Genomic DNA, 69,968 nt, shown 5'->3' with positions numbered 1-69,968 from the left:
AAATATCGGTGTATGGTACACCGACCGCGCAGTTCCAGGGGGGGAGCCCATCCTCTGCTTGGGAGGCTTTCTTTTCTCAAGAAAGAGGGCTTTATACAAATAGAGTTCCAATGAAAAAGAACTGTGTATACCAAAATTAAATTTCTGTAAAGCCATTCAAGTGGGGCAATTAGATAATATTTTAAGTCTTGATAAAAGAAAACATACTTCTTTACTATGTTTGTGGTTAAATTAGTCGAATCTACCTTTACACTGCACAATAAGGTTTTTTTAGTGCTCGGTCCACTAACTTTCTCTTTCAAAAATATTGAATTAACATGCATGTTCATGTTTCTTGATTGAATAATTGTCCTCATCTCCTGTTGTTGATAAGTACCCATCTTTAATCAAAATTCTCGCTTGGTGCTTTGCTTTGTCTGGGTGTTGAGGAGGCAATAGAAAGCTAGCAAGCACTAAAAAGCAATATAAAATTATGTCAAATTACATTTTTGTTCTTTAAACTTAGATTATAACACGTGGGAGTCGCATGAAAGGATAAATGTGAAAGTTTAGGCCTATGACACAAACTGTATAGGAAGCATATGCCTATTGAACTTATCAATCGTGCCTTACGTACCTGACTTGAAATGAGAATGAATTATAGTAAAAAGGAGTTGAAGTAGGAATGATTCAGTGAGACAACGAGAATGAATTATGGTAAAAAGGAGTTGAAGTAGGAATGATTCAGTGAGACGGCAAAATTGGATATTGTTATTGAAGTGGTTATTAACCATCTATATTTGACAGGAAAAAACTATATGTAATCATAATGAAAATGAAACTGAGTTCAACGAAACTATTTACTAATTGTTAGGAATCAAAATCAAAATTGTTGTAATAATTGAAAGAATAATTGAATGCCCACATGGGAATAGCAGTGAATGGTAGGGAGTTTATTGTGTGGTACTTTTTCAAAAGAGAAAAATCACGGATATTGTTGGATTTGTCATGGGTGTGACTTTCCATTCACTATAAACCAACGAATGTGGCTCTATAAATAGATCACTCAATGGATGATCAACACAGCAACTGAAAGAGAAAATTACCGAAAGCAATAATATTAGTATCCCTCCTCTCCTTATTTTATCTGCAATTCTTTTGTGTTATAGCTACGGAAAAAAACAGTGTGATATTTCGCACTCGCTTCGTTCCTATCTTTAGCAAAGGTTATCTCTCTAACTTTTGCCTATTTATTACACGTTATCAGCACGACTCTTTAACCCTAAACAGTTCACATCGGCAAAAAATGTTTCCTCCAAAGATTTTACTGTTCTTTTTCCTCCTTTGCCTCATCTGCTAGATGTACCCTTGTGAAGAACTGCTAGCATGATGTTTGCTTCTACTTGTCAATATAACAATTACTTATATCTTTGATTTCTTGTTTGGTGTAACTCCTGATTACTAACCTAATGTTTATTTATTTTTGCTGCGATCGAAGATGGTGCGGTATCATTGCCCATCTTTGACTGCAGATTTAATTTTACTGCAATTTTAGGTGATGCGGTATAATCGCCCACCTTACTCTGCATATTTAAATTTTCCTGCTATATTGTTTCAATAAGAGTGGTGCGGTACAATCGCCCTCCTCATTAATCATGTAAATCTCGAGTCTGAAGTTTCGAGTGCTTATCATTTTGGCCTGAAGATCAAAATGAAAATTTTGTACGAACCAGAAGTTCTAACACTATACTCCTCCAGAATGCATATTATTGCAAGCTCGTACACATCTCATTTTTCTTTCAAAAAAGAAAATGCGAACTTGGCAAAGCTTGGTTTTGTTGCCCTGGATATTACTGGGAAGAATTACCTTACTTGGGTAGTGGATGCCAAGATCCATCTGGAGGTAGGGAATCTTAGAGAAACCATCAAGGATGAGAATAATGCATCCTCTTGAGATTGGGCGAAGGCCATGATCTTTATCCATCGCCAACTTGATGAAGGACTGAAAAGTGAGTACCTAATGGTTGAAGATCCATTAGCCCTCTGGAAGGCCCTGAGAAACAGATATAATCACCAGAAAATGGTGATTCTTCCAAGGGCTTGTTATGAGTAAACTCACCTAAGGATCCAGGATTTCAAGACGGTAGCCAAGTACAATAATGCAATGTTCAGAATCAACTCTCAGATGAAGCTCTGTGGGGAAACCATCACTGAGGAAGATATGCAACAGCAGTATAGAAAGCAAGGCATTACTGAGTACAACCAGCTGATATCTATGCTCCTTGTAGCTGAACAAAACAATGAGCTTCTGATGAAGAATCATCAGTCCCAACCTACTGGATCAGCACCATTCCCAGAAGTGAATGCTACTTCCCTCAAAGTGAACACCACATCCTCTCGTGGCAATAATTACAAACGAGGACGTGGCCACAAACGAGGTTAGTGGAACAGGAAAGGCAAAAACTATGGTGTCCAGTTTCATAACCAGGTTCCAAGGCATAATTTAGGCCCGAGCTTCAAGAAAGCAAATCTCCAGAAAGGCAAAGCTCATATGAATAACACTCCTAGAAATCCTGAAGGAGTTTGCCATAGGTGTGGTGGTAATGGACACTGGGCGCGTACCTGTCATACCCCAAAACATCTGGTGGATCTGTATCAAGCCTCCCTCAAGGAGAAAGGTGTCGAAACCAATTTTATCGACCAAGCTAAATCGATGGATATACATGATCCAGTGTTCGATTTACCAGGGCAATTGAACACAACTCACCTAGATGTCTCAGACTTCATTGTGGAAAAAGGGAATGAAGTGTATCTATCCGATTGAATCACTTCTGTTTGATGTACTCTTATTATTCTGAACTTGTAGTTTAAAGCTCGCATTTCAATTCAATAAAAGTGGCATTTCAATTTCCTTTTATTAGGAATAAACTGTTTTTAACTGTGATTTCTTTACTCAGAAAGTATGGATAAAAACTATGGTTATTATCAAAACAAGAGCAATGACGGAGATATTTGTCTTGCAGACAGGGTAACCATGCATACAATACTTCGAGATCGAAAATATTTCTTAAGCTTGATGTTTACAAAAGTAAAGGTAACAACAACATCAGGCCAATCATATATAATTAAAGGCTCAGGAAAAGCCCAGATCACGTTACCAAATGGAACAATATTGTCCATACAAAATGCTTTGTACATTACTCGATCTACTCGAAATTTGTTGAGTTTTAAAGACATACATTTAAATGGATACCACATTGAAAAGTGCAAAAAAATGTGGAATATCTATGCATTACCTCCAACGATACCTAGAAGCGTATATTGGAGAAGTTGTGTGGTTTATCGAGTGGATTGTATTATGCATACATAAAGACAATTGAAGCACATACTGTCATGAACCAGAAGTTCATTGATTTAAAAATTTATATGTTTTAGCATGACCGTCTGGATCATCCAGGATCCACCATGATGTGTAAGATCATTACCAACTATAATGGACATCCATTATTAAGCAGACACGTTGATATCCCAAATGATAACCCTTGCAAAGCTTATTCTCAAGGGAAGTTGGTAACTAGACAATCACAACTAAAGATTGATGTTGAATCCTCTTCATTTTTTCAAAGAATTCAAAGGGATATTTGTGGGCCTATTCAACCACCTTATGAACCATTTCTATATTTTATGGTTTTGGTTGATGCATCAACCTGGTGATCACATGTTTGCCTATTATCTACTCGAAATATAGCTTTTGCGAGACTTCTTACTTAGATAATTAAGTTGCAGGCACAGTTCCCAGATCACCCCATTAAGTCAAGCCAACTTGATAACGCTGGTGAATTTATGTCTCAAACCTTTGATGATTATTACATGACACTAGGCATTGATGTTGAACACCCTGTTCCTCATGTCCATACTCAAAATGGTTTAGCAAAAGCCTTTATCAAGCAACTTCAATTAATAGCTCACATTTTGCTTATGAAAACAAAATTGTCAGTCTCTATATGGAGACATGTCATCTTACATGTTGCATCATTGGTTCAATTGAGACCCATAGCCAACCACCAATACTCACCAATACAACTCGTGTTTGGGCATCAGCCAAACATTTCAAATTTACGAGTTTTTGGTTATGCTGTTTATGTGCCTATTACACCGCCACAACGCACTAAAATGGGACCTTAACGCAAATTGGGAATTTATGTGGGTTTTGATTCACCATCTATCATTAGATATTTGGAACCCTTGACAGGTGATATGTTTACAGATCATTTTCCTGATTGTCACTTTGATGAGATAGTCTTCCCGTCGTTAGGGGGAAAATACCATTCCAAAAGAATGGCAAGAGCTAACATGGGTTGTACCTACCTTATCTCATTTTGATCCACAAAGAACTCAATGTGAAAATGAAGTGAAAAGGATCGTCCATCTTCAAAGTATTGCTAATCAAATGCCAGATGCATTTAATGATGCTTCAAAAGTGACAAAATCACATATACCAGCTGCAAATATGATAGGAGCATATTTATGTGACTTAGTTAGTTTAATTCCTTGTATTTAGTGAGTTAGTTTCTATTTATTATAGTGATTTAAGCTATTTTCGTATGTTTGTAGGTCCAATTGACTAAAGTGGCAAGAAAAGGCAATTTGGAGCATTTTGGAGCAGTTTTGGGCTTGGAATGGATAGGACATGCTTGAAGCAAGGTGAATGGACGAATTGAAGTTCAAGAAAGGCTAAGAATCTGCTAAAGAGATAGAAGAAATTAATTCAAGACTTGAAAGAAAAAGAATTAGCTATAAAGAAGGAAACATGGGTCAAACTTCCTTATTTTGACTTAGTCAATCCTAATATTTTCCTACTTATGTTCCAGTTGCAAAGGGGGTTCCTAATTAATTTAGGACACTTAAATATAAGTTCTAGAAACCCTAATCCTAGTCAAAGAGGGATGCCGCACCAATTCTTCCTTTCCGTTTCCTTGTCGTGCAAGGAAGTCACTTTCCCTCTCTCCCTAGGTGTTGCCGCATATCCCTTTCCTTTTTCTCTCTTAGATTCTGATTTAATTACCCTTTTTCCTTGACGATTTAGAGTCCAAATCTTTCCTAAAACATTTAATTAATGTCATGCCCTTTTTTCCTAAACTATATACACATTATGCCGCACATATATTCATTGGACCATACAACCATTCATTCATCCATCTTTCACCACCAAAATTCGCACCATCCATCCACCACAACCCAATTTCATACCCAAACACCCTTGTGCCGCAATTTTGGAAGGAAATAGGAGAAAATACCCCTTGGAGCTGTGCCTGCCATTCAAGATTGGATTGTTGGAGCGTTTCTATGTGTATTCAATCTTTTGTTTTCAATGTTTAATTTAAGTTTTCTTTGTTTAATTGTGAACATGAGGAGCTAAACTTGTTTTAGTTAGAGGAGACTTTGAAACCATGATTATATTTGCAATATAAATTGATTACCTCCAGTTGTGATTTCATAAATTATGAATGCAATTTACTGAACTGCTTGATTGATAACTTATTCTTGTATGTTGATTAAGGAGGCCTACTTAGTTTGCATGCATGAATTTGATGCTAGAATGTAAGGGAGTTTCACATAATCGTTATGAACTTATATTCACAAGTAGTGGAGGTTGCTGATCACAATCGTGTTAAGTAAATTCTTGGCAGGAGTATCATGTTGTTCATAGTTACGAATGTCTTGTCAATGTTTATGATTTTTACAAAGCTTAATGATCTTTGATTATATCTCTATTACGTTGTTCATGTAGGGAACTATTGAAGAATAATTTGGTTGCCAATGCGTATCCCATCCAATTCAATGACTTAAGGAAAATCTGAGGGTTAATTAGTGTTGTTCACGGTTAATTTGGGCGTTGAGGTTCATGGTTTATTGGAAAAGCAACTAGAAATCGATTTATATGCAAGTGTGTCATGTGTGGAGAAGGACCCTCTAGCTAGCTTATCACCCATTAATTCACCCAATTTCGTGCCAAACTTGTTTAAGTCTTTAATTTACTTGTCTTTATTTTAAATTCGTCAAAAACCCAATCCCCTTTACTTTGTTGTGTCAAATTAGTTAGAAGTTGTCCAATTTGTGTTTTTAAGTGTTTTGAGTCAAGTTAAAGTTATAATTCGTCTAAATCACCCTTTAGTGTCTAGTTTGAGTCTATTTGATTGTTTTATACTGTTTTGAGTCATTCTAGTTTGTTTTGAGTTCTTTGAGTCTAGTTCAGTGTTTTCAAACCTATTTTTGTGTTTTTAAGTCAGTTTAGAGTAGATTAGCAATCCCTCTTAATCCCCGGCCTAGAACGATCCCTACTTGCATTTATACTACAATTGTCAACAAGAGAGTTTAATTTGAGTGCTAGTTTATATCACATCAAAATGCACCTGCAAGAATTGATGTCCCTGTGAGACAAAATAAAGTGGCAGCGAATGATTCATTCAGTGCACGCTTGAAGCGTGGTAGACCCCCAAGTTCATAAGATTCAGCCCCTTGAAAGAGAAAGATGAGGGCACAACTGAACCCAAATGAAATCATTTAGGAAAAGACAATGAATGATAAATCCACAATTCAAGATTTTGAACTTTCAGAAAAAGAAAATGTCCTTGATGTGACATATATCCCTGAAGAGATAAAAATACATGAAAGCAAAGAAATCTCCATAAATTATGCATGTACTAACGAATTATGGGATTAAAATGAAATAATCATCGACGACATGTTCGCATTTACAGTAGCCATTGAAATCATATTAAGCGATGATATTGAGCCCCTCTCTGTTGATGAATGCAAATAGAGACAAGATTGGCCTAAGTGGAAAGATGCAATCCAGGCAGAATTAAATTCCTTGGAAAGGTGAAGTGTTTTTAGACCGATAGTCAAAACCCTACCTGGTGTAAACCCTGTGGGTTACAAATGGGTATTCACAATAAAACGCAATGAGAAAAATGAGATTGCAAGATATAAAGCACTACTCGTTGCACAAGGTTTTTCATATTGACCTGGAATTGATTATGTAGAGACATACTCTCCTGTAATGGACGCAATTACGTTCCGTTACTTAATAAGTTTGGTAGTTTCAGAAAAACTTGACATGTCACTTATGGATGTCATCATTGTGTATCTATATGGAAAATTAGACACTGACATATATATGAAAGTGTCTTAGAAGGACTTAAGTTGCCTGAAACGACAAACAAACCACGAGGTATACTTTCAATCAAATTAAGGCGATCATTATATAGGTTGAAGCAATCAACAGAGAGGGGCTCAATATCATCTCAATGAGTATTTGATCAAAGAATGATATACCAACAATGTCATTTGCCCTTGTGTGTTCATTAAGAAATCAGATTCTGGATTTGCTATAATGGCAATATATGTCGATAATATGAACCTAGTTGGAACCCCTAAAAAGCTCAATAAAACTGTTGAATATCTGAAAAGCGAATTTGAAATGAAATACCTTGGAAAAACAAAATATTGTCTCGGCCTTCAGATCAAGCATTGTGTTAATGGAATTTTGGTCCATCAATCAGCTTACATTGGAAAAAATCCTGAAGCAATTTGGCATGGATAAGGTTTATCCACTCAGCACACCAATGGTCGTTCGGTCTTTGGACACTAAGAAAGATCCATTCCTTCCAAAATAAGATGATGAAATGGTCCTTGGTCTAGAAGGACCATATTTAAGTGCAATATGTGCTTTATTGTATTTAGCACAAATTACTAGACCAGATATAGCTTTTTCAGTCAACTTATTAGCAAGATATAGCTCTGCTCCAACAATTCGTCATTGGAAAGAAGTCAAAGATGTATTGCGATACCTTCGTGGGACAACAGACGTGGGCCTCTTCTACTTCGAAAAATCCACAAATGACCAAACCCTTGTTAGATATGTAGACGCTGGTTTTCTCTCTGATCTGCATAAAGCCCGCTTACAAACTAGATATGTATTCACTAATGGAGATACACCAATTTCATGGCGCTCAACAAAGTTAACATTAGTTGCTACACCTTCCAATCACTCGGAATACTTGCTTTACATGAAACAAGTCGTGAATGTTCTTGGTTAAGATCAATGATCCATCATATCCCGAATTCATGTGGTTTACCTTCAAAGACAGACACCCCAACTATTATCCATGAAAATAATGCAGCTTGCGTTGCCTAAATGAAGGAAAGATTCATCAAGGGCGATAAGACTAAACACATATCTCCAAAGTTTTGCAGTGCACATAAGCTTCAGAAGGCTAAAGTTATTGAAGTCATACAAATCCGCTCCAATTAAAATCTACCAGACCTATTCACCAAGTCTCTACCAAAGTGTACGTCTCAGAAGCTAGTGTAGGGAATCGGATTACGTCGGCTTATCAATCAACTAAATTCATGCTTGTTATACTCTTTTTCCTTCGACTAGGATTTTTCCCACTACGTTTTTCCTATCAAGGTTTTAATGAAGCAACATAAGCATGCTTAACATTATATCAACAATCTGGGTAAAGTTGTACTCTTTTTCCTTTGCTATGGTTTTTTCCTACTGGGTTTTTCCAAGCAAGGTTTTAACAAGGCAACTAATATTGATATGTGGGCATCCAAGGGAGAGTGTTGTAATAATTGTAAAAATAATTGAATGCCCACATGGGAATAGTAGTGAATAGTAGGGAGTTTGTTGTGGTACTTTTTCAAAAGAGAAAAATCATGGATATTGTTGGCTTTGTCACGGGTGTGACTTTCCTTTCACTATAAACCTACGGATGTAGCTCTATAAATAGATCGCTCTGTGATCAGCACAACAACTGAAAGAGAAAATTATTGAAAGTAATAATATCAGTATCCCTTAATTCCTCTTTTTATCTGCAATTCTTTTGTATTATAGTTACGAAACAAAACAGTATGATATTTCGCACCCATTTTGTTCCTGTCTTTAACAAAGATTATCTCTCTAACTTTTTCCTATTTATAACAAAATTAGTTTTGTTGGAGCATAATTCTAAACTTCTGGAATTAAATATTGTAACCTATACAAGATTACTGAACCTCGGGAGTGTAGGGGCACTTGTGTAATGCTAGCCAAGAATCATCTAAGAGCAAGCCATTAAACTTGGTACAGTCTAGGCTCTAACAGTATGCTTCAAGCTTAGCAATTGAATTTCATTTATGAGCAAGGAGAACAATACAAATCAGGGAAATGGAGTCGAAACATTAACCTAAAAAAAAAAAAAGAATGAGATTGTTTACACAAAAAATATTTTTGAGCTTTGGTTTTGCCCTAATAAGATGATTCACAAAGAAATTTGAGTTTGAGCTTTTAATTTAGTCTAAAATAAACATTTCATGGTCCACATTACTTTTGACTTGTGAAAGGCAGTCTCAGTTTTCTCTCTCGCTAGGAACATTGAATGCAAAGTATTTTGGTATTTTTGGAAGGAAGGTGATCAAACATAAACCGCCTTCTCGATTAAGCTTAAGATAGATTCCCTACCCATATATCTTGGATTACTTTACTATTGGTGCATTACTTTTTGGAAATTAATCCCAAGTTAGCTTCAAGTGAAGACATAGGAAGCATTGAAGAAGGAAGTGAAATGTAATATACAAGCAAAGATCTCAAAGCGAATGACACTCAAATCATTCAACAAAACAAGATGCAAGCTTTAAAACGAAATCTCTTTCCCTTTACTTGCTTCATTCCTTTTGGCTTGTCAAAAGACCACTTGAAACCAAAACCTTAGAACTCTAAGATTCCTTCCTTTAGACTCTAAGACCAAATAGAATTGCTCTATTACCATCTCTTTGGATAGTATCATTTTATCAGCCATTAGATAAGTTTGTCTCTTGGTTGAAACGTTTTACAAGGAAGCATCTTTAACCCAATCCAACAAACTTGAAACCAATCCGATAAAAGTTTTTGTCGATTGTTTTAAGTTCATTTGTGTATGTACTTGTTTTGTGATATTCAATATTACTAATATCAATTTCAGTGTTGTATTTACTGCTCTTGTTACTTACTGTGCTTACTTTCCTGTCATAAATGACTGAAGTGATGTGTTTATATATAACATGTTTATATACCCCCATCTTAGTAGTTTATGGTTTGACATCGAGAAACAATTAAAGTCTTTAACAGGCAAGCATTAAAAAGAATCAAACTTGAGCAAGACAGTGGAACAATCATTTGATCAAGAAGTTTTACTTACTTGTACGCAAGTATCGCATATACATATAATCTATTCTAAACACAACATATCATTCTGTTGACAGAAGTCAACGGTGTCATACCTTACAAACAACAAATTTAGGGATTTCTTAAGCCTCTTCAAACACCAAAGAATGAAGCTTACAAATACTAATAAACAAATTACTCAACGAGCCACTGTGTTTGTTTTTACCCAAACATATATCCATTTTTTTTATTTTGAATGCCAATAGCAACTCTAGAAAAAAAAAAATGCTCACCTATGTTGGGTTGTGCCATGGTTTGCACATCTCCCATATTGAAGACACATTCCATCTTTTGGACAATATAATAATGTCAATACACTATACTATCAACATTATCAATACACGACCTCGTCAGATCATGTGCACAATTCAGGTGGGCGAAAATTGATTCCATTTAGAAATGACTTGAAAACTCGGCCCATAGAGACTTTTTTTTCAAAATAGCAAAAATACCCTTGATATCGTAACGTATTTTCTACGCGCGCCTATCCCCCTCTTTTTGACGGATCAGGATCCTCTCTTGAGCAAACCCATCGAACTGTTAAAATTTTACCCATCAGCTACAAACGGTTATAAAAGTTATAATAAGGAATGTGATATCCACACACCCTATTTTACTTCTTACACACTATTTTTTAATTTTCGACTGTCGGATCGGTTGAATTGAAGAAGATCAACGGACAGAAATTATCAAAGCGTGTGTGAGAAGTAAAATGAGATGTGAGTATCACACCAGTATAATAATTGTAACCTCCAATGGCTTCTGCAAATGCCCAAGGGCTTCTGCAAATGTGGGTCAGATCTTCGCCTGCATTCTCTGGCTTCTCTTCCTCTCGCTCCCTTTTTCCTCCTCCGTGGAGCTCTCCAATGAGCTTTCTTTAGGTACTTTCTTTTCAATTCCCCATCAAGTTTTATTGCGCTTATCCAACTCAACGAAGTAATGAAATCTAGGGTTTTTAAGATAAACAGTCATATGAATCCCAAAACTGATTTTTTGTTTATAATGTTGGCGTATTGGGTTTCTGAGAATACCGAGTGAAAAGAAGAAAGTTTAAAATTTGAACCCATATTGTACAGGTTTTTGAAGTAAATGGGAGTAGAATTATTCATTTGGTTTCTTAATTTTTCTGAAGAACTAAGATTGTGGAAAATTTCAAATTTTGATTAGGAGTTGGTTTCTCACTGATTATGTCAAATTATTTTTTTTTTGATACGACTGCTACATTATAGTTGTTGGGTGTTTAAAATTGGTTTTTCATTTGGGAACCAAAATGTGCCTGCATACTAGATCACAGCTTTTTCGGGAACGTCTTGTGAAGGTTGAAAAAGGCTACTGAGATTAGTGGCTTTGAATTGTAGGCAGATAGAATTGACCTATTTGATGGTGGGTCTGAGAAGTTTTATACTTTTAACGAGTCATCCCTTTCTTATGCCTTTGATTTGCAGTTATTTCCGAGTCGGATGGGTTACAATTATCTCATGGGGTGCCAGTAAAAAAATTTCCTGGTTCCAAGCCCGGCATTTGGGTGCTGTGTGAACGTGTTCATGTCCGTGGACCTTCAAGTTTCATGGCTTAAAAATATTGGGAAGTTTGCCAACACGGTGAAGGTGAAGGTATCAGGAACAAATTCAAGCACTCGTATACCGACCTTCGAGGTTTGTGTCCATAGGTGAGTCGTGAATATTATGGGTCATGTGAGTTTTAATACTACTTGCCTGTCAGACACTGTGCATACAGGACTTACTTAACTGAATGAGAAGAAATTCATTATCGTGCGATATGATAATACCATTGTCTCTGAAATATGTTTTGTATTGCTGTAAAGTTATTTCTGTGTGGAATGATCTGTTTTTTCTTTCGTTGCAGAAGTACATCTCTTGGGATATGGATGTGTCCTCACAGCTCTCGGCAGAAGGTTCCCAAAGGCTCCTGGTCAAGGTCCATGTCACCTTTTGAGCACCAACTAATAGATGTACGGATTCATCCTTAGAGAGCTTGGAGGTGTCCATTGAAGAAGGTACCACTCCGGAGTCTAATGTGCACACGATTTTACCTCTTACTGTAATCCTTGCATTTGGTGACCAGTTCATTGAGCGTGTTCTTTGTTTTGCAGAATTTGTTAAATATCACGTAACATTTGTGATATAGGGCATAATCATGATGAGCTTGGCGTCCCTCCTGAGCAAGTCATTAGTATTTTATTACGGCAGTGGAATGGCAAATTGGGGTAGTCCTTGTAATATTGATGGTACTTTTTCAGGTAATGTAGTTGTCGTACTGATGTGATCCTTTTTCTTGATAAGATTGCTGAACGTCCAATGAAGTCCTTACACCATCCAAGATAATATAACTGAGTATGACGGTTTAATTTTTCTGGTTGTTTACAGGGGATGAAGCTTCTCCCAACTGGTTGGAAGAATTCTCTTGCAATTTTTGTGTACTCATCTGTGGTATGTACCAAACCTCAGTTAATTTACGTTTCTACACTTTTCATTTACATGACAATGACCAATGTAATTCTCATAATTTATCAGGTTGGTTTGGGATCTTTTCTCCTCAGCTACCTACCTGGGTTATTGCGCACACTACTCACAGAGATTGGAGTTAGCGAAGACATGTATAATCCTGTAAGTTATCTTGAATTATTCTTTTAGTTGCCCTACTATCTTCACCATAAAGAAAAATGCCTTCCTCTTTTTCCATCCAGATTATTTGATTGCATATGTTTGTCATGTTTGGCTTGAGACCTTTATTTTTTAAAATCAAATCATTCATGTTTTCCCGTTTTCTTGAATGTTTATATTTTGGTATTGTTGCTGAAGTATAGCTTGTTTACTCAGCCTTATATAGTGATAACCAATAAACACCTTTCTATTAGGGGGAACAAATTTCCTCACATCGCATTGACTTGGGCATATAGTTGCATGCTTTGATGAAATATGAACTGGTAAACAATTTTTGCAATAAAGTATTAATTCATTTCATCTTTTTCTTTTGGGTTTTGACGTACTCTGTATTCTTTTTCAGGTAAGATGTGCTTATAATTCTGCACTACTCCATTTCCGTTACCATCTTGGATTTTAGTTTTATTCAGGTGTGTACTAACTACTAATTGATGCAAACTGTCGGTTTTTTATGCAAACCATATGATAATAATTATTCTTGTTCTGGCCTCGGTCAATTATGATTTATTCTCAAGATACACGTGAAATCACACCATTATTCTGTAGGCGAGTTATTATATATAGATTTGACGTTTTATGTGTTGGGACTAATGCTTCTCTTTTTTTGGGTGGAAATAATTTACAAGTAGACTACACATTCTTCATTCTCTAATAATTTAGGAAATTCTCTCATAATTTGCAGCTGGCTATATTTCTTCTGGTTTTTGTTTTTCTGGCTGGAGCATGGTTGGGCTTCCGGGCAGTCCGCAAATTGGTCCTGGCAGAAGATGGATCTATCAAGATGATGACATCTCAGACTGTTAATTGGTCCATCAAAATTCTGGGTTCTACTGTGATTTTTCAGGTACGTTAGATAAGTCTACACTCGAGGTTTTCTCTATCAAAATTTCAACTTTGTTTCAGAGTTCCTACTGGCAACAGAAGCTATTGTAGTTGGATTCGTAGTCTCTGCTATACTAAAGAAAATTTTTAGATGGAGATTCCTTCGTCTTGTGTGCAAATATCTGGCTTTCCAATTCTGGAGCTTAGTCATGGCCTTCCAATATGTGCCAACATTTCCTTCGTCAGTATCTGCCGGGTAAGTTAACCACCTTCGTCGCAATCTAAGTAAACACCAAACAATCTTTAATTGAAGAGTGTTACGTAGGGGTCATCTCCAAATGTCTATAATTGTGTATGCGTGCGAATAACATAAATGTTTAATCAGTTTCTCAGTATTCTGGTAACCAAAGGGACAATTTGTGCTTTGTTCATCTGATGCATGCCGGTCAATTGGTCTTTTTTGGAGTTCTAGTAACATATATATTAGATGATATGCAGTATAGCATGTATGTTTCTTAACCTGCTTTTGATTTTTGCTATGTTTTTTGGGTTGTCATTCATGACATATATGGAACGTCCTGCAGGAAATCGTTGAAAATACCCAAAAAGAACCACCGCAGATTGGAAATTTCTGATTCTCCACCTTCTCCACCTTCTCAACCGTCAGATACATGGTTATTTCCTTCTACTTTCCACACCACATCCGAAAGGAGAAAAAAACAGAAATTTACGGCTTAATTTTCATGCATTGCATAATTTGCTGTGTAAGTACATACAGTCAGTCCTTGTTCTCCAAGGAAACAATGGAGGACACAAAGAGATATCCTTCCTAATAAAGGACTCTAATATTTACATTCCTATTTTCCTAAAGATTGACTCACGCCAATAGAAAAGACTCCAAGGAAGAGTGGGACGCATTCACCAGAGAGACAACAAAAGCCTTACAAGAACTTGCTTCTTCTCCTGAGTATCACAGATGGTGCTCCTCAAATGTAGAAAGAATCAGTGTCGCCCCCTGAACCAATAGAAAAGTTTCTGATCAGCCGCTCCAGTGGTGGCTCCTATGGTTGTGGTAAACAACCGGCATACAACATGCCCTCTGCGAAGTCAACATGGGCATGGTACACGCAAGAAAATGCTGCTGGAGTTCATAGTCGAGTTGGAAGAAAACAAAAATGTGGGGAACGGATCTGTAAAATTTTAGTAAGGGCTCTAGAGGGTAGCAGGAAGGGTTACGATGTTGTAAAATTCATGGTTTTGTGCTGTTCATTATTTTTTAGCAACCTGAATGGAAAGGATCTGTTCTTTTCTGACTCTACTTTAACTTGAAAGAAAGATGATTTTTTGAGCAACTTGAGTGGAAAGGATCACTTTATCTCTCTCTCTCTCTCTCTCTCTCTCTCTATGTATAACATTGAAATGTAAAGATTATGTTTGATAATTATTTCGTTTTTAGGTTTCACTTTTTGGGCTGGAAATACGAGTGGGGTGTATTGGAGAAAACAAAGAAGAATCGAATAAAGCCCTTGGTTTGCTTGTAATTTTGGGCTTGTTGTTTAATAAAAGTTGAGGAAATTTTGGCTGTAGGTTTGCTATGGTCAAACTTTTTCCAAAACAAAACAAAAAACAAAAAAAACAAAAACTTGTTATCTTAATCAAATGAATTACAAAAGAATCTCCTGTGAATGCTAACACTCTTGTCAAAATGGGTCTACTTTTTCGTTGAAACCGTATCACCATCACTTGGTGTAACACTCTTTATCAAAAGAGAGACAATACATCATTAGTCATGCATCAACTTAATGAATAACTAGCATTTGCCTACACACTTTGTGTGTATGAACATAGTTTTTAGAAAATGAGAAGGAGAGAGGGAAAGAGAGAGAACGTGGGGGGAGTGGGAGGTTTTTTTTTTTTTTTTTTTTTTTTTTTTTTTTTTTTTTGTAAGAGGTAGTTTAACATCACCGATAGATGAGGCTTCAATAAAAAACAGTAAAATTTGGACAGTGAAATTACATTATTGCCCATCTTTTTTTTTTTTGTGTGATAGAAGACTAAGTTGTCTTTTCACCCTCTTTTGGTTGACGAAGAGGGTTTCATTAATTAGTAGAGATATTCCTCCCCCCAAAAAAGAAATACCGATTTTTTTTCCATTTCTGGAATTGAGGCTTCAATTTCAAAAAAATTATTTCGTTAAAGAGTATTGAAGAAAATTGGGGTTCCACCATAAAACCAATTACCAATATGAGGAGTAGCTCCACCTCTTATAAGCCCATGCAAGGTCTCTCCTCCCATTAATGTGGAACTCATTCTCAACACACTCCTTCATGTGCGGCGAATTTTCGAGCCTAACAAGTGGACAACACAATGGGATGATGTGGAACACATGTGACCATTTGGATTCACACATGGGACAACCTGCTCTAATATCATGAAGAAAGTTGACGTTCAACCATAAAACCAATTGGCAATATAAAAAGTAACCGAACCTCTTATAAGTCTATGCAAAGTCCCTCATTCTTTCAATGTGGGACTTATTCTCAACATGCCCCCTCACGTGTGACAAATTTTCAAGCCTAACACGTGGACAACACAACGGAATGACGTGGACCGCGTGTGATTGTTTGGCTTCACACGTGGACAACCTACTATGATATCATAAAAAAAGTTGGGGTTCCACAAAATATACTTAAAAATATTTCACAAAGACATTTTTGGAGTGTTGGAAAGACTGCATTTTCTCAAATAATTGTAATTATGTGTTTCAGCTATTTTTGTTATTGTTACGATAAACAAGTTCAAAGAGGAAGATCGAAGACGAATTTTATAATTTGACCTTAACTGTACATGTGATGTTTGTTTGTTTGTTTTTTTTTTTTTTTTTTGATCAAATAATAAATTTGTTAAATTAAATGTAAGATGAGCTAGCGAAATTTGACGGTACATGCAATATTTGTTGAATGCTCTTTAATTCGACTATTTTCTTCCATCCTTTTTTCCTAAGCAAAGAAAATTATCCTTTACTTAGCCAACTAAACAAGAATAAAGAATAAAGAATAAGACTAAACAAGAAACTAATTTTCTTTCTTAATCGAGTAAATAACATTTTTTTATTGCGTTAGATGATTTTTATTCGATTTGGAGGTAAAGATATTGCCCTCATTAGATATGCCCACCCATTTTATGGGCCAACAAACTTTTATATTTCTCTCCTCTTTTTGTGTGTCTAATGCTCTCCGTGTGAAAACCGCGGCACACATCACAACCTCCTCTAAATAATCGGTTTCCTTTCTTTCTGCTTGCTAGACTCCAAGCGAAACTTCGACACAGGTTCCTGTCCTCAAAATCTTCAGCCGACCTTCACAATTCTTATAAAATCCTCCAAATCTCTCAACTTTTTCAATATTCGATCCAAACCCAGTTCTCAAATTTCTCCCGAGTCCTAAAAATATCCAGTCTTTTTTGTTTTTGTTGTAGAAGATGAGTTACTACAATCAGCAGCAAGCTCCAGTTGGTGTTCCTCCTCCACAAGGTATGAATCATGTCGATTTTACCTTTTGGGTCAGTTTTGTTTTGGTTCTTGGAATTTAATACTCAAATTATTTATCGTTGGACAGGGTATCCTCCAAAGGATGCTTACCCTCCACAGGGTTACCCTCAGCAGGGGTATCCACCTGAACAGGGTTACCCTCCACAGGGGTACCCACAACAGCAGGGCTATGCTCCCCAGTATGCTCAGCAGCCCCCTCCTAGGAAAGATAGTGACGGTTGCCTTCAAGGATGGTAAGCCCCCCCACTCCTCTCTCTCTCTCTCTCTCTCTCTCTAAATTCTTTCTCTAGATTATATTTTGTTTGATTGCAGAGTTTTCTGTTCTTAATCTCCACTTTTTATTTGGTTTCCTCTCATTTTATTTATTATTGATTGTTGCCTAAAAATCTATGAAGGTTTTGCTCTTTTTTTTTTGTTTATTTTTTTATATAATTTTACTAGTGATTTGTTGACTAAAACAATCTAAGAAGGTCTATTTTTATGGCTGAAGAAATTGACGATTGTTTGGTGGTCAAATATTTCTCCGCTTTTGTTTGTTTGTTTTGATTTCTTTTTAATAATATTCGGGTAATTTTTGTTGTGTAACAGTCTTAAGAAATTGCAGTCTTTTATGCCTGAAGATATTGATGCTTAATTTACATGTTGGTTTTGAATGGGATACTTATTGGAGTTCGAACATAACCGGTCCCTTTTCGTATTGTTTCGTTTTCCTTTTCCTTGAAGTTAAAGCCTGATCAGCAACATTTGCGTACGATCTTTGACATGGTTTGTTTATGTACCGTGCAGTTTAGCAGCACTCTGCTGTTGTTGCCTCCTGGATGCTTGCTTCTGAGGGATATCTTGGCGATTTACTCATTCATGATTCAAGCTTATGATCAAGTATTAGTGTCTGATGTTTAATAGTGTTGTTTAGTTTTGGAATATGTAATGCAGACTCGAGGAATTATATGTTGGATTTATGTGAGTAAATATACGTTTTGGATTTGAATAACAGCAGGCTTATGTCAATTTTCGGCATCATCATTCTTATTTTTTGATCAATCAGTCAACCGTGATCAGCTATCGTTTATCAGCTGATTACGGTTTACTATGATTGAGTTATGCTTATTGAACCCATCACATTGTCTATATTTAACGGTTCAGAGCGAGTGCGGCGTATCGACTCTCTCGGGGTTGCTTAAAAACAAATTTCATGAACAAAATGTGATCATTTTGAAGTTACGTTGTTGTTTTCGCCGGGAAGTCTTATGTTTTGGTTTATTTTTTGGTTGGATGCCATGAATTGTCGTAGAATGGACGCATTCTCTAGTGCTTTCAGTCTTTTCCCACCCAAAGAAGAAGAATTTTGGTAGTGGATGGGCCTACCACTCGTGCCATTGTGGAGTACAGGCAAGTATAGTGCTTTTCTAATGTTTGGCGATGTGATTGAATTAGAGATGCGTTGGTTGGGTGATATGAAGTTATCAACAACCTGATCGAGGGGCATTTTAGTTCAAAAAGCCTTTTTTTTTTTTAGTTTTAAGTAAGAGCCTTAGGTTGAATTTTTGAACGATAAGTTCGATGCTAAATCATTGTTGATCCAAGCACATTCGCCAAATATATCGTTTTATCAAATAAAAAAAGGATCGTTTAATTTGTAAGTTCAACACTAAAAATGTTTGAATTTGATAGCTTTATGTGACATTTTGACATCTTTTAAATTTTGAACATATAATAAAAGTTTATATTTATCTTCTTTGCATTGGTCATGAATGAAAATGAATTAAAAAGTAAAAAAAAAAATATTTAAACATCGCATTGGTAATGAAAAGAAATAAAAACGCAATGTTTTAAATCAATAAAAAATTTAATAAAAAAGCATTTAATAATTTTTTTTTTCTGAAGCTGCTATCAAATTTGGCAGCATGGGGGAGAGATTTTATTTCATGTCATGCCACATCAAATTTGGTTTCTCAGTTGGAAAGCATTGCTGCAACCTTTTTTTTTACCGTTATTGTTGATTTTGACATTTAGACATCTCATTAGGAAATGCTTCTAGTTAGTAAACGAGGTCTTTTGTTGTAAGAATAATGTTAGGGAGACTAAATTTTTAAACCAAATGATATCCACTATTAAGAAATAAGCATCTTAATCACCACTTAATTAATTATCAAGTCATTTACAACTACATCATTTGATTTAAAAATTTTGATCTCCGTAGCATTATCCTTGTTGTAAACCCTCTTCAATTTATTTTTTCTTCTGAGAGCATTGGTTTTGTGTTATAAGTAACGAATTATAACTTTGGTGTTGAATTAAGAAATCATTAAAACGGGTACAAAATTTGACAAATTGAGAGGCATTCATCATTGACCTCAATTCCATGAGAATTTTTCGTCATGTAAGTTGCACGCGTTTAAAAAAGAGCATAGTTACCAAACAAAACTTCTATACATAAAGCCGAAAGCCCCCATTCGGGGTCACGGGCGGCTTCACCAAAAAATAATGGGACAAAAATGCTTTTCAAATAAAAAAAAGTTCAAAAATAGCAAAAAAAATAATACAAAGGTAATTTTAGTCATAAAAAGGCTTTTTTTTTTTTTTTTTTTTGAGTTTTTATTTTTTATAATTAATAATAATAGGATAGAAATGCCCTCCAAACAAAAAAGTTCAAAAGCTACCAAAAATAATAAATAAAATAATGCAAAGGTAATTTGGTAATTTTAGTCATAACAAAGATTTTTTTAAGTTGTTATTTTTTAACTTTTTTATAATTAGTATCTCACTATTATGTGGAATATCCACGAGTTTCTTCTAGCATGTTCTAATATTATTTATTTAGTCCAATTGTACAACTCTTTGAATTTATGAGAGCTATGACTTATTATGTAAAGTTGCAAGTGTTGTATCGAATCATCATACAATCAGTTGTTTATTAAATATTATTTTCTTTATTTTTAAACACGTTCAAGACATCTTAAGAGGCACGTAGCCAGGCTGTAATTTTTTTTCCGAAAATCCCAAACCAACCCAAAAAAATCTCGATCTCGTACCGAAAAATTCTCAAACCAATAGTACTGAAATTTTGGGATCCATACCAAACTGATCCCGAACTTTTTGGTACGAGAATCAGGATTACTTTTTCAATGGTTCGGGAATCCCGAACTGAACCGAAAATATATATGTATATTTATTTTGGTTGCATGCATGTTGAATGTTAAATTTAAGTAATTTGAGAGTAGACTGTATTAGAAATAGAAGTATGAAATTAAATAGTTTGGAACTTTGGGACATCAATTTGACTTGGTAAGAAAGTTTTGATATTTCAATTGGTAAAACACCTAAATTTCAATTGATGTGAAATTGGGCAACAAAATTTTAACCCAAAGACCCAAATGTTAGGCCACAACCCAAAAATCTCAAATTTATGCCCAAAAGCCCAAAACCCAAAACACAATCCCGATCCATCCCGAAATACCAAAAACATTTCGGTAATCCCGAAAATTGGAAATACCAAAATTTCGGTTCGAGTTTTGTCTTCAAATTCCATCCCAAAAATTTTTGGTTTGGGATTCGGGATCCCATTTTCAGTTTGGGGTCCTATACCGAACCATCCCTACGTGTAGCACCGGTGATAAAAACGAAAATAATGAAATAAAAAAATAAAAAAAATATTTTTAGCACGCACGTGAGCACATGTATGAAGGATAGTACAGAAGAATTTCTCAGTCAAAGCTTGCTAACTTTGCTATGGTCCTTCGGTTTTCTTAGCAAATGAACAGATCCATATGATTAATCAGTGGGCGATGGAACAAGCTCCTAAGAGAACTACCGACTTGCTCCTTCTACTGATTGGGTATACTTCATGTTGAAATTCTACCATCTGCCGAATTGTATGGAGTTAGCTTGCTACTTGTTCTCCGTCTATGTGGGTGGCGAAAGTGTCCATATCCACTCGAATTTGAATGTTGATATTGTTGATATGATCCCGATATCTAGTTTCAATACATTTATGTACGTTGTCAATGTGGCGGCGGTATGCGATACTAATATCATCATTCGCGTTATTTGAATCGCTTCATGTATTGTAGCAGATCACTTTTGACCCCCTTGTGCCATACCCTTTCTTTACTGTATCACTCCTTTGATTTCAATCAAACGGCACTGAAACGCTTAGCAAATTACTCTTGTAAGAAAAGACCCGGGAGCTCCCAATCTACCAAACAGTGAGCCCAGAAGGAGAAAGCAGACATATTTCCAAGGCAGATCTAGCCCAAGAATCTTACATAGTTCATGCTATCCATTAAGATACTTTTTTTTTTTTTAATGGCGATTTAAACTTAAAGATCCATAAAGTGTAGGGGACATACCATTAAACTAATAGTTGTTCGAAATTTTAAGTAGAAATTTTATTGTCACACATTGGCCATTTCTAAAAGGTTTCCTCACTTTATAAGGTTTTGTCTCTTATAGATAGTGATTGGAGTAATAGACCTTTGAGAATGTCACATCCCATTCTCATACCTGTTGCGAACAGGCATAATCCCACTATATATACATCCGTTTGCATGACATTTAGAACACATAAATTATCAAATTCTTCTTCTACGTTCCTAAACCTTCTTACTGAGAGAATCATACATAAATTTGCCAGAAGTTAAGTTTTTCGATGCTGAAATTCTAACTTGATCGTTGAATCCTGGTGAAGCAGACGTCCGTAGAACTACAAGCACTAAGTAGGGACGAAATTTCTATTTTAAGAACATTGCGGTACGCAAGCCTTGATCTTCAAGTTGTCTGTTTTATAGTTTTGTTTTGTTCATACTTTGTTAATTTCCTACTCACATTTATTATTTATTAGCATATATAATTTTATCATAGATTGTTGACATATATCCAACAATAGTTAGTTCATAAATTAACTAACTTAAATTCACTAGAAGAAACCACTTTCTTGCACGTTCACAGCTAATGAATGCTCATTTTGTCAAGATTTTAAAGACGGGCTATCGGCTTATTGCCAATCACACTTAACCACATGCATAGCTTGACAAGTGTTAGTTTAATTACAAAAAATCTCAGTACAATTAGAAGTATAATCATTCAATATAAGTTATAATTTATCTTGTAAAGTTTCTCCAAAACACTCCAAAACTTGATTAATTGCTCTCTCTTTGTATCGTTTAACCTGCTAACTTGTTTATCACAGATTCTTTTGAAAGACAACACATTTGTTTGTTTCCTTGTTTTTCTTTTCCTCCCTCTCCAAAATCCAACGCCAACAAATTCGATTTTTATGGCGATTGTTTTTCACGACCACAATTATTAGAGATGCCAAAACGCAAAAGTATGTCACAAAATTTGTTCATTTCGATTTTTTAAACTGCAGTGACACTCTGGATTGCTACTATTCGTTCCATGTCTTGTCTAAGGACACAATCAAATATAATATAGAGCTAGTGAATAGCAGCTACTACCAAATTAGTGGAGATGGTCAAATTATCGATAAGTGCTAGATGCTAACTAGCATCTTTGGTTTTATCCTACTCCATGAATTGACGATGAAATGACCCTACTACTAAAGGCATTACAATTATGGAAGACATTTGCTAATTGAGATTTTATTATAAAATTAATTGGAAATACAAGGAAGGGCTAAACTTCGATAAGCCCTTGCAAAATTTAGAGCGAGTGAATGGCTAGAAAATTAGTGAAGATGAGGCAAACCTTTAGAAGCATATTTTGAGAAAATAAAAGTTTAAGTAAAAATTCCTAAACGTAATTGTGGATGCAAATTTCTACCTTTTTTTTTTTTTTCATTTGATGAAAATGCACCTGTAAAACAATAATACCTAAGATCAAGGCCAAAAGCCTCACTCGTTCACAATGATTTTTTTTGAGGGGGGCGGGGGGAGGCTTTGGCCGAAGATTCTCTGATGCCAAAGTTACAATTTGAGAGAGAAAATGTTTAGGAAATTTTAGGGAGAGAATGAACTTAGTTTTTTGGTGGAGAAATGAGACTTTATATAGGGGCGTGGCTGGCCCTATTTGGAGAATAGGGACGGGCCACTTATGGTAGTTTTTTGAGGTTAATTGCAAGATATTATGTGAAATAATATCTTGCAATTAACCTGATAATCAATCCTAATTTAAATAGAATAATTGAGAGTTACCTTTTGAGTGAGGATTTGATGAGGAGTGATGAGAGGGTTTTGAATAAATATCATTTTGATCACCTTTGACTCTTCCTTAATTAAGCCGTTATTGTCCGCTGCATGAGTGTGGAAATCTCAGTGTGCCTCGAGGGTAATTTTATCTTTTTTCACCCAAAAGTACACGTGTCGCCTCCCTAATTTTCTTGATTATTTGTGGCTCTACAAATGCCTCCACACCTTTTGGGTTACTCACAGGAAAAGGCAGCAGGTCTAAAGATCTTCCCTTGCTTTAGGAAATGTAAGATTGTTTCCTATTTTGATGTAGATTTCCACCTTAGTTGGAAATTAGATCATTCTAGGAAAGGGAAATAAATCACTTCTAAAGTCTATTTAAGTCTACCTTAAGTAGATGATTAAATCAACTTCAGAGAACAATTTATTCTACCCTACAAAAAAGAGAAAGCTAGAGGATATTTGTTCCCCATCCCCTAGTAGTCTTCTGCACTTGCCTGTGCAAATGACCGTTTTTCATTTCTTTCTTCGTCTTCTCCGCACCGCACTGAGGTAAGAAAAATTTAATTTTCCTTATCTTCTTTTTAGATAGTGTTGTCGCAGGGCAATCGTTAGGGTAGTGCGGCACGTCGGCTAGAAAGGGCCAGAAGTCATCTCGGCATGGGCCAAGGAATGTTGTGGCAGGGACCACTGCTTGGCCTGCTTGACTTGGCTAAAGCCAAAGGCAGCTGTGCGGCTAGGGTCGCAGATTGAAGCGTTGGGGCACAGTGCTAGGCGAGCCACATGGCTCATGTCCTTTAGGCTGTTGGTCCTGATGCAGGCCAGGTTAGCGATTGAGAGAAATGAAAAGGTTGCGAGCTTTATGGGCTGTTGGAATGTTGGGCATGCAGGCATCTTGCCTGCTGGATCGAGAGAAAAAAAAAATGAGGGAAAAGCCATAATTGGTTAAGCTCATTCGCTGAGTACTGTGAATGGCATTAGTTGCTTAGTCTTCTTTGTCGGGAGAAATGTGGGCTGCTCTCGAGAGATGAGATAAAGAGGATCAAGGTGGATGCATTAGCTCATCCGATTGTTGTCATGGAACGTACTATGAATGAAGGTGGAAAGAAGAGATCTTTCCAGCCCGCTGAAGAGATGCCAGTTGAGAAAAAATCGAAGACTTCATCTGTTGCTCATAAGGGTTCGCCTGATGTCGAGAGGCTTGTGATTGACTTGACTTTTTCCAATGGGAAGAAAAATGAGGCTGCTAGATTTGAGCCTGTGGTGCCTGCTATGTCGAAAATGGCTAGTACGATTGATGATAAGATGTCTCAGTATAAAGGTTCTGTCATGCCTCCAGTGCTGTTGTACAAGACGTCTGTTAGGAGTTAAGTTCGGTTCACCTTTGGGTAAGGTGAACTTTGATGCTAAAGTGGCGTCAAAGCCCACTCTTTTTGCTGTTAGGACTGATTCGCCTGCTGAAAAAGAGAAGACTACTTGCATGCGTAGTTGTGAAAAATTCACCAAGCCTGTTTCTGGAGAGTCTGCTGAGATTTATGCACTTTTGAAGCCTGATCTATTTAAAGATATGGACGCATATGCCAAACTTGTTGATGGCGTTAGAGGGGTTGTTTGCCCAAGTTCATTTGTGATGCATACGACTCAGTATAGGAGGACTGCTCTACTTGTCATGATGCAGAAAAACGATGATTATGTCAACCAAGTCTATGCTTCTTGATTAAGAGGATACTAAGGCTACCAAAGAAGTGGCAAAAACTATGGCATCTGAAGCTTATTCCTCTTCCGAGAAGATCAAGAGGTTGGAGTCTGAGCTCGTCGCTTTGAAGAGGTATAATATCTTTGCCCCCCACTTTTTTGCAACTTAAGACCACTTGCCAGGATATCGTTGATTTGAAGACTAGGCTTGACATGATCTAAGTTAAGTATGGAAGTGCAGAGAAAGAGATTGGATGTTACATGTGCAGAGAAAGAGATTGGATGTTACATACCTTAGATTCAAGATCTTGAGCATGCCGTTTCTGAGCTTCGTTCTGCTGTTTACGCAAAGGATGATGAATTGATTGATGATTATAATCAAGTGATCCACTTCAAGAAGGTCATCGATAGGCTTGCACTGAAGATCAACGAAAATTTAAATAATGAAGTTGATGAACTGCAGCGGGTCCATGTTCGTCTGCTTGAGGAGAACGAGTAGCTGAAGGGCTTAAAGCTGGGCTTGAGGCTTCGGTTGTTCAGAGTCATGCCGATTTCTACAAGCTTGGTTATGTAGATCATCACTTTGGTAGGCCGTTTGATTTTGAGTTTGCTGGGAAAGACTTCGAGACTTTCTCTATTTATTTGGAAGACTTGCTTGCCTTTACTTTTAAGGCTTCCATTGGTGAAGTAGTTGGAGAAGTTGGTTCCCAGGTTGGGCCAGCCGAAGGTGAAGTGCTGGATGATGTCGCTGCTGAAGGTGTGGCGACCAAGTAGTCGTGAGATGTCCAAGCTGTTGAAAAGTAGTCTTTTAGGTAGCCTTTAGGATTTTCTTTCTTTTCCTTATCACTTTTTCCTTTGCTTGAACTCCTTCGGCCTTTGCAATTTTTTTATCAATTTTGATATAAAATTTAATAAACTTGCTTCCTTCACTTTTCTTCATCTTCGCTTCTTTTGTTTACACCCAACCTTTAACCTTTAGACCAGTGGTAGACATGCTGTTTTTCTATAAGCAAATAGGCCCACGTAGCCTATGCAGTCACATGTGTTAATGTAGAACTTTTGCAAAGTTGTTAGCCATAAGGTCGGCAGTCGGATTCTTTACTTACAAAAGCAGACTAGTCTGCATGACCACTTGGCTATTAACCTTGGCTTTCTTCAATCCTTTGAATTGTGTGGCCTGCATCACAACATACTAAAGGTTTTTGGGTCATGAAATTCGCTAACATTTCGTATCAAAAGTACGCAGTTGTATGGAATTTCATAAGTAAGGGTCTGAGAGAACTCTCTGCTTTTTATGTAACCAATTACATAGGTTATGAAGCAAGTATCACAACACTCTAGGAATTAGTGTAGATCTAAACGATCATTCTGTGCTTGACAGAGGTGAAGCTTATTGACTGTGTAGCATGGTGGCAGTGGATAGAGCTTCGTATATGCATGCTAACTGTTTAACCTTTCACAAAAAATGTGCGGTTGTATAAGTTTACCGCGGCTTACTACTCAAAGGGCAAGCCGTAGTAGTATTTTGGAAACCGTAGGCTACCTTAGTGCACTTGGTAACAGCTTTAGGGTTCTAGGGTAGCCGTCCATAGGGCATATTGCATAATGTACCTCTTCCATCTCTGAGGCCCGATTCCCTACGGATTAGGCCAAGAGACCTAAAATCCTTTAATTAGCTAAGCCTTGAAAAAAAAACCATTGTGGCTACTTCTAGGAATCTCGATGCAAGCCATCGTGCACCTAGGAATCCCGGAGTGTAAGTGTATCATCCCGCATTGAAGAGAAAACCCATGTAGGTGTCGGGGAATTGGTTTACTCTCGCACTAGAGAACATGGTTGGTCTTCAGGGGGCGCAATTCCTACGATAAGTCCATAAAAAGGACGCAATTTTCTTTTCAAATGCAAGAGTGATCAGTTGTTGTAAGCACGCAGCCGAGCCAAGTTGTAGATTACTTCTGAATTCCTCTTTGAAAAACAAGTGAAACGAACACAAACTTAGCTATAAGGTAATAATTGCATAACAATTGGATAATTTTTAGCTTACGAGGTGGTGCCCGTCGAGCTGCTTAAGTCTTCAGGCTTTAATGTAGTAAGAGGTTATTCATGGTACTTCCTCATATTGTAGGCGTTCCACTATTTTTTGATCTCTTTGTCGTTCACGGTATCAATGGTGTAGCTACCCTTGCCACCTACTCTGCTGATCTTATATGGACCTTCCCAGATGCGATCCATCTTTTTGAAGCCTTTTCTGCAAGGAGGGATGAAGACTTTTCTTAGGACTAGATCTCCAAACTGGAACCGTCGAATCTTAGCCTTTTTGTTGTAGCTGGAGATGAACTGCTGCTGGTAAGCTATAATGCGGGTGATGACCTTTTCGTTTTTCTCATTTTCCAGATCTAAGTTTGTGGCCATCTTCTTTTTGTTCTGCTCGATGCTTGTCAGTAGAGTGCTGATACTTGGCACAATGACATTGGGAGAAATGATTGCTTCTGAATCAAATGCCAAAGAGAAATGAGTCTCACCGATTGCTTGTCGTTTAGTTGTGTACGCCCATAGACATTTAGGGAGTTCGTATGGCCATTTTCCCTTCTTGTCGGAAAGGGATTTCTTGAGGCAGTCGAGAATCGTCTTGTTGGATGCTTCGCCTACCCATTGTCTTGGGGATACCTTGACATGGACATGTGCTGCTTAATGCCATATTTTTGGAAGAACTTCGCCAAATCTTTGCCTATGAATTACGGGCCGTTGTCTATGACGATGGATTGAAGAAGGCCAAATCGGCAAATGATGTTCCACCATATAAAGCGCTCTATGTCAGTCTGGGTTGTGGTTATCATGGGCTTTGCTTCCACCCACTTGGTGAAAAAGTCAGTTGCCACGATCATCATGCCTCTGCTCCCAATAGTGGGTGTCATTGGCCCTACCAATTTGATTGCCCATTGCATGAACGGCCAAGGACTTGTCTGCATGTGTAGTTCACTAGCAGGCAGTGTTGATACCGGTTTGTAATGTTGGCAGCAGTCGTACTTTTATACTAACTCATTAGCGTCTTGATGCATATGAAACTAGTAGTAGCCTTCGTGTATTAAACTTATAACTTTTAGGTCGTCGGGATACGCTAGGCAGCGAAGATATGGTCCAGTGTAAGATCTTTGGACGAGAATGCCGTTCCATGTGTAGTAACGCATTTCCTTTGTTTGGAGCTTTTCAGACTCCAATCTTTCCATGGGGAATGTGTCATTGAGCAAGTAGTCTATAATGAAATCTTGCCAGTTTAGAGTTATACTAACTTGTGACACCTCAGCTGTTGGCTCCGCCTTTATGCTTAGCTTGTTTAGATATTCCACCGAAATAGAGTGTTTGAGTAGGTGATAGAGGGCAGAGCCTAGGCTGGGTAGTACGTCCACGTGGGCATTGTTTGCCTATGGAACTTGAGTGAAGGTGTAAGTCTGAAATACCTCAAGTTGTTTTCATACCTTCTTTAGGTACTGCGTCATCTTCAGATGTTTTACCGTGTACTCCCCGGTAGTCTGGCTAGTGATTAGTTGGGAATCATAATGAATTACAAGATTTTTCACCGCCAAGTCTTTTGCCATTCAGAGGCCTGCTAGTAGGGCTTCGTACTCTACTTCATTGTTCGATGCTTTGAAGCATAGAGTGATTGCATGCTCGAGCATCGAACTGTCTGGGGTGATAATGACCATGCTTACTCCCCGGCCCTTGTAGTTAGATGTGTTATTGACGTGCAAATGCCTGAAGTCTCTATCGGGTGAAGCAGATATGGCTAAGGCATGCTAGGTTGCCTTTGAGGCATCGTTGGGTTGCTCTGTTGTGTCGTCTAGGCTAGGAGTGAAGGAGCGGTAGGGAGCCATAGAGTAGGGGCCATGTTACATGCAGCAGGAAATGCTCAACTGCCAGTATTGGGCCACTCTAAAGTTAAATTATGGAGCAAGGGTCGGTTGGGGCCGTGTGACGCACAACAGGAAAGTAGTGCTTAACTGCTGGTACATGTTACTCATATGTAGAATTTTTTGGGGTAACAATGACAAAACTTGCTTCCAAGTGTGTCATTTTAGTGTTCGTCTGCCCTTGGCGCACCTTTTGGGCTAAGTTGTTGTGTTCGTCAGAAAAATTTGCAATCGCCAGTGTTTGCACCTTTATCATCCTGCGTTTGGATTAGGCAGAATAGTACGTCATAATGATGATTGCATGGGTCTGAAGGTATAACTTGAATTGTAGACTATAGGTAGTCAAGCCCCCAGCTCTTCTCGTATGAGGGTAGAGCTTATTGCTACTTCAGATACCGTGAAACATGTGAATAGGTCTTCCCCTGCTTCCGGTTTGGATAGTAAAGAGGTGATGTCAAGTACTTTTTCAAATCCTTGAATGCTTTCATGCATTCGTCGTCTTATTCGTCTTGTTGATCTTTTTCGATTGAGTCGAAAAAAAAGGCTCACGTTGATCGGTGGATCACAAAGATAAACGGTTAAGTACGAATGCTCGTCTAGTCAGACCTTGAATCTCCTTCAGAGTAATAGGGGACTTCATATTGAAGATTGCTCGGATTTACCTTAAATATGCATCGGTGAGGTTAGGCCTCGTTACCTCTGCCAAGTTGTTGATGTGGTATGACCACTACTTTGGGTCAAGAAATATGTGATCGACATCTATTGACCCGTCTTCTGTTAAGGTAGAGTTATCTTTCTACACTTTAGTAGCCTATACGGGGGTAAATAACTTTTTCTTTAACTCTTTCAGTACTTGCACAGTGTATCGCCAAGATGCGGTCTGCTTTGAGACCATTGGGGGTGTTTTCACGTCGAGTGTTATTTTGTCGATGACAGTCGAGGTGTGACCGTTGAATCTGATCCGTACCTCTGCTCGGTATATGATCGTGTTTTCCAGGCCCAACTGCTGAATAACTAAGAGTTGGAGTAGGTTGACTACGATGTTGTTGTCTATTATCATTCTGCCGACTATAGCATGGGCTAGTTGGACAGATACCACAAGTGCGTCGTCGTGTAGGAAGTCGACGCCTTCGACATCTTGCTTGGTAAAGCCAACGATGGGTTCAGGTTGGGTGTTGACTGCCTAGACTTGTGAGACTAATAGAGCCTACTGGATCTTCCTTTTCTTGGAGTTGTTGGCTGCCCCCAAGTGTTCGAAGTCGGTGAAGATGTCATTGATCCGAATTGTCTTAATTGGCGGATCTTTGTCGACATCTGTACTCTTTCTAAGCTAAGTGTAGCAGTTATCAATTGTGTAACCGGAACCTCGATAGATGGTCCAACTTAGAGGTATCTCATTTTGATTGCTTCGGTAGCTAGAACCATGGTTCGCTCTTGATGTTGCGGATGGCGTCATGCCTCTTTCAATTGGGGATCAGTCTCTGCGCTTGGCCTGCTGCCTACTTTTGTTGTTGTATTGTTTCTCGTCGTTCTTCTTTTTTAGGCTACTCGGGTGCCTTGCTTGTGACATCATTGCATTTGGAAATCGCGCAATCGTTGGGTTAGGAGCTTCTCATTCTTCCTATACCTTTGTTGGGGTAGTGGAGCTCTTGGCTGCCCCCGGTCATGACTTGCTGATCTAGGCTACCCTTCCATGTGCTCGGCTCGTCTATGTCACGGTTGCGATACATATGGTACATCCTTAACAGGCGAGCGAATTACTCATAAGCTGCCAGTTGAACTTAAGCCAAATTGTGTGACTATTTCTCTCCGTCGGTTGTGTTGCTTACTTCGATGTGAGGTGGATGATGTTCCTTGTGAGCCTAGCTACGAATGAACACTTTGTTTGGAAGGTTGCTCATGTTGATTATTAGAGCGTGGCCCCAACCGTAGGTGTATGCTAGTCCGTGGGCCTAACCGAGAGTGCACACTCATTTGCGTGTTAAGACAAGAGTATACTTTATCTCAGGAGGTCAGTCAACAGTGTACACAGCTCGAATGCTCAGTTTGTGGTTGGTTGATGGACTGCTTGCCGGGGCGTTGTTGGAAAGGTTCGTCGTCTGCCCTTGTTTGGGGCACTTTACATCTCGGTACGTTGCAAGAGCTAATTCACCAAGGTCGTTTTCTGCTCGAGGGTGCTTGTTAACTTTATGATTTGTCGAGACAAGTGTTGTTCGTCATTTGGGTTGGAAGAGCTTGGACGGTATGAGTCTCTTTGAGTGATAGAAGTGTAATGGACTTCAAGTGTGAGATTTGAGCTAAAATAGGCCAAATCTACATAAAATAGGTCAAAAACATTGAAAAAATGGGTCCGGATCAGCAAAAAATAGGTCGGCCCAGGCGCAAAGAGGCGCGGATCCGGGACAGGGCACCCGGATGCTGGTCTGAGTACGGGTCAACCCGCTGGGGTGCTGGAGTACGTGCGAATTGGGCTTGGGAGGCTACTAAAATGGGCTGCTTCCACATGGGTTGCTACTGCAGCCGTTGTCGAGCTTGTGTGTGGAAAGGCCCTTGTTGCTTGCTGGATTGGGCGCGCTAAGCTTTGCAAAGTGGGCCACTGATGGCTGATCCTGGAGGTTGAGCGAGCGGCTGCAAGTTACACCAGCACGGGTTGGGTTTTGATTGGATGCAAAAATTGCTCAAATTGTTGATTGGGGCATGGCAGTAGCAATGGTTAGCTGCAGTCGTTGTTGCTCTGCGATCAGTTGAGTGGGTTAAAACCTAAATTTGTAGGGAGCGCCTTTTGTTGTTGTTTCATAATTTTTCATTCATCATATTTCTTCCCCAGGGTTATTCAAAGAATTTATAAAAAAAAAAAAATCTAGGAGTAGGAACATGTGGGAAAATCTAAAAAAATTAGAACCGTTGAATGCGAGAGTCTTCTTCAAGCGTGTGAATCAAGACTCTCAATGAAAGCACCAATTTGTAGATGCAAATTTCCGCATTCTTCTCCTTTGACGAAAATGCACCTGCAAAACAATAACATCTAAGATCAAGGCCAAGAGCCTCACGTACCCACGATGAATTAGGGGGGCTTTGGCCGAAGATTCTTTGATGCCAAAGTTAGAATTTGAGAGAGAAAGTGTTTAGGGAATTTTAAGGAGAGAATGAACTTAGAATTTTGGTGGAGAAATGAGACTATATATAAGAGTGTGGCCGGCCCTATTTGGAGAATACTGACCACTTATGGTGGTTTTATGAGGTTAATTGCAAGAAATAATATCTTGCAGTTAACTTGGTAATCAATCCTAATTTAAATAGGATAATTGGGAGTTACATTTTGAGTGAGGATTTGATGAGGAGTGATGAGATGGTTTTGAATAAATACCATTTTGGGCACCTTTGACTATTCCTTGATTGAGCCGTTATTGTCTGTTGTATGCGATCCTGGTGTGCCTCGAGGGTAATTTTGTTTTTTTCACCTAAAGCCCGTGTGTCGCCTCCATAATTTTCTTGATTATCTTTTGCTCCACAATAATTATGATTTTTATATGTTATTTCTTTCATGTATTTCATTGACTATTATTTTATAAAATCTCTAGACTTAAAGGATTTAAAAAAAAAAAAAAAAAAAAAATTATCTTATGCATTTTACAAGATTATTATCTTAACAAATTGGGTCGAGTTGAGACCGAAAGATTTTATTATTTAGGGCAAAAGACTGTTTACTACCTTCATGTTTCGTGGTTTTCAACATTTAGTACATCAAGTTTATTTCGTCCCAGAATCATACCTAAAGTGTAAATTTTGGGACAATCTCATACATCCGTTAGTCAAACTATTAAGTCTTCCGTTAGCTAAGACGTGACGCCTATGTGGACAATGAATGAGCACCACATGTCATTAAATGGTCCACGTGGAAAATAAAAATTAAAAAAAAAAAACAAACTCAAAATTTCAAAATTTCAAAATTAAAAACCACCTTCCCATTCCTCCTCTACAACATCAATTCTTCTTCTAATCTGCCAACCCCACCACCACCATGTCCCAAAAATCCAAATCACGATGCAAAACCGCAAAACTCGAAAAAAGCCGAGCACCTCCAATCCAAAACCCAACCCTTTGAAACCCTAACTTACATCGTTGTCAAGTACATCAGCATCATAGCCTCCACCTCGGCCTTCTATGCAGCCATGGTCAAGTGCACTAATACGAACGTCTTTGACTTCGTTAACGCCCTTCCCTTCGTCTTCCCCCACCCTCTCTAAATTTACCATTTCTTTCGTCCTCCATGGAACGCTCTCAGGCGTGAATCGTCACTACCAGAAAACAAAGGTTGAAGCAGAAGTCGAAGAAGACTTCAGAGATGAAATGATTGAGGGCGAACCGGACCGGAAAGTCCCAACCGTCGTTGAACCGCAAGACGATCGCCCAGATCTCATCGGCAACTTCGCGAGCAGGTCCAGATTCTGGAGTCCATATTCTCATCCGCGCAACCCGACCGCCTATGGCCTCGCTCTCACCGCCAAAGAAGGTAGAGTGCTCGTTGTTGTCTTTTATTTTGGCCGATGTTCTTGGAGTTAACAATTTGTTCATCTTTAATCTGAGCGAAATCTTGTGAGATTGTTTGGGGCTTAGGGTTTTTTTTTGGTAATTTGTATGCAAAAGAGCTTGTGGACATTGTGGTGGACTGTGGAGCAGTTCCGGCGCTTGTTAAGCATTTACAAGCACCTCCGCCGACCACAGACGGTCGAAAAAGCCCGATCCCGTACAAGCACGAGGTTGAGAAGGGGGTGGAGGGCGGGGGAAAACGTTAGGGTTTTGGGTGTGTGTGGATGAAGGAGGAGACGGTGGTTGTTTGGTTTTTATTTTTTAATTTTTTAATTATTTATTTATTTATTTTTAATATTAAAGTGGGCCTATATTGACACTTAGTGCCTAGTAATTGTCCACGTGGGCGCCACGTCATCAGTTAACAGAAGTTCTAACGGAAAACTTAACGGATGTATGAGACTGTCCCAAAATTAAGACTTTAGGTATGACTCTGGGACGAAAAAAACTTCATGTACTAAATGTTGAAAACCACGAAACTCTAGGGTAGTAAACAAAGTTTAACCCTATTGTTTAACTTAATTATAATTTTATCGAACACCCACTTATCAAAGTTTTATTATAAGATTGTTCTAATATACTAGACACAAGAAGCATCACGCACACATTGGCTTATACAATTAATCTTTAAGACAACACACTCTCCAAATACAAGCTGCAAGTTAGCTAGGTTTGGCAAACGGATTGTGTTTGTCGTGTTTGTGTCATTTTCATGTCATATTAGTTATCTTAACGGGTCGTGTTGTGTCAAACTCATTATCTTAACGGATTCTTAATAAGTGATTCAATAACGACCCAATTCATTAACATGTCGTGTCGGGTTAACGGGTCATCAAAGAAATTGCATGCCTAATGTCTAAATCTGGCAAACAATATCTTATTAGGTTCTTAACGGGTGACTCAATAACGACCTGACACGTTAACATGTTCTTAACGGGTTACTCAATAACAGATTACTTCGAAATCTGTTATATTCGTGTCGAGTTAACAAGTCGTGTAAGAAGTTGTTAGACCTAGTTAGCATAAAGAAATACACAAGAACAGCCGCATCAGATAAATGTGATGCTTGATTTCCTTTGGATTGTTACAGTTGGTTCTAATCATGTCTAAATATAGTCAGACAAATGCGATGGATAGCAAAAATTGACAACATAAGTATTATATTCTTTGTACTAAAAAAAAAAGTATTATATTCTTACCCCAATTGATCTTATACACACACACACACACACACACACACACACACACACACATATATATATATTAAAATTAAAAAGACATCACTCAATACAACTGTCTGATGATATTTTTATTAATTTGTAAGTGAAAGATTTCAAGTTCAAATCTTATGGATAGTTAGTTTGATAATAATTTCATAACAGCCCAACTAGGCTTCAAAGGCTATATATGTTGTACTTTTATGCGCAAACGGAAGCGAATTCTAACAAAGTACCAATATCAACATCAAGGAACTTCACTAAACAAACGGAGATTACAAAAGAGTGTTTAAACTCTCACAAACCCAAATCCCACAAATTGACTCTCACCAAATTGCCACACAAAATACACTAACTCTAAGGTCCTATTTATAGTGCATAGGATCCTAAGGTCCTATTTATAGTGCATAGGACTTAGGTTACAATAAGAATCCTGATAGGAAGTAAATACAAATCCTAATCAAATAGGTAATTAACAAAATCTCTCCACCAAGGAAAGCACCTAAGAAGTCAAAATCCAAACCCAAATAGGACACCAAAACCAAATAGGTAACACAAGCCTAATTCTTTGCATAATCCTAATTTTGAGCCGTAAAACCCAACAATCTCCACCTTGGCGAGAAATTAGCAAACTTTCAAATCAAATACAAACTTCAAATTTGGGATACCAAAATACAAACGCAAATGTGCACCAAATTCTTTCGAAACTAATCTCCACCTAGAATAAAAAAAATCCAAAAGTCTTCAAAATTGAAATTTCCTCCAACGCCTTCTCCAACAAATTCCACTACAGAAACTAACAAATACAAAACAAAATTCAAGCAAAAGCTTGAACATATGAACAAAAAAGTGCGAATTGCACTCCGCCCAAAGAGCTTGAGTACCAACCTCCACCTCCTCACATAACCTTTAGAGGAGTTCAGAACAACGATCTTCTACAATGTTTGCATCAACACTAGCAAAAGACTTATCAAACGGCTTCTTTTTGCCCTTGAGTTTAGGGCAATCTACTTTCCAATGACCTTCCTTATAACGATAGCTACAAGTGTTCTTTCCAAGTTTGCTCCTTTCCTTATTTCTTCCTTGAACTACCAAAGCTCCATCTTGTGTGTCAGACACTTTATTCTTTAGCTCTTTAGAATTCAAAGCGACTTTAACATCTTCCAAACTAAGACTTTGTCTATCAAATAGCATGGTATCGACAAAGTGTTTATACGAAGGAGACAAAGAACACCACAAAGTTATCACATAATCCTCATTACTAATTTGGTCATCCACACTTTTCAAATCCATCATAAGTTTATTGAATTCATCAACATGCTTATGAATTGACGTACCTTCATCCATACGAAGAGTATGCAAACTTTTCTACAAATACAACCGTTTAGCAAGGGATTTGGTCATATACAAGCTCTCCAATTTTAGCCATAATTCTGGTGCAGATTTGATGCTACCAACTTCACGCAAGACTTCATTCGATAAAGTCAGCAGGATTGCTCCAAGTGCCCGCTCCATAACATCTTCTTTTTCTTCATCAGTCCACGAATTCAGCAAAGCCTTCACATCGTTTAGCATTTTAAAAAGTCGTTGTTGAACTAACAAAGCATGCATCTTCAATTGCCAAATACCAAAGTCATTGCCGTCAAACTTTTCAATATCAACTTTCACCGAAGACACAAAAGGCTTCATAGTGACTACCAAGCAAAGCCCAAGCCGAAAACTAGGCTCTAATAGCACTTGTTGTACTTTTATGCGCAAATGGAAGCGAATTCTAACAAAGTACCAATATCAACGTCAAGGAATTTCACTAAACAAACGGAGATTACAAAAGAGTGTTTAAACTCTCACAACCCAAATCCCACAAATTGACTCTCACCAAATTGCCACACAAAAGAGCCACACAAAATGCACTAACCCTAAGGTCCTATTTATAGTGCATAGGACTTAGGTTACAATAAGAATCCTAATAGGAAGTAAATACAAATCCTAATCAAATAGGTAATCAACAAAATCTCTCCACCAAGGAAAACAACTAAGAATTCAAAATCCAAACCCAAATAGGACACCAAAACCAAATAGGTAACACAGATCTGCTTCTTTGCATCATCCTAATTTTGAGCCGTAAAACCCAACAATATACAACAGGGAAAACCCAAAGGCTTAAAAGCCTGGTCACTCCCATATATTTTTTTTTAATGTGTGAATGGTTGAGATTTAATTAAATCTCAATCAATTTAGTTTCAACTGTTTATAACTAGTGAAAGAAAATGCGCCAAATAGAAATCCCAAAAGCTTAATACAAAGAATAAAACATGAGAATTGTTATTGGCACTCCAAATTTCTCATTCAACCCTCCAAATTTTCTATATTTAGAAAGAAAAATACACATGTGAAGAGTGTAAAACGAGATTTTTAGAGTGTTAATAACACTTCTCTAAAACATATTCCTACTAATATATATATATATATGTAGACACACACACATATATATATATATGTGTGTGTGCGCGCGCGCGCGTGTGGGAAAATGATCCTCGTTGGATCCTTTTCTTGAGGATCCTAAGGATCCAGTGATCTTGTCTGTTTATCGTATATTGTACAGCCAAAAATCATTAGATACGATTTATACTTGATTTTAAATTTTAAATTTTAAAATAATTTTTAACCGCACAATGTACGATGAACAAACAAGATCACTGGATCCCTAGGATTCCAGGCGAGGATCCTTTCCGTGTGTGTATATGCCACTGGAATCTTGTAATCTAAGTATAATTCTTTGTACCTTCTTTATCTTTCTTCCAAAAAGCATATTCCTTTGCCATTGTAAATTAAACTCTATCCACAACTTAATACTTGACCCTGTACTTGTACAGAAAGTTGCGCTCGCCATTTTCGATATGAGCTAATTAACCTAATTCAGCGTTAACCATCATGGGTTTGCATTTGGTTTCTTCCCTGGTGACTTGAAATGTCAACAAATTTGAGGTGATATGTGCGGGACCCTGGATACAACCGCATCATCTTTTGTAGTGCAACTTTTTTAATTATATCCTGCGACGTGACCAATTTTCTTTTGATTCAAAAAATCTACATTGTTTGAACTTTCCCATGATGTGAACCAAATGCATTGACTTGTAAGTCTTGGTTAGGACTGCCCCATGGAAAACACACTTCACTCATAGAGGAGTGGGATTGAGTGAGAACCACATGCAACAAGATCTCATCACTTCTTGTTCATGTGTTGGTCCATGGGGTAGTTCTTTGTATGGTCCATAATGGTTTGTGTGTGTTTGTGTCTAGCTCCACTTTAGCTAGAGTGCGTTCATATGAGATGTTGATATTGTGAGGAAGTGAAGTGTTGTCTCATGTAAAAAAGTTAAAAAACCTTGCAAGACATTATAAGAAGTTACTCCTCTTATTCTCAATTAGTTTTGGAAAAGAATCTCACGTTCAGATCTCATGTTGATATGACATCATTGAGATATTGATATATGAATGTCAATTTGGTGTCTACATTATGCAAATATGTTCTCGTAGCATGTGACCGATATCAATGTTGATATGTGTTTGTGTGTCTTGATATATTAACAAAAAAAAAAAATATATATATATATATGAATAAACATATTGTCAAATATCTCGCTCTATAAATAATAAAACCATTTCAAGAAAGAGATATGACATGATAACAATGAAGTTGCAAAATACTAGTCGTAAATTTTGGAAATAGTTATCCCATGTGAATCACATAGCTTGGTGGACTATGTCTATAGACAAGTTGGGGAGAAAATAGATTCTCATGACTATATAAAGATAGACAGACATGATGATGAGAGGCGAAAAACGCCAACTTAATAATTGAGCCAAGAATAATGCGTTCCTTTCACAATCTACTTTACTTACCCTATATAATGTGTTCCTTTTACATCAAATTTTAACAATTTGAACTGTTTGTTTTCTCGATTCATATATAATCTATGCAAAAATTCAATTTAATCCGAAATCATTTTCTCATTTAATTGTCACGATAAAATTTTAATGTTTCTTATAACATAGTGTTCGTCAATTTCTTTGAAATCAATTAGATACCTCAAATATTTTTTATTTAGCTAATATTTTGTAAATATAATCTATAAAGTACAATTTGAAAAATAAACTATTGCAGTTTGATGTGGTGTGGGCCATCCCTTCCCTTGTATAAAGTTGATTGAATTTGTCTTACAACTCTACATCATTTCTCATCAGTTGCTCTACTAAAGATCTTTTCTCGGTTAATCGTTTTGCCGCATTTCATTCTTGTCCCAATAAACCCAAATATAATACCATTTTTTCCAAAAGTGCGATGGCTACTTTAAGATCAATGCCCTGGAATCAAAACTGCCGCGGCCATGACTACACTTGGCCTTCATGTCCCTGTGAAGTACCCAAAAATTTCAGTTACGCGTTCGGTTTGATGAAGGCGAAAAGTCGTCGGAGAGTTGGGGGTGTTGCGTTGGCTCCTAAATGGCAGCTGCTGGAAATGGGAATTAAAAGAAAGGGAATTAGGGTAACGGTGGCGAAAGGGTACGATGGTCGTGACCCTGCAGCGGGTGTTAATATTCCGGCGGAGGAAGATGAGAGGTTTGTGGAAGTTCTTCGGGAAGTTCAGCCTTACATTTTCTTACACAGAAGCACTACATTTGTTGTGGTCATAGCCTGTGAGATTGTTGCTTGTCCTTTCTTCTTGGATGCCGTACTTCAGGTATTTGCTGCTTTTGCAATCTCTCTCTCTCTCTATCCCCCTTTCCCTCTCATACGAGATGGTCACACACACTGACATGACAGTGAGCCTGTGAGCTCTAGCTACCGTTCATTTTAGTGCGTCACACTGCGACACAGTACACCTTATCTAACTTATTATTGGACCGATTCCTTCCTAATTTACTGAAGTTAATTACTTCATGACTCCCCTCAGTGATACATGGTAGCTAGTGATGTGTTTATTAGTAAATTTATGTTTCAAACAAATATTTATGTTATATATACTTGCATGACATTTATAAGAGTATCCCCAATGAGGACTCTATCCTCTACGAGACTACTATATTTTAAGCCTTAGCGATAAATTTTATTCTCAATGAGTCTGAAAATGAGACTAGATCCATCACTTGGGCTATCAACTTTATTTCTTGAGTAGCATAAATCGGGCTATATGTAGCCCCAAAAAACAGTAGGTCCCACAAAAAAAGTAGCAACCCATATGAACAAAATTTTATCATTCTCTCTCTACTTGCAAATACACTTATACTCTCATTTTATTATTCTTTTTTAATTCTTTTTTCTTACTTATTTTCTTGCAATGTGGCTAATTAATGATGTCTTAAATTCCTTAAGAATTAAAATTTCAAATTGATTTAACGTTCATGGGCATTGGTGGATGAAATTGTGGATGAAATTTTCAAATAATATTTTTCAAAATTGTATGATACTAATTTACCAATTGGTGCTAGGTAAATTGTTGTGTTATATGTGAAAAATCAAATTATTTCAGAGGGTAAGGTGGGGGTTTGTTTCTTTGAACGGATGAGATTGATAAGAGAATCTAATTCAACGATTCATAAGTAATTAAATCTAACTTTGTCACATGTTGAACCTTTTAGGTTGAAAGGCCCATAAAAAAAATTAAGATAGCATGTCCAAAATCAACTTAAGAAAAGTTAACACAAAAAAAAAAAAAAATCATCGCTTAATCAAATTATTATATATATATATATAGGCTTATATAGAGCTTGAAAGATATAACCCCTCACTAGAAGAAATTCTTTTATAAAGTCTCAAAGATTCCTCGGAGCTCTAAAATGGGCTATTATATCCACCACTTTTCCAACCTTATATACAGCCCCTCACTAGGAATGCTCTAAAAAATCATTCCCTTCGAGAACGTTTGATAAAATTGGAAGAATAAAAAATAAAGATAGTATAATATTTTATGTTGTGCAAATAGTTTAATAAAACAACATTGTGTATACTAGTAACCAGCACACACGTCATACTAGTAACCAACACACACGTTGTGCATATTCAATTAAGTTTGCTTTTTGTTTTAACACGACTTATCATTTAAGATAATGTTAAAGAGACTAAATTTTGTAAACTAAATGACATGGAAGTTGATGATTGGATTATGACTTAAGCATTAATAAACGTGTTTATTCCTATTGATGACACATCATTTAGTTTGCAAATTTTGGCTACAAATTTAGTCATCCTCGCATTACCCTATCATTTAATATGCATCCAACTAATAGTGAAAAAAAAAAAAATAGGGTAATGCTAGGAAGACTAAATTTGGATACAAAATTTGCAAACTAAGTGATATGTCACCAATAAAAATGAGCACGTTTATCAACACTTAAGTAATAACTCAATCATCAATTTCTATGTTCTTTAGTTTTCAAAATTTTATTTACAAATTTAATCTCTCTAACATTATCTTAAAAATATAATTATCTACATAGAAGGATTTTTTGACTTCTTCGATGCCTCTAAGTTTTGTATATGAAAAAAGAGAAGATAAAGATGCGAAAAACATTTCCCTTTTAAAATAGTGCTTATCTAATAAGTACATATTAATAAAACCTTATTTATTAACGAAAAAAGGGTAAAAAGACAGTTTTATCTTTTATCACAACAACAAAATTAAAAATAATAACGTAATTTCACAAAATAAAATTTTGTTATTTAAACCTCACATACAAATTATTTTATCACCTCTAACTTAAGAAATTAAAAAGCAAACTTCTGACTCTCTCCCTACTTCTACGTTCTGTCACACACTCTTTCTCTCTTCTTTAATTAAAAAAAAAAAACAAAACAAAACAAAAGTAAAAACTTTATACGCTAGTTTCTTATTATTATGGCGCGAATTTATTAAATTATTAGTGCGAAATTTAGGCCCAAATAATCCGCCAAAAATTGTGAAGCGGTAGTCAACCAGAAACTTTAGTGTGGGACCGTTTTAATCGTGGCGGCTTCCGGAGTTCACCCAGCACTCATCTTTTGAATTAGATCATCCTCTGTGCGTGCATTTTTCGTTCAACCCCTTCTATGGCCGCCACATACAACACTTTAGGAACCCACCGACGACTCGCCACCGTAACCGCCCAGCTAACCTCGCCTAGCCGCTCTTCTCTTACCGTCACCGAAAAACCCTGTCGGCTGCCTGTGGCGAATAGCGGGAGGCGGAAGGGCAGGGCTGGAATTTCCCTCAAGTGCAGCAGCAATGCGTATGGCCCTGTGATGGAGGATAGCGAGAGCGATTGCGAGAACTACAGTAGCATGGAGGACGAGCAGTTCGTGCGGTGGTTCCGGGAGGCTTGGCCGTATTTGTGGGCCCACCGCGGCGGTACCTTCGTTGTGATTATATCGGGTGAAATTGTGTCTAGTAGTCACTTGGAACCCATTCTGAAGGCAGGTCCTCTGCCTTTTCTAATTTTCTCTTTGAACTGTTTGGTTGCTAAGAAAATTTTCTCTTTGAACTCTTTGGTTGCTGAGAAAATGAAACAAACAATGCCAATCAACGGAAGGAAAAGAAAATCTTTTTATTCGTTTTCTTTGCATTGGATTGTTTGTTAGTATATGTCTATTTATATATTGTTTTTTATGCAGGATATAGCATTTCTTCATCACCTGGGGATCAGGTTTGTTCTTGTTCCAGGAACCCATGTGCAAATTGATGAACTTTTGGCACAGAGAGGTGAGGGTTTTATTGTATGTGATTGTTATTGTACATTCTCAATGAGTAGGGCTGGTTTGGGATTGCTTCACGGACGCTAAAAGCGTTTTTTGACACCTAAAAGTGCATCTGATTGCGTTTGGCAGAAAAACTTAGAAGTGCTTCTGACTCATAGAAGCACATTTTGGAAAGAAGCAATTGCCAGATGCTTCTTCCAGTAGTACTTACTTGTTTTTCCAGGTAGGATTTGGATTCTAGTAAACATTTCAACGTGGTTAAAGCCCGTCTACTAGAAGTGCTTTCTAGAGAAGCAATCCCAAACGAACCCTAAGCATGATATCACGGAGGGGAGTACAAAATATGATTTATTGGTGGTATTGATTTCAAAATGCATTTCTTAGTTTAGTTAGATTATTAATTCGTTAGGTTCTTGAAGTTGTTGGTTTGTTTAAGCCATTTGAAGTGCTATAAGTTTGAAACTAAGCAGGTATCTGTTAGTTGTTACTTTTCAGGAAAGAAGCCAAAGTTTGTTGGTCAGTACAGGGTAACTGACTCGGATTCTCTAGATGCTGCAAGGCAAGCAGCTGGGGCGATATCTAAGACAATAGAGGCAAAGCTTTCTCCAGGACCTTCCATATGCAATATTCGTCGACATGGTGACAATAGTCGTTTGCATGAAGTTGGTGTCAGCGTCGAGAGTGGTAACTTTCTTGCAGCCAAGGTAAGAATCTTACTCTTTCAAAAGTGACATTAAACATTAAGTTGTTTTCTTGATTTTTGAATTTTTTCGTTGGTACAAATTCTGAAAAGTACTGCTGTTATTTCATTTTTCAGAGACGAGGAGTTGTTGCTGGTGTAGATTATGGGGCAACAGGTGAAGTCAAGAAAGTAGATGTTTCTCGCATGCGTAAGAGGCTTGATGATGATTGTATTGTGATACTGAGCAACCTGGGTTATTCCAGCTCTGGAGAAACTTTAAATTGCAAGTATGCTTTATAGACATAGCTTCTAATAGTTTCCGTTTTGGTGTCTCAAATGAAAAGTTTACACAGTGCTTGTTATATATTTGGTTGATTATTTTCTACTGCCAGCTCTTCTTACACATATAATACCTAGTTGCTGATGATTTATGCTTCATTATATTTCAGCACGTACGAAGTTGCAACAGCTTGTGCCTTGGCTATCGAAGCAGATAAACTTATCTGCATAATAGATGGTCCAATTCTTGACGAGAGTGGACGCCTTGTTCGCTTCTTAACTCTTGAAGAAGCAGACATGTTGATTCGTAAGCGGGCTCAGCAGAGTGAGGTAGCTGCTAGCTATGTGAAAGCTGTTGATGAAGAAAATCTGTCTGGCTTTGGATATGGTGATCCCAATGCTACTTACCGGAATGGGAGGGCTCTTAAGGAAAATTATACCGCATGGTTTCACAATGGTGTTGGTTTTGAAAATGGGAATGGATTGTGGACTGGTGAACAAGGTTTTGCTATTGGAGGTCATGAACGGCAAAGTCGATTAAATGGTTACCTTTCCGAATTGGCTGCTGCAGCCTTCGTTTGCAGGGTAAGCTCATAACAGTCCTTTTCCCCCTGGTTTATGAACTTCAGTAATTATGTGTCTGCACAGGTTAAAGTTTCAGCTTCTTTATATGTTGAATATCAAGAACCCAGCCAATGGTAGTTTCTGATTTAATGCCAGGGAGGTGTTCAAAGAGTACATCTGTTGGATGGAACTAAAGGGGGAGTTTTATTGTTGGAATTGTTTAAAAGAGATGGAATGGGGACAATGGTGGCTAGGTATGCTATTTTTTTTTTTCAATTTACGTATCTGAATTTTGTAAACTTTTGTGACTTTCTGATGTCAGATACTAATCAACTTTAGTGTGATGATAAGCTATGCTGATGGTCCTAATTGCTAGGATTTTTTTATTGTTGATGTGATGGTCTGCTATTTACATTTTTCTGGTTTATGTTTCTTTCCTCGTTTGTGGCTTACTAGCCTAGTCAGTATTTTAGTGGAAATCCAAACATCAATTTTTCAAGCCATGTTACATCTAAATATTCATTTGATAGAGTTGCACGAGTTCATTAGAGGTTGTTTTGGTCTCATCTTGCTTGGATTGGGTATAAAATAAGTTGTAATTGTTCCTGGATGTGTATTTAACTTGTATCTTCTAATCACTACTTCAAAAAAAATCGTGAGTTTTTATTGGTACTCCAAAAAAGAACTCCTCTCTAGAAAAGAATTCAAATTTAAAAATAAAAAACCAGGAAGGAGGGAGGAGGGAGGAGTGCGGGATGCTGTTTTTGGAGTGCTAATAACAATTCCCAAATATTTTTGTGCCAAAGATATTCTCATCATCATCGGTTAACCATGCTAAGATTGGATACTGGGTACATAGGGGTAGCTTCTTGGTTTCCATTGAAGTCTTAACTTCAAGAGTTTTTTTACATGAATTATAAAAAAGGAGAGCAAACAATTGTACCTAACATATGCTGCTATGCATAAGTTTTCCTCCATCCATCCACTGACATGCATTAAATGTTCGTTCTTAGTGACCTATATGAAGGAACCCGGATGGCTAGGGCATCTGACTTCTCTGGAATAAGACAAATTATACAACCTTTAGAAGCATCAGGCACATTGGTTCCAAGAAGTGACAAACAGGTTTGTCTTAATGATCTTTTATAATTTTGTTTTACTGAACCTTCTGCCTTTCACTCGTGATTATTAATTGAAACTAATCTTAATTTGTATTGTTTTCTTGAACGGACTTTGTACCAATAGCTACGTGAAGAATTGGATTGCTTCATTGTGGTGGAAAGAGAAGGTCAGGTCATTGCATGTGCTGCTCTTTTTCCTTTCCCAGAGGAGAAATGTGCAGAGGTTGCTGCTATTGCAGTTTCTCCTGATTGCCGTGGTCAAGGGCAGGGTGATAAATTACTTGGTAATATACTGTAAAAAACTTGAATAAGCATCGATATAGCTTTTCTCTTGTTGCTTTCCTCATTTCCTAATATACTTCACTAGTTGTTGCTGAGCATATTTTCTACTGACCCTTTTGAAAGTTTAATCACAGGATAGTTCTATTCACACTCCTATTTTTACTTCTCACACACCCTTGTTAATTTTTGGCCATTGATCTTCTTCAATTCATTCGATCTGACGGCCAGAAATTGAGAGGGGTGTGTGAGAAGTAAAAATGGTTGTGCAGATAGCACTACCCTAATTATATTAACAGTAGCTAATCATATTCACATTATAGCCGAAAATATGCATTTGCTCTCTTTCTCGCAGCATTTCCAATGATTCCACTCTTACAAAAAAAGTTCTTTTACCGTTACTGTAAACTTCCACTCTTGTACTGATATCATATATTCCTAAAAAAGTGGATGGTATATGTCAGAAAGAGGAAGAAACATCAGTAACGGCTCACATCAGCGCACATACTTCTGGCCTAAGCCACGTAGATTTGGATTACATCTTGTTTCTTCCTGTTCTTTTTCTACTGAACATCTTGGATTCATTTGACCCAAGATGCTTTGAACTGAAATTTGGCACCCAATTAAAAACAAAGGGACAATTTGGACCATGTATACTATGGTATATCTGCAAACTGTATTATCGTTACTGTTATAGTCCATAATTTCTTACATTTCTAATATCTGCAGATTACATTGAGAAGAAGGCATCTTCGCTCGGATTGGAGAAGCTTTTCTTGCTTACAACCCGCACTGCAGACTGGTTAGTTTCTACTAATTGAAATACATGCTATAGTAGCCTACATATGCTTGTAGAGGGTTCACATGTGAGGGTTAGATATGGTTATTGCACGTATTCCTTGGCGCTTCGTTTTATTTTTTTTATAAGAAAAACAAACGTTCAGTGATCAGTCTTGAAGAATGACACCCGTTGTTTCTCTCACAGGTTTGTGAGACGCGGTTTTTCAGAGTGTTCGATTGAATCAATACCAGAGAGGCGGCGGACAAAGATCAATCTGTCGCGTAAATCCAAGTATTATACTAAGCAGTTATTACCAGATGCTAGCGGAATTACTGTTAACAGGGACTTCACTTGAGGTTAAAAATGTTGCCGGCAAATTCTCTGTTCACCGGGTTTAGCAGCCAAATCATGGCGGAAAAAGCTTCAACAGTTCTCAACCTGGTTCAGGATTATCTAAGTGCAAATCTATCAGCGTGTTTGAATTATGAGTTATGTATCTAAATCGACGATCACTTCGTCACACCGACGGAATAGCAAATTTGCTTAATAAATGATGGGCGAATTTGGTTATATATTCAACCGATATTTGGAAAGATCAAACTAGCGATGGAAATGGTTCATCTAAAGCTATTGCTAAAAGATCCAACTGGGATTCCCCTTCATATATGGACATATGATCTACCCATTACCATCCAACTGTTTGATCACATAAACCAATCAATTTAGTAGTACATAATGACCGTAGAAAGTGGGCGACTGACTGTAGCACAACTTTTAATTTAATGTCGTTTTTGGTTCCATCGTGTTCACCCAAACAGATGGTCAAAACTCAACACGTAATTTCAAATTCCCGAGCTACCAAGTGCAGCAGGTACCAGTGAGCCAGCAAAGAGATTGAGATATAGCAAAGGTGGGAAACAGAGAGGAGAGGCAGAAGAAGTAAAAAATTCAAACTGCAGTGCATTGCAAGCAAAGCTATCCGTTCCATCATTTCTCGAACTGGGATTGAAATGCACGTATGGGGAATACAACGAAATACAAAACATGGAATACAAAAACTGTAAAAATACTATCGAACAGACAAGAAATACAAAGGCACTGTCATTTATACCAAAGAAATAGGAGAAGATACTTCACAGCATGAATCGCGTTTATTACTGTAGTCTGTGTTTCATTTGGACCAAGTAACTCGTTCAATGAAATACGACAAGGGTACTGCAAAGAATTGTTGCAACAGCCTCCCTCCTGAGATTGACCACGGAAACAAAACCATTGAAGCAAAATCAATTCTCCTCAGTTTTGGGGAGGCCTTTAAACTTGAAGTTGTCTGCATATGCTTTCACCTGAAGCCGGAGATACAGTAAGAAAGATTCATTTTTACATCTCAAGATATAAAAACAAAAAAAACAAACCCAATATTTTAATACAAATAATCAGAAATTTCTATCTCGAGGGCGGGCAACACCTCATTACTCAATTTCTTAACGATTCCAGGAAAATAGGAAGCAGCTAAGATTAACTACCTAACTAGAAATGGACTATCCTGCTGCCATTTTTGCCAATCTATTCTCCATAATACTACACACAAAGCTTAAAGCGGTTAAACTGTTTTGGCATGAATTGGCAGAACGGAAAAAGTACTGTACAACTTCAATAAAACACTTAATATAGAAAATGCTGGCTTAGGGAGCTAAAATCAATGGAGTCCAAAACTGAAATGACAACAGTTGTAGCTTCTACAGGTCCTTCAGAGCAGGTCCTCGCTTCATCAGGAAAAAGAAACCAAAGGGTTGTGATTCATGAAAATTTCACGATGATTTTATATTCTAATTTCCAAACAGAACCAACATCTTAATCTCAAATGACAACAGTCTTCTGTATGGGTGCTACCCCCAAAACCATAAATACATTTAAGAAATAATAACAAAAAGAAACTGTTATGAGAATGAAATAGCTTCAGAGAGTATGAAGAAAGAATCACATACCCTCAACAATGGCGTTTGCCGCCTTTTAACCTGCAGATGAGTTCAAGAACTGTCATTATTAGGTCAAAGGGAAGTTAAAATAAAAAATCATAGATAAAAGAATTTGCACCCATCATAAAAGAACATATTTTCAAAGTAAACCAACAGTTAAAGGGCTACCAGTCTACTACCATAACTTATATCAAGCACAAAATCGCACAAAATCGTTTATAGCTGGAAGGTAATATCTGGAATTCAATGACTATATGCCTAGTTCTTTTTCCCCATATGGGGGATGAACATATCCCTAGGTCAAAAACACACAAATTTTCCTTAAGAAACACAACAAAGGGCAGCCCTAAACCCGATGGAGGACAAAGAAAATGAACAAAACATACCACATAATCCCAACCATGTCTCTGTGCAAAGGACTTTGCAGCGTCTTCGCTGTCAAAACCCAGTGTCGAATCACCAACGTGTGCGTATGGGTCCCCAGTGGAAGTCCATCCCATCAATGGATTCTCCCACCTACAAACATATCAAAAAGATGAGCCATTAATCATCCAATTATGCTAACATAATAATCATCTGATATTTAAGAGAGAACAAAAAGAAGCTTATTTCAAGGCTCGACTATGACCTGACTTAAAATATCCCAAACAAAATCCAAGAAAGGTGCCATCTAGCTAAAGCAGCGCAGTTCTAAGGTTTTATTGTCATGTTAAAACTACCGGAGGAGCAGAAAATATTCAAAAATAGAAAGTTTAGTTATAAATGAAGAGATTGACTGATAACACAACATTCACATTGGTTAACACAAAACTCTGTAAAAACTAAGCGGTATAAAACCTATCTGCCCACCATGAACCACATCAGAAGATACAACCCTTCAGAAACAAATCCAAAATATATAACCGAATCAGCAATCCCTCAAAAGTCCAAATACTTTTCCAATGGGAACTATTAAATGGGGAACCAAAAAACATACTTTTGTGTTGACACAAAGTTGATTTTCCACTTCCCAACTTTCCCTGATCCTTGCTGAGATGCAGTTCTTGCAGGTGAGTATATTATAACCTGTCATGCGTCCCCAAAAATGGATAACTTCCCAATCACAATGAATTTTAAATTAAAAAAAAAAATGACATTAACCATGTCCAGCTTGTGACTTTCATCAAAAACTAAAAAAATAGAAACTTCAACCTCAAAATTTACCATTTTCTTACCAATGCATAGGTACCAAAAACCAAAAACTAGAGACTAAAAACGAAGTGATTATCAAACGGTGCTAAAATGCGAGGAGACCAAAATTTTAAATCAAATTTACAAACCAAATGAAGTGTACTAATAGTAAATATGCACGTTAATCAACATTTAAGTACTAATCAAATCATCAACATCTACATCATTTGGTATACAAAATTCAGCTTAGAAATTTGATCTCCTAGCATCACCCATGCCCAGTACCCTAATTCTCGATCCATAAACCAAAAAAATCAGATTGGGATTGGGTTATGTGCATCCATTTCAGAAACTGTGTCAAAATTAGAGAAAATTTCGAATTGAATTTCAGAAGGAAAACGAAAAGGATCATACCCTCCGGCGAAGATGTTCGTCGGGAATGCCGGCGACCTTTCCGATCTCGCCGGGCATGTACTCGACTAGAGCGTCCGTCGAGAACGAACTGGACCTTGAGGCAACAGAGGCTCGGAGAAGACGAGCGTGGTTTGATATGCGCTGCAGAGAGCTCGCCATCGCAGGTTCACGAATCAACGGAAGAACCAAAACTCACGCGCGCCTTGTGAAATGTAGAAGTTGCAGCTGAAACCGAAATGTTGTTTTTCAAGTTTCAACTATTTTGATGAAATTTACTTTTTCACTACTTTAATTTTAAGTATACAGAAACTGCCCAAAACTTTGGTTTATTTTTATTTTTGTCAAACTATAGATTTATTAGATTAAATATTATATTAGAGAATCGACAGAATTCGAAATTACAACACTCTTCTTCAACATTATGATAAAGAGTTACTTGCTAACCACCCATAACTAAGTTGAATTGGTAATATCTAAGCCCCAAAATCTAATACGAGCATCTCAAAGAGATTTTTAAGGGTAATTTTTTAAATACAAGTTTGTACACATAACTGAGTGCAATAACGTTTTAGGATTCATATAACCGATCTCACTTAGTAAAAAAAGGCTTTGTTGTTATTGTATATATGATGATATTTAAATTACTCTGAACTAATTTGTATATAGCACGATTTTAACTTTTGTGTACAAAGAAAGGATATAACACTTTATCAAATTGATTTAACTCACATATGCACTTGGCACTTTGAAAACCAAAATATTTTACTTCATAGTTTTACACTCCAACATACTTTGCAAATTTATACTATTGATATTCATGAAAGGAGTACCGAACTCGAAACCTTAAATGTAGTAATGAATGCTCTTGAATATTTGTGGATTGAGAAATGAAGGGGGATGTATTCAATTGGGAATTTGAGAGATTTTAATAGATTTATAAATCTATGGGTTTTTATCGAGTTTAACTGATTTGTAGATATTCTATAAAAAATTTTGATTCAATTCTCTCGAAATCTCATAAGAAGATGTGAGATTTGTAGATGCTTAAAATACACTACAAAATCTCTCCAATTCCCTCTAATTCCTTAACCTTACTAAATTCTTTAAATTCAAATTCAAATTAAATACATCTGAAATGTTATAAACTTTCTTAAAATTCTAATTGAATACACCTAGATTTCAAAGGATTTTAATAAACTATTTTAAAATCATGATTGAATACACATTGAATTTCAGAGAATCACTTAAAATCCTAATTGAGTACCTCTGGATTCATTAAAATAATTAAAACCCCTCAAAATCTCAATTGAATACACTCCTAGTCTCCAATTTAATAACTTGGTTTTGTGATGTAAAATAAACTAAAGGCCGTAAAATCTATAGCAAGGCCCAAGCATCGCAAACTTGAGGACACAACCCGCGTTTTGAAGAGAATGACGTCGCGAAAAAAAAAAAAAAAAAAAAAAACTTGTCATGTTGTTCCTAAAATATGAATATATTTCTTTTTGCCAAACTCCATTTGCTAGCCCAAAATGGCATTTCGGGATTACTATTTCTTTAATTTGTTTTCTTATTTGTACTCCTAGAAAAATGAGGGCTAAAAGGCATTGTATAATCTTTTATATTAGAAAATCAATAAATTTTAAGGTTCTCAGTTCTTGGTGAGTTCTTGATTGTTAGTGAATTCTAACTTAGGTTAATTCGTTGTTAATTTGTGGAGTCATTTGATATAATGTTGTTTGTATCTATCCTACTATTTTTCCTCCACTTTTTTTTATTTCTCATTTTTCACATTTGTTTTTGTATCTCAATTACAAAAAAAATAAAAACTAAAAATCATATAATTACCGATTAGACCTTAATTTTTGTATGAACACAAAAGGTTTTGCTCAAATAAAGTTTTTCAAAAGAATGCGTTCTTCGTTAACTTCCTTATTCAAAAAGCACAAAAATAAAATAAATAAAAGAGAGAATAAAAGAAAACACAGAAAAAGTATAGGGGTGAAAGTGTATAGTGCTTTCGAAATGAGGGGTCTAACATAATTTAGAGAAACCGAAGACCCCTATTAGCAAGCATAAACCATTTGGCGGGTCCCATCCCTCAGGCCTGGCTGTCCATCTCTCAAAAGGGTAGGCCGAGCGAGACAAAAACAAAACCTGGAAGAATTTCAATTACAACAATTTTTCTCCTTCTAATTTTCGGACAAAATTCGACACTTGAACACCAAGAGTCCATAAAATAAAATTCATGTAAATATTTGTATGAATTTAGCAAAATTCTCAGATTCTTCAAATTTCGGATAATCCAGCCAATCTCTCAGCTGCCCACATTTTCCGTCAGCTCCTCGGTGATTTCTGCGATCCGGTAATCCTCTGCTTCCCTTCTCTCTTTTTTCTTTTCAGTTTTTCACCGGCTACTTGCCGGAATTTCAATTTTTTGAAAATCTCGCTCGTATTTTATGAGAATTAGATTCTGGGGTTTTTTGCGTGTGCAGGAATTGCCGACATGCATTGCCATTTGATGCAATTGATGTGAATTTTCTTAGTTGAGGTGAGCGAGATGGAATTCAAGTTCTTGTAAAAGTTCAGAAATTTAGTGGATTTAGACAGAATTTAACGTAAAAAATGATAAATTGTTAAGCTTGTAACCTTTATTAAATTGATATACCCAGTTGGAATTTTTGCACAGTTAATTGTAATTTCAGGCTAGAACATTGTGTCAAGTCTCCCGTTAGCTCCAAGTATTCCATTTTTTTCTTAAATCGTCTTAGGTCTTCCTCTGCTTCTTCAGCCTTGGATTGCATTTTCCAAAATCGTTTTTTAATCAAAGAAAAAAAAACTGACTTGAAAACGGAATATATAATTTAGTGGATGAGTTCAATTCCACAGGGGTTTTAAGTTTCACTGTAGGGTTTTTTTTTTACCCTCCTTATATATTCATTTATATTGGGTTGGGGGAATTATGGTAAAATTATAATTGTTGGTCTTTTAAGTTACTATATTGTAGTTGAAGCTTTTTACCATTCAAAATTTGATAATCTATGAAGTTCTGAAAAGTGCAGAAATTGACTTGGCAGATTTCGTTCTGGAAGGGCTCTGGATTTCGGTTGATGGGTGCTCCTAAGCAGAAGTGGACTTCCGAAGAAGAAGAAGCCCTTAAAGCTGGAGTACTTAAACATGGGGCAGGAAAGTGGCGCACAATACTGACAGATCCAGAATTCAATACTATCTTACATCTGCGTTCAAATGTTGATCTCAAGGTCTCCATTTTCGAGACTTTAGCCTTAGTCGGTATTGTTAAACTAATATAGAAAAATGTGGATGTACAAAATCTTCTTCGGATTTAAAGGTCTATTATTTGAGCTGGATAAGTTATTCTTTTCATATCCTAAAAGAGTACTGTACAGATTCATGCTTGATTTGGTTGTAAATATTAGATTTTGTGTTTTTGTTTAATAACGCTTGTAGTTGTTTCCTTGGATAGGACAAGTGGAGAAATATAAATGTGACTGCAATATGGGGTTCTCGACAGAAGGCTAAGCTTGCACTTAAAAGGAACTTACCAACTCCTAAACATGAGAACAACAATAACCCTTTGGCTGTGAGCACTGTAATCCAAAGTCATAAAGAGGTGGTTGACGCTAAGCCTCTTGCCATTTCTGGTGGAAAGTCGCAGACTACTGAATCAAAAGATTCAAAACATCCAATTTCCAGGTTAGATCTCCACTGATTTTATGGATATTGAATGTACATTCATTCTGTGATAAGAACTGGATCTGAAAATTCTTGATCTAATGGGATAACGGTCAAATAACTGGTCCGCATTAAGGATCAACGGTACCTGTTATTTTGACCCTCAATTCATTATCTTATTTCCATAAAATCTCGTACTCATGAATATTGTCACCGTAAAGCGAATGGCATGAAAATGTTAATGTTGTACAAATGAATTTTATCACTTGCATCTATAATATTTTGTCTTTAGGAGTTCTGTGATAGGTATGACTGTCCTGTGAAATATATTTTACCTTTTTTTCTCAATCCCTTTTCGTTTCATGCCTACTCTATACTCTCACTTTGTATTTCCTGAACAATAGAATAGGAATTCTCTATATAAGCATAGCTGTAAAGGTCACTTTAACTGAAGACTGTTGATATGGAAAGAGAGCCTTGAGTGTGTCCGAGGATTTGTCATCCGATCTGGATAGGTTTTCTAGTCGTACCTCTATTGATACGAGGGGCTGCTCCACTCTTCTATTGGTTTAGTGCTGGCATATGAGTATGGTTACATTTGCTAATTTGCGAGGCAGTTTTCTGATATCCTTCTACATTTACAAAAATATGTTTTGAGACGACTCCACATCTTATTCTTCCTTTAAAATGGCGAAAAGAACATTGTACTTTATGACATGCTATCGTATTTTTCTTGACATCTGGTTGGTTTTAGGTTGGATCACCTTATATTAGAAGCTATTACAAATTTGAAGGAGCCAGGGGGTTCTGACAGAGCTGCAATTGTTATGTACATAGAGGTATATATATTGTGAGTCTTTCATTCATAGTTTTGGAAACCCGTCTCATAGAAAACTTTCAGAACTGTTTCGTGTTTAAATAACAAACATTTAACAAGTCAAACTAAAGTACATAATTCTGTCATCTTTGAATGCAAATGAGTTGAAAATGAATGGATTGAAAATAGGGGAGAGTGCATGCTTTCTTCATATTTTATGTTTTATGTATCATTCCGCTGTCAATATCAAATTTCCTCAATAACTCATTTACTAATACTTGATCTTTTGGAGAAATTTCGACATTATCACTTTTCATTTTGTAGGAGCAATATTGGGCACCACCAAACCTAAAAAAGCTACTGTCATCAAAATTAAAGCATATGACAACCAACAGAAAGCTGGTTAAGGTAATTAACCTCTCAAGTTTTGGTATCTTAGAGCACATTTACTGTAGTATGTTTGGACTGAGACTGCATTTATCTGATTGATGTAAGAAACCTTGGCCTGTAAGCCTGAAAAATGTATTGATGACAATATATACTAGAATTTTAAGTCTAAGGTCATACTGAAGCTCTATGTAGCATGCGATGCATGAGAACAAACATAAATACTCAAAAAATGGTCTCGTGTTGAAGAAAAATCTCTTTGTTTGGAAAGGAAGAATCCAGTTTCAGGCTTCTCATGGAGTCTTTGGTGACGACGATTTAGACTCAAGGACGAGTCTTTTTCAACCAGGGAACAAGGCTCTCCATGAGTACTTGGGTCCTTTATCCAATTAGGCTAGGGTTCTCGTTATTTTGGGTTAGCTATTTTATTATTTCTCATGTTTCCCTTTATGTTTTATTGTTTTATGTAGTCCCAATAGGGTTAGGATTTATTAAGCAGTCTTAATTCCGGATTAATTAGGTAAGCTCTAGTAGGATTAAGATTTCGTAGTAAACAAAGATACGGAATGTTAGGTGATGTAGGATGGGATTGAGCAGCGGGTTTAAGTTGATAAGACTCACAATTGTGGATGTGTATGAATCAGGACTTACCTCCCACCTGAAACGAAGTTTATAATAGGAATAGACATTCTTAATGAAAAAACAAAAAATTACGTGATCATATCTAAGGAATTTGTTTTTTTCGGTCTGTGTTGCAGGTAAAGCATAGATACAGAATTCCAGCAACTTCTGAAAAAAGAAGAAGCTCTTCAGCATTGCTTCCCAATGGAAAGCAGAAGGATTCATCAAGAACAGATAAGAGTGACGTCAACATCCTTACTAAATCCCAAGTAGATGCAGATTTAACCAAGATGAGAAGCATGACTGCACAAGAGGCTGCTGCTGCTGCTGCACAGGCGGTAGCAGAGGCAGAGGTTGCCATCGCAGCAGCTGAAGAGGCAGCAAGGGAGGCGGAGGCGGCAGAAGCTGAAGCAGAAGCAGCACAAGTTTTTGCCAAAGCAGCAATGAAAGCATTGAAATGTAGAAAACTTGGTAAAGTTCTCTTAAGCAATTTCACATCATAAGTTGACCTTTCACATAAAATGTGTGTAGACTGTGAGTATTCCCTTGTAGGATGCTATCTTTGCATCCTTTTAACTTTTGAATTTTGTGAGCTTGGCCAATATTTGGATAAATGCTGCCCGAATTCTTGTCAAGTTACTGAAAGATCGCAGTTTTATCCACTAGCATGTTGTATAGTGATATGCAAATACTAGTTTTTTTCATGCTAAAATAAATTTGCAAGATTCATGATTTCTCGCTCCAAAGTTATATATTATCATGCAAAGATTCATGTATAAAAATTTATTTTGGTAAAACTAATCTAGTACTCCTATCCATGCCCTTTATGTATTTCTTTGCAATTTTTTTGCAGACCTTCACATGAAACTCTCATATGGGTTAACTCATTCTTGAGCAAGAACCATGCGTGGGATGATGATACGCTGGTGCAGCGATGTCTTCATGTGTCTAGTGTAAATAGTTTGGGATTGTATATTTGGAACGTTGGAGCTTTGTCTGTGAACCTTCCTTGTTCTCTTTTTACAGGTATCATGTAAGAAGCTTATAGGTTTTCTGTTTCAGAGTTAAAATGATGAGTAAACACAAGCGAAGGAAAGAGCGGGTTTTTCATGCCAAGGTAGATAAATTATGCGCATTTGCAGTTGTCGCTGTTGTGTAAGTGCATCGGAGAATTACTATTCTTAGAAAATAAGAGATTTTCACTGGACATTTGCTCTCTCTCACGAACGCACACACCCACCTAGGAAAGTTTCCCGAAGAATGAAACATAAAATTTGATATATGCATCTGTAAACACATTGAGTTTCAGAGTTGTAGGCCAAAATACTTTTCTTACATACACATTGACAGAAATATGCTAAATTGAAATCTGAGATGTTCATCTTTCTGAAGGGATCTGGTTCGAATGAAAGTCTAAACTTCTGTTATTGTTGAAAGGGGAAGAGTATCCCATCCCTTTTCCTTCTTTCCTTCCAAGCTTCCAGTATTTCATTTGCCGCGGGCAAATCCGAGCCGTGAGAATCAACTCCATTTACCAGCGTTTCAATTTCCTCATCGACTTCTGAGTGTTCACCATCTTCATCTGAAACATAATCCATTGACCTAACCATGTCTATGTCTCTTCTGGTGCGGGTCTTACCAACAGAAAACTCATCTGAGGGAATGTCAATACTCTCACCAGCAAGATGATCCCTCCCCAGCTTGGGGATACCATCAACCGAATCCAAATAATGATTCGGAATAACCAGTTTGTTACCATCAAATCCCTTGTTGCTATAGACCGAGGATGATGCATCTGTGGCTCCACTGCCAAAATAGCCGGGACTTGATAAGCCTCTTGATCTGTAAGACCGACAAAGATAAAGCAATGATCTTTTCAAGTTTATGACCGTGGCTTCCGATGTTACATCACAATTGTTTAGAGCATCCAGCAGTTCCTCTAAACCATCCTGACTGATCGCGTCTCCATTTTTCTCGGAAAGGTCCGTCCACTGCCTTTCGCTGATTTGAAACGGGGCGTGAGCCATGGCGCTGACCAAGGCTACGGCTCTCTTATAATCACGCCGGACTGTAGCTTGATATACCATTTCAGTGAAGAAAAACGGATGGGGGATTTCTCCAGCTTCCAAAATTGCATCAAATGCGTGCTCGAGTAGATGGCACTGCATCAAACAGATTACAAAGTATAAGTTCCCGACTCATCCAGTGGTTACAGAAAACAAGACCGCAAAACCACACAAGTGATAGGGATACTGAAAAAGATGAAACAAATCAAAAACCAGAATTTAAAAGTCGAGAGCTTTCAAGAAGAATCAAAAGGAGATCTACATGTTTCCTAATACCTCAATAAATTCTTGGATTTCATTCCAAACAAGGTGCATTTAGTGGAAAGATGAACACTATCACTGGACACAGTAAAAAAATAAAAGGGTTCGATGTAAGAAGACGAAGAAATAAAGGCCGTTAGCTCTATACTTTACCTTCCCAGCTCTGGATGCTTCCACAAGTAGCGATGCGTGTTTACTTTGATCGATTTGATATCCAGACAAAGCCATTTCCTTGTACACATGTTCAAAGTATTCCCATTGTAGAGCACTGGCAGATGCCTTCAGCATTGAGATATATGTGTACTCATCGGGGGCAAGGGAAGTACCACCTCCATCTGGTAACGGATCAGAATCAGGTTTAACCGTCTTGATTTCTTCAAACAATTCTTTAGCTTTGAAAAACATATCGCTACGTCCAAAGACTTTCAGCATTGCATTTATGGTCCCTATGTTAGGGGAACACTGGGTTTTCATGTGTTCAAATATGGATATGCAGTCATCAATGCGTCTTCCCTCCATGGAAGACGTTATCATGCCTGTGAAGGTGACCTCCAAAGGTTTAGTATTCGGTACCTTTTTCATCTTCTCAACCTGCAGTCGGTATTAAAGACAACTTAGAATCAAGTGCTACTTTTTCATGCCATAGCTAGCTGAATATAGTTTCACCTCGCCCCACATACATGAAACTCGTTAATAAGGTAAACGTTGCTTATTATGTAGAAAGAAAAATGTCTAATCAAGTGGCAAACATCTCTGCAAACTCACAACGATCATCATTATATAAATGCATCCTTAAGAAAATTGTTTTAGGAACAAGTCCACCTAAAAATATTCAAAGCACCCACGCAGGAACACAAAGTAGTAAACGTAACCAAGCAAAATTTATAGAAATGAACATCATCTATTCCACGACAACTACACTATAAATTAATTGTCCATGCTTCAATTCTTGACGATCTGGAATGCGTAGATAGTTGAATGCAAACGTGTATGACTTGTGCCACAAGAAACTTCCTATATTTGCAATAAACCAATCATAACAGTACGAGGACCCCAGCGTAAAAACTTATTCCTTCATCCACCTCATTCAAGGAAAGAAAATGAATGACAAAAAACATGGCAGGAACTGCAGCAAGGATGACAATGCTGCCGAAGACTCTTCATCCACATATCATGCACAGTTTGATTACACCACATGTAAACAATTAAAGCCAGTCACAATAGACCTAAAATCCACAGAGAAAGAAACTTACTTCTACCAGGGCATCCTGCCACCTGCCACTGTTGCAAAGGCAGGAAGCTAACTCATAATATACACTGCCTGTTCCAACCACTCCTCTTTGTTCCATATCCCTAACTGCTTCCACTGCTTCATCAATTTTCCCTTCACACCAAAAAGCTTTGACAATAACTGGGAAATGATACATCATATGTAAGAGCATAAATAATGATACAGCATCCAAATCATACCACATGAGATACAAACAGAATTACCTTTGTAGTTAAGAGCTTTTGGAGCTTCTCCACTTTTTTTCATTTTCCTAAAGAGTTCGTGGACAAGGTCATATTTCCCAGATTGCAGCATTACCTTACAACAACAAGCACCTCCTATTAGAGTAAGACGTACATTGCTAGCAATAATACTGATATATACAAATATCTGATGGTAAACAAATATTTCAAATCAAGACTTATGTTTTTATTCTCGACCCCTGAGTCATTGTATTTCTGCATTTCTTTAGATCTTAACAAAAAAGACCTATGCTTGAAGGATTACGTGTTAATACATGACATTATCCAATTATTACCTCCATAGCAAGTCCATATGTTGCTCCATTAGGTTTCAGGCCACTCTTCCTCAACTGGTTAAAGACCCAAGATACACCCTTCCACTGATGGGTTTGAGCACAAGCATTCAGTAACTGGCAACCAATTTGGAAGAGAGAGAATCACATCAATGTAGAGATTAATCTATGACAAGGAATGACAGTGCAAAACATAAAATTGCTCTCTTACAGCATTATACACAATGACATCGGGTTCAACAACAGGGTCCCAGTTCGTGCGAGACAAACTCTTATTTCCTTTGAAAGGTTTCTGCCTCATGCATTCAATAATCTTCAGCAATTCCTTCAGAAGACCGGTTTGACCAAGTGTAACCACAATGCTATGGTAGGCAGCAACATCAGGATATATGTTGAAATCTCCCTGAATGACTTGCATGTAAGAATTTATTCAATAAATCTCTTTAAAGTATGACAGAGGATTCAGAAAAAAGTTGCAAAGAGCAAGGCATCACAAGCATCTGATTGAAAATGCGAAGAGCTTCATGGGGCCTTCGTGCCTTCCCAAGAACTGCCAAAAGTTTTGTATATACGAACCTACAACATGCATCAATTTGTCAACAACACAAAAGAGGGTAGTTTAATGGATCTGTGTAGATTTATAACTGAGCCAATAGCAGCATATCAAGTCAGTGAAGTCACACACCAATACTTTATACAAAAAATAGCAAAGGCTGTGAAAGAAAAGATTTTGGAAGATTCAATAGAGTAGTTCACAGGCCAAAAGTTGTTGCCTATAACAAAAGCACTACAGTATGGCATCTCATTGTTTTCAGTACATGACTACAGAATAATCAAAGTTCTACCAAACAATGAACAACCCACTTGAGGTACTTTAATCCTTCCCAAAATCAAGGTTGAGTTTGTTTCTGAATCTAAAACATTATTTGTTTGCGTGAGCAGGTTGATGTTCCTAAATATGGCTCCAGCACAAGAAAAATCCTTGCTTTTGCATCAAATCTATCCCAGAAAGAAAGCCAACAAAAAACTTTGACATATTGGATGACATCCTTGGCACGTATGACAATCGAGCTTCTTTCCATTATCCAAATTTTGAATTTTAAGACCCTTTAGTAGTTCAATTCAGGTCAGATTTTCCAAACTCACAAGTGGATATAGATAAATTGTGCTTGAAGAAACATATATGAAAGTAACCAAGGTTTTCACCAAATAAAGTTACCTGCTTTTGTAATGTTTATTCCCCTTATCATTGTATGCCCAATCCACAACAGACAATGCCTGTTTCCAACATCCCTTAGCACCAAGTCCTCCAAGAATTTTAAGCATCTGACCTTCAGTGAACTGCAACCCTGACTGTTTCATCATCTTCGAAAGCTTCCAGTCCCTCGCCGAAAACTCGGTAGAACTAAGCCTGCCCACAAAACCACCTCAAGAAAAAATAAACAAAATTCCCAAAATTGAAAAAATCCCAGATAGCACAGCATTCTAAAACCACTATCAATACATTCCAAAACCAAAAACCCCAATACATACCTATCAACAAGGAACTGAATCACCTCGCCCTCGCCACGTCTCCGCCGCTTAGAAGGGTCCCAGACCCTGTCTTCACCATTGAACCACTCTTCTTTCATCTCAATATCATCATCCAACACCCATTTCAACTCCTCGAGCTTCCGGGCCTCGAACATTTCCCTCAACGCATTCAGCTCCTCCTTCTTCAGCTTCTCTCCGCCGTACTCCGCACTAGTACTGGCGAGCTCTCGGAACCCAATTCTCTCAATCCCCTCCCAAGGCCTCCCAACCATGAATTCCTCGCCGCCACTCTTCGCTTTGACCGCTTTGGTGAAGTCCCTGAACTCGCGCTTGAGAGTTCGGAAATGGGTTTCTTCGGCCAAGGCCTGTTTTTGGGTCTGCGAGAACGGCGGAGATGGATCCGCCCCCGCGAGGCGGTTGAGCTTGCGGTTGTGTTTTTGGATTTCTTTTTTGCGGACGGTGTGGACGATCTTGGGAGTTGGGTGGACGCCTTTCTTGGTGAGGTTGCGTTTGATTTTATCAGTGTCGGGTTCGAATTGGGTGTGAGGGACTTGCGGGAGGGAAGCTTGCAGAGCTTCCATGGCTCAAGGTGTGAAGTGAAGAAATCCGAGGGTTTTAGGCGCTAAAAACCCAAAGGGGCTAAGGTTTTTGTGAAGATAAAAAGGGACGCGCGGACTCTCAGATAAAAAGGGATCCTCTCCTGAGCTTCGCCTCAGGTGCCTCCTATCCAACACACAAGACGATTGGATTCTACCATTATTATAATTTTTAGAGAATTTTTATTTATAATTGTTGGATTAAAATTCAACGAGTTTTATACGTTGATCAGAAAGCTCCTGAACCCAAGCTGAGGTGAGGATTCAATTCCTGAGCTGACCGTTTACATGGAAGTAAGTAAATAATGTAGTCCAATCCGTAAACCGTAGCCCTTTGTAAGGGTTGGCTTATGCCCCGCCAGCATAATATAGTACTATCCTTTTTTTAATTAAAAAAATTCGCAAACTGGAGCAATTTTACCATAGTATAGTGAACTGTAGTTTTGGTTCTAAATAAGCACGTGAGACATGAACTCATTTTAAGAAGTATATTGGAAAACTCCAAGAGATTGGTCTAGTGGAAAACGAGCATGAAATAAATGGCTTATTGTTTGACCCGAAAATCAAAAGAATATTGCCGCTCAATAAGATACTAAAAAACTACGTACAGACACGTGTTTTATTTTGACAAAAAAATTTCACCGACGTCAAAGATTAGTACTTTTGTTAATGTTTGTGGGGATTATGGCTTCGTCTAGTTATGGAATGATTTATGCATAAGCGGGCTATATATATTTGGATCACATAAAATTTCTACGTTTTTTACTTTTATTTTCTAATTTTTTTTTGGATGTTTAATAACGAGTCAGACAAAAATTGTCAATTGCTAATGGAATGTAACAAAAATACTGATATAAAAGTGCATACATGTCACAGAAACCAACTATTTAATGTAAGTATTCAATTACAAAAAAATTCAACCAAGAAATAAAAATAAAAGTATATAGTTACACTATTGTTTGGGTACTCCCGACTATTTCTTGCCCTGCAGCTCGATTGCTTCTAAACCTCGAAAGGAAAGAGCCTAGTTTTCGTAGCTCTAGGATTGCAGCGATGCATCCCAAAGTACCGATGATGGCAATGTAAGCCAATTTCCACTTGTTGGCCGGCTCCAATATGTCAAATCCTTTGAAAATATTGACGATGCTTAGGACGATTGTTCCATACCCCACAACCCAATGAAACCAGTTCCAATATTTCCTATTCTCGTCTGTCTTCTTCGGCCTCAAACAAAGAGCTACCGCTACTTGAATCGTGGCAAGGGCAAACAGAGTGATGCCGATGCATCTATGCCCCTTGTACTGAATCCCCGGAGATTTAGAGCCAAGAAAAATTCCAGTTCCCCACCCTGCAATCCCTCCAAGAAAAGCCAGCATTTGGCATCCTCTGTGAGCATGAAACCATGCCGGATCGGCCCCTTCGACTGTCTTGAGATACCTTGCAACGATTATGCCGATTGGCATAAGTATGCCCCAACTGATGGTATTGATAATTCCATGCGCATATTTTAAGGCGGACGTTGAAGTACTTCCCTTGCTTGTTTCAATTTTCCCGGAAAGAAAATCCAAGGTTCCAAAAGATTGCACGTTGGGTCCTGAAAGCGAGTGCATTCCGGGAGTGTTTCCAAACATGGGTCCTTGCTGCCAGACGTGGTGCACAACGCTGACATTGTTTGGAAGGCCTATGGTTGCAAAGATGATGAATTCGTTGTTCTCAAAAACTGCAGAGACGTCGTACAAAGGGAAGCTTACATTCCCTTGTTCCAAATGTGTCCCGTAACTTTTAATTGGTGAAGAGTAAACAGTAATAGTTCCGTCGGTTCTTTTGTAAGCGACAATGGCTTGTGAACTGACCATGCCAGTGGACGTAGGGTTTATGGCCCATGCAACCCATCTCGAGTCACTCACCACAGATTGTGTGAATGCAATGTCAACCGTGGCTGTCGACGGGTAGTAATTCCAGTGGATCGTCGAGTTCAAAACGGGCAGAGTACTGCATGCGGCGAAGGTTTTCTTGTTGGAGAAGGTACGGCTCGTGCATGGCAGTTGTGCGGCGGCTGAGGAGAAGACGGTAAACAGTAAGCAAATAACAAAGATAAACTTGGAAAGTGCCATAATTGTGTGTCTGTCGGGTTACAATTTAGAAGAAAGCAAGAGTTGATCGTTTGTTGTGGTTCATTGGCTTCTGCCTACGCCTATATATACACATTGCTAATGGAATGATTTCATAATCCTACATGAAGTAGGACTGCTCTGGTTGCTTGGGAGCCAAGCCTTCTATTTTCTAACCAGGAAAAGGAAACCCAATGTCAGGTGGTTTTCCTATTCAAATTTCACTTTTAATTAATATTCATGTTAAGATATATATATATATATATAGATTGCCATAGACATGATTTCATAATCCGACATGGAGTAGAACTGCCGGTTGCTTGGGAGCCAAGCCTTATCTATTTTCTAACTAGGAAAAGGAAACTCAATATCAGGTAATCCAATTTCAATTCTAATTAATTAAGGGTAATTTTCTTTTGTGGAAATTAGGTTCATATTCATGTTTTTTCTACTTCATTGATTAAAACCTTATTCATTTTCAATTTTTAATCAAGGTCCTTAGGTTTTAATAAACATCATTAATTATTTCAATAATAAAATATTTACATGTGAAGATAATCTTTTCAATTAAATTGTATTTCTAAATATATTCATTTAGTGTTAGAAACGTTACATTTGGTATATTTATATTTATTGCTAAATTTTGTATCATATATTTTTACTTTTAGTTTATACCCATTTGTAATTTGCAGTATATTTTTTTAAATTGTACCAACTTTCTTTTCAGTTTTAATTTGTACCCATATATTAATTTCTTTTTGTGCCCATATTTTTTAAACTTTTATTTGTACTCATAATTTTTTAACCTTTTATTTGTATTCATAATATGTTTATAATTTGTCCATTTTTCTTTAAAAATGTACCACTTTATTATATGCAAAATGTACCATTTTTTTTTTTTTTGTAAGTATCATTCTTTTTATGTAAAATGTACCATTTTTTAATGTAAAATCTATTTATTTTTTAACCCATTGTTTTTTATATAAAATGTACCCATCTAATTTTTATAAAACGTGGCGCTGTTTTTTTTTTTTTTTTTTTTTTTTTGTATAAAATGTACTCATTTTTTTTATGTGAAATGGACCCACATTTTTATATAAATGTATCAAATTTTTATATGTAAAATGTACCCTTATATAGATGTACTCATATTTTATAAAAATAAAAATAAATTTAGAATGCACCCATAAGCAATTTTTTTTTTTTTTGGTTGAAACCCATAAGCAAATTTCAATAATTAAATTGGTATTATAAATAAAAGCAAAATAACAGTTTGAGTCCTTATTGGTTTTATTGCATCTCTTTTGTTATTATGTCATTTATGTGGCAAGAGAGGGACTTCAATCTAAAATCTAAAGGGGCTTAAGGGGGCATTTGTTTGCCCTCAATAAACTTCCTTGGATTGGATTAAATTGGGTTAGCTAGGATTGTTGGCAGGTGTTTGATGCGAACAAGGAATACCATTGATGAGACTAAATCGGACTCGCACCGACTAAGTCTTTCGCTAGGCACTCTTAGCGAGGACCCCCAATATGTATGGGATTGCTAGTCTCGTCCCCAAACCTACTCCATTTGCCCGCTGCATTGTTTATACGCTGCGTCGTTTGCAAGCGTTCCTCTGCAACACGCTCTAATCACCGCCCAGATCTGAAACAAAGTCCCACCCACTGCCCAAACCTCAAAATCCAACCATCAAAATTTAAAAAAAAAAAAAAAAAAAACAACAAAAAATTCCAACTCCAAAATTCAAAATCCACCCATTGCCAAAAAATTTTGAGATGGCTTTATAGGCGGAGAAGCCAACGCATGTATCAGAGGGAGGAGACAGATCCGAAATTTTTGGGAAAAAAAAAAAGGATGAGGAAGGTGGAGATGCTTAACAGCGGCAAGAGGATGAGCTTGTTTTGAAGGATTTGCGATGAGCTTTACACCTGCATTAAAAGAGGGAGGAAAGAAGAAATGAGGCGAAAAGAAAAGATGCTTTGAGAGGGTAGTCTTTCAGGAGTAAAAAAGTAAAAGGTGAATAAATAATAAATATGCATTAAATAATATAAAATATTATTATATATACATTAAATAATATAAAATCTTACTATATATGCATTAATTAATATAATATTATAGTATTTTAATTATCTTGTTTTTTAGTTCGACATTGCACCAAATGTTTCACTAAGTTAGTCTAGCTTAGTCTAGTCTAAGCCAATCCAGCTTAATCCCTAAAGCTAGTCCAGTTCGAAATAATCTGGTGCAACAAACGTACCTAAAATGTATAAGGTTTAAGTCTATAACAGTTAGGAACGAGGACTGCAACTAAATGATCTCTTTCCTTTTTTCCACAACTTAAAATGTCATACGAGTTAAAAAGTGAATAACAGTAATGTGAATTTTAGGGTCATCACCTGCATTCTGAATCCTTCAAGCCGAATATATATTTTGTTTCGGTGTGATCTTTCCATTTCGAAAGGAAGAACGTCAAACTGGTAGGCCGAAGACAAAGCGAGTTGGTGAAACTTGAAGTCGACAATTAACATCACTGTTCTAAAAAGGCGCTAGGCGGTTAGTTACCGCCCCAATTAATGTCTAAGCGTTTGAAATTTTAAAAATGGCTCCTAGACCACCTAGGCACCCGCCTAGCCCACCTGGCCCGCTCAAACCTTCCTAGGCACCTGCCTAGGTTGCGACTTACTTAGACAGAAAATAGATAACTTTCAATTTGCATTTAATTTTTTTCAATAAATTGTAAGAGACTTGTTGAATACTTAAAGGAGCACACACTATATGCTTGTTCCCCATGTTTTCATTATATTCCAATACTTAATAATACATATGTTATTCTATTTTGTAGTTTATGATGAAATTATACATATTTTAAGTATAAATAGACACTTATTTACATGAAATATAATGGATTTACTTAAATATGTCTAATCCGCCTAAACTCCTCCTAGCCGCCTAGGCGCTAGCCTTAACCCACTGCCCGACTAGCGCCTAATGTCTTTTAGAACCTTGATTAACATTGAATCAGCTATCTACAATCCAAGCTCAGGGATTAACAATATCCATCCGGAGATGGAGAGTGTTTCGTTCTCAAACTCAACTGACAGATAAACTGATGTGTCTGCTCAACTGCACTTGCGCTACTAACTTGATGCATGATCTCATAAAGAAGATTAACAATGTATCTTTCCCATCAACTGAAACAGATTGGATTTGTCGTTTAAAACGTAATGGTGAGATGAGACAACTGCGTCCTGGGAAGGAAAACGTCTCTCATTTTAATTAACCTTGAAATGAAAAATATAATGCTCTTATTATGATCGCAAAATCTGCAGTTAACGTTTCATTTTTCACATGCGCGAAGAAAAATGCTAGTCTCCAAAACCTCCATGAATTCCAATATGTAAATGTAGGCAGATGTCTGGGGGAGAAAAGGGAGACTAGGAGACCAAAACAACCCCAGATCGTCCCCAGTCAGAAGAAATGATACAGTAGAATACAGTACAACAACAAAATAATCAGCAATCAAGTTAATCAAACAAGTGAATCCCGCCACCAACACCCCGTACGCGAAGAATTCTTTTATAAAAATCAAAAGCAGACAGGTAAAACCATCTCTCAGCTTTTTGATTTCGAATGCTTTACAAGCCAATCGATAACTGAGTCGATGTTGGTTGAGTTCTTGCATGAGATCATGAAGCAACCAACTTCTCTATCGGTAATCGATTTCAGTCCCCTGCACCAGCAGAATGGTATGATCAGTACCAAAACAACACGTCTTTTTCTATTTTTTGGTAAGTTTCAATAATAAAAGCATAATTGGACTTACATTTCATCAGTTAATGCCTGTTTACTGAGAGCTCCTGGCTTGTCAATCTTGTTTCCGAGAACCAGTAGTGGGATCCCGCTTAGTGAGTTTTTGCTGAGCAAATCATGAAGCTCACTGCTTGATACACTCATGTTATCTGGATCCGCAGCATCAACAACATAACTGCAGCAAACAAGAAGTTGCACAACTTTTCTTCAAGTCTTCATGATAAAAGGATACAAGGATCAACTCAACTTAATCATTAGTCAATGTATACTCTGAATCATTGACACTCGCCTACCAACAAACATGAGCAGCTGACCACAACATCTGAATATCAGCTAATGGTCTTTGACACATAAAAGAAATCAATTGCTGAACAAATTGGGTTTGTTCGACCAAAGAAAGGCGAAGGGTTGGGGAAAAGGTATACAATATTAACAAACATGCAAAGGCAATTTCGTTTTACAACTAAAGTTTTTACTTATTTAAAAAGTAAAATCAATTGAGACAGAAAAGTGGTTACATACACTATAGCAGAAACGGCACGACAGTATCGCTCCCACATGCTGCGAAACCTGGGTTGACCTCCAAGATCCCACAACTTTATTGTAACATTCCCCTTGGTCACCTTCTTCATATTGAATCCTACCTGAAAATTGAATCAGATGACCACATTGTCATTAATTAACTAATTCACTCACTAGAAAGACATTGGATGGATGAAGCTCTTCATAAGAGGTACAAATATCTGGTTTAAGAATATTGTTTATAAGAAAAAGTAGTGGCAATTATAACCCTTTTATAAAGATAACTTACCGTAGGGATCATGTCCTCGCTGTATCCACCCGTCTGAAAACAGAAAATACAGTTTTCAACACATCAGCCAAACAAGTAGACAGAAAGGAAAGAGAAACCCATTCAAAGTCACTGTGCTGATTTACTTACCGCTACAACATTTACAAGAGAAGTCTTTCCAGCATTCTGAAGTCCTATCAAAGATAGTTCCATTTCCTGCTTAAAAAAGAGGCTGTAATGACATGACAATAGCGTAAGCACAGGCAGTGTGAACAACTGACATAGAGGTCAGATAAACTAATACAAATATAGAACGCCCAATGTTGCAATAACCACTCAAAAAGTTCTAATTGCAATTCCCACAACCCAAAGAGGAAAAAAATTTAGCTCAGCAAGAAAGTTATTACATCTGCAGTTCTACATTTCATTCAATGCCTCAACACAAGCCAAGACAACACAGTATCATATACACAAGTTTCCCGATTGAAAGAAGCGTAAGTCACTGACATACGTTAAAATTTGACAAAGAAAGATCAAAATTACATATACATACAATTTGGTATATAGTGAGTGATATTATTCAAAACAAGTTATAGTGATTGTGTTGCGCCAAGGATTAGACTTTTAATCAAACGATTGTTCTACTCCTAGGAAAGAATTGTGCCTATTTCAGCTCAGCAATTTAACTCAAGGCAAAAGCAACCCAAATAAACAGAAATACACACAAAAACATATATTATCAATAAACAGGCCGCAATCATTGCTAGGGACAATCAATCCAGAATATACTGTATAAACTTACAGTCACCCACAAGGCAAAATATAGCGAAAGAAAAAAGAAGTTTGGCAAAAACTAAAACTTAAAAAGCAAAAGGAAACCATTTTGAGCTTCTTTTTTTTGGGTTTTCTTTTCCACCATCTTTTTATGAAACCCAAAAGCAACCTATGCATTTAAACCTTACAACCCAACAAATTCAAATCAAAATCAAAATCCCACTAAAAAAATTGTTACTTTCAAACTCAAAACAAAAGTAAAATCTTTGAACCAAGTTCCTGTACATCCGCACATGTAAAAAACAATCAAAAAAATCTAAATTCCATGAAAAAATGTATCAAGACTGGATCGTACAACAACCCCAACAAATTGAAAACCGAAACAAGAGGGAGAGGGGGGGCTAACCTGCGGAGCCAATTGAGAAAAGCTTCCCACAAACCCATTGACGAATCTTGATTTCTCTGCGCTTAGCGAGAGAAAGAGGATGAGAGAGAGAGATCTCTACGGACACAATCACTCTGCCTCCCCCCGAATCGAGCCTTCGGCTTCTTCGTCTTCCTTCTTCTTCTACCGATTACCACTCCTCCTTCATAAATACGAATTATTTCTTTTTTGTTTGTTTTCTATCTCTATGCAATCTCTGAATAATTTGCTTGTCTAATGTCCAATGAAATCCTGACCGTCCACGAGTACGGTCGGACCCTGCAATTTGGACGGTTGAGATTCATTTTACAACAAACACAATCGCTGGCCGCACGCTCCGTTTATTAGGACCAATCAGATGAATCTCTACGGTTTAGGAAGGGTTGCTAACGTAATACCAGTAGTTGGGAGCGACTAATACGGACCAATAATAA

At 37.2% G+C, this 69,968-nt stretch overlaps 7 protein-coding genes and 1 pseudogene across 13 annotated transcripts; 4 read left to right on the top strand and 4 right to left on the bottom strand.

The window, feature by feature from the left end:
* The first annotated feature begins 10,943 nt into the window (after positions 1-10,943).
* On the top strand, positions 10,944-15,083 carry LOC137747864 (uncharacterized; annotated as a pseudogene).
* A 1,918-nt stretch (positions 15,084-17,001) lies between these two features.
* On the top strand, positions 17,002-18,295 carry LOC137747694 (cysteine-rich and transmembrane domain-containing protein WIH2). Its single transcript, XM_068487850.1, has 3 exons — positions 17,002-17,269; positions 17,355-17,520; positions 18,074-18,295. The coding sequence occupies exons 1-3, from the start codon at positions 17,218-17,220 to the stop codon at positions 18,117-18,119; spliced, it is 264 nt and encodes an 87-aa protein (XP_068343951.1). The 5' UTR covers positions 17,002-17,217; the 3' UTR covers positions 18,120-18,295.
* Positions 18,296-39,092: 20,797 nt separating this feature from the next.
* On the top strand, positions 39,093-46,885 carry LOC137746883 (probable amino-acid acetyltransferase NAGS1, chloroplastic). Of its 2 annotated transcripts, none has more exons than XM_068486901.1 (10): positions 39,093-39,584; positions 42,491-42,578; positions 43,070-43,278; positions 43,392-43,543; positions 43,706-44,120; positions 44,256-44,353; positions 45,113-45,224; positions 45,345-45,504; positions 46,229-46,301; positions 46,485-46,885. In XM_068486901.1, the coding sequence occupies exons 1-10, from the start codon at positions 39,186-39,188 to the stop codon at positions 46,633-46,635; spliced, it is 1,857 nt and encodes a 618-aa protein (XP_068343002.1). In that variant the 5' UTR covers positions 39,093-39,185; the 3' UTR covers positions 46,636-46,885. The 2 variants fall into 2 exon arrangements, with proteins under 2 accessions (XP_068343002.1, XP_068343001.1); XM_068486900.1 differs by lacking the exon at positions 39,093-39,584 and adding an exon at positions 41,865-42,292.
* A 336-nt stretch (positions 46,886-47,221) lies between these two features.
* On the bottom strand, positions 47,222-50,086 carry LOC137746884 (NADH dehydrogenase [ubiquinone] iron-sulfur protein 4, mitochondrial-like). The gene is made up of 5 exons (XM_068486902.1): positions 49,841-50,086; positions 49,233-49,321; positions 48,643-48,772; positions 48,266-48,295; positions 47,222-47,623 (listed from the first exon to the last, which is right to left on the bottom strand). The coding sequence occupies exons 1-5, from the start codon at positions 49,997-49,999 to the stop codon at positions 47,564-47,566; spliced, it is 468 nt and encodes a 155-aa protein (XP_068343003.1). The 5' UTR covers positions 50,000-50,086; the 3' UTR covers positions 47,222-47,563.
* Positions 50,087-52,006: 1,920 nt separating this feature from the next.
* LOC137746734 (telomere repeat-binding factor 2) lies at positions 52,007-56,699 on the top strand. Of its 6 annotated transcripts, none has more exons than XM_068486741.1 (8): positions 52,007-52,205; positions 52,336-52,391; positions 52,918-53,100; positions 53,325-53,554; positions 54,288-54,372; positions 54,675-54,758; positions 55,496-55,829; positions 56,385-56,699. In XM_068486741.1, exons 3-8 carry the CDS (start codon positions 52,951-52,953, stop codon positions 56,393-56,395), a joined length of 894 nt encoding a protein of 297 aa, XP_068342842.1. In that variant the 5' UTR covers positions 52,007-52,205; positions 52,336-52,391; positions 52,918-52,950; the 3' UTR covers positions 56,396-56,699. The 6 variants fall into 6 exon arrangements, with proteins under 6 accessions (XP_068342842.1, XP_068342836.1, XP_068342837.1 ...); XM_068486735.1 differs by having other exon boundaries at positions 56,212-56,699; XM_068486736.1 differs by having other exon boundaries at positions 52,903-53,100; positions 56,212-56,699.
* Positions 56,700-56,780: 81 nt separating this feature from the next.
* Positions 56,781-61,701, bottom strand: LOC137746732 (pentatricopeptide repeat-containing protein At5g67570, chloroplastic). Its single transcript, XM_068486734.1, has 9 exons — positions 61,024-61,701; positions 60,710-60,901; positions 59,985-60,066; positions 59,702-59,893; positions 59,494-59,607; positions 59,180-59,273; positions 58,939-59,096; positions 57,839-58,276; positions 56,781-57,520 (listed from the first exon to the last, which is right to left on the bottom strand). Exons 1-9 carry the CDS (start codon positions 61,602-61,604, stop codon positions 56,783-56,785), a joined length of 2,589 nt encoding a protein of 862 aa, XP_068342835.1. The 5' UTR covers positions 61,605-61,701; the 3' UTR covers positions 56,781-56,782.
* An 865-nt stretch (positions 61,702-62,566) lies between these two features.
* Positions 62,567-63,475, bottom strand: LOC137747863 (cytochrome b561 and DOMON domain-containing protein At5g47530-like). The gene has a single exon (XM_068488003.1). The coding sequence runs from the start codon at positions 63,473-63,475 to the stop codon at positions 62,567-62,569; it is 909 nt and encodes a 302-aa protein (XP_068344104.1).
* A 3,624-nt stretch (positions 63,476-67,099) lies between these two features.
* On the bottom strand, positions 67,100-69,719 carry LOC137746735 (ADP-ribosylation factor-like protein 8a). The gene is made up of 6 exons (XM_068486742.1): positions 69,517-69,719; positions 68,487-68,568; positions 68,358-68,390; positions 68,069-68,190; positions 67,560-67,721; positions 67,100-67,466 (listed from the first exon to the last, which is right to left on the bottom strand). Exons 1-6 carry the CDS (start codon positions 69,552-69,554, stop codon positions 67,349-67,351), a joined length of 555 nt encoding a protein of 184 aa, XP_068342843.1. The 5' UTR covers positions 69,555-69,719; the 3' UTR covers positions 67,100-67,348.
* Positions 69,720-69,968: the final 249 nt, after the last annotated feature.

Source organism: Pyrus communis, chromosome 10, assembly GCF_963583255.1.
Source record: "Pyrus communis chromosome 10, drPyrComm1.1, whole genome shotgun sequence".
Lineage (NCBI taxonomy): Eukaryota > Viridiplantae > Streptophyta > Magnoliopsida > Rosales > Rosaceae > Pyrus > Pyrus communis.
Note: the sequence above shows the minus strand (reverse complement) of the source record. Positions and strands in the feature narration are given on the sequence as shown.

Bases quoted from the DNA above. Each gene is read 5' to 3' on its own strand.
- LOC137746732 (XM_068486734.1), bottom strand. From the start codon at position 61,604: ATGGAAGCTCTGCAAGCTTCCCTCCCGCAAGTCCCTCACACCCAATTC. The intron at 59,274-59,493 runs GTAATAATTGGA...TGTTGTTGTAAG, and splicing joins CATATGGACTTGCTATGGAG to GTAATGCTGCAATCTGGGAA. The intron at 57,521-57,838 runs GTAAAGTATAGA...TGTTTGATGCAG, and splicing joins AAGCATCCAGAGCTGGGAAG to TGCCATCTACTCGAGCACGC.
- LOC137746735 (XM_068486742.1), bottom strand. From the start codon at position 69,554: ATGGGTTTGTGGGAAGCTTTTCTCAATTGGCTCCGCAG. The intron at 68,569-69,516 runs GTTAGCCCCCCC...ATGTCATTACAG, and splicing joins TTTCTCAATTGGCTCCGCAG to CCTCTTTTTTAAGCAGGAAA. The intron at 67,722-68,068 runs GTATGTAACCAC...TGTTTGCTGCAG, and splicing joins CGTGCCGTTTCTGCTATAGT to TTATGTTGTTGATGCTGCGG.
- LOC137746734 (XM_068486738.1), top strand. From the start codon at position 52,951: ATGGGTGCTCCTAAGCAGAAGTGGACTTCCGAAGAAGAAGAAGCCCTT. The intron at 53,101-53,324 runs GTCTCCATTTTC...TTCCTTGGATAG, and splicing joins GTTCAAATGTTGATCTCAAG to GACAAGTGGAGAAATATAAA. The intron at 54,373-54,674 runs GTATATATATTG...TTCATTTTGTAG, and splicing joins CAATTGTTATGTACATAGAG to GAGCAATATTGGGCACCACC.
- LOC137747694 (XM_068487850.1), top strand. From the start codon at position 17,218: ATGAGTTACTACAATCAGCAGCAAGCTCCAGTTGGTGTTCCTCCTCCA. The intron at 17,270-17,354 runs GTATGAATCATG...ATCGTTGGACAG, and splicing joins TGGTGTTCCTCCTCCACAAG to GGTATCCTCCAAAGGATGCT. The intron at 17,521-18,073 runs GTAAGCCCCCCC...TGTACCGTGCAG, and splicing joins GACGGTTGCCTTCAAGGATG to TTTAGCAGCACTCTGCTGTT.
- LOC137746883 (XM_068486901.1), top strand. From the start codon at position 39,186: ATGGCTACTTTAAGATCAATGCCCTGGAATCAAAACTGCCGCGGCCAT. The intron at 43,279-43,391 runs GTAAGAATCTTA...TTCATTTTTCAG, and splicing joins GTAACTTTCTTGCAGCCAAG to AGACGAGGAGTTGTTGCTGG. The intron at 46,302-46,484 runs GTTAGTTTCTAC...TTTCTCTCACAG, and splicing joins ACAACCCGCACTGCAGACTG to GTTTGTGAGACGCGGTTTTT.
- LOC137747863 (XM_068488003.1), bottom strand. From the start codon at position 63,475: ATGGTCAGTTCACAAGCCATTGTCGCTTACAAAAGAACCGACGGAACT.
- LOC137746884 (XM_068486902.1), bottom strand. From the start codon at position 49,999: ATGGCGAGCTCTCTGCAGCGCATATCAAACCACGCTCGTCTTCTCCGA. The intron at 48,296-48,642 runs GTATGTTTTGTT...ACTCATCTGCAG, and splicing joins GACATGGTTGGGATTATGTG to GTTAAAAGGCGGCAAACGCC. The intron at 47,624-48,265 runs GTATGTGATTCT...CTCCGGCTTCAG, and splicing joins GGCAAACGCCATTGTTGAGG to GTGAAAGCATATGCAGACAA.